Source organism: Buteo buteo, chromosome 33 (genome assembly GCF_964188355.1).
Source record: "Buteo buteo chromosome 33, bButBut1.hap1.1, whole genome shotgun sequence".
NCBI classification, from domain to species: Eukaryota; Metazoa; Chordata; class Aves; order Accipitriformes; family Accipitridae; genus Buteo; species Buteo buteo.
In genome coordinates, this window is record NC_134203.1 from 1,231,466 (window position 1) to 1,294,648 (window position 63,183).

At 48.6% G+C, this 63,183-nt stretch overlaps 3 protein-coding genes across 3 annotated transcripts; 2 read left to right on the forward strand and 1 right to left on the reverse strand.

The window, feature by feature from the left end:
- Window positions 1-14,755: 14,755 nt before the first annotated feature.
- Window positions 14,756-18,718, forward strand: LOC142026385 (ubiquitin carboxyl-terminal hydrolase 42-like). Its single transcript, XM_075019343.1, has 11 exons — window positions 14,756-14,771; window positions 15,371-15,571; window positions 16,021-16,131; window positions 16,207-16,309; window positions 16,457-16,524; window positions 16,685-16,755; window positions 17,302-17,384; window positions 17,633-17,744; window positions 18,010-18,150; window positions 18,369-18,469; window positions 18,565-18,718. The coding sequence occupies exons 1-11, from the start codon at window positions 14,756-14,758 to the stop codon at window positions 18,716-18,718; spliced, it is 1,161 nt and encodes a 386-aa protein (XP_074875444.1).
- A 3,117-nt stretch (window positions 18,719-21,835) lies between these two features.
- On the forward strand, window positions 21,836-25,038 carry LOC142026363 (ubiquitin carboxyl-terminal hydrolase 42-like). Its single transcript, XM_075019319.1, has 9 exons — window positions 21,836-22,130; window positions 22,544-22,654; window positions 22,730-22,832; window positions 22,974-23,041; window positions 23,203-23,273; window positions 23,731-23,813; window positions 24,047-24,158; window positions 24,477-24,617; window positions 24,839-25,038. Exons 1-9 carry the CDS (start codon window positions 21,944-21,946, stop codon window positions 24,941-24,943), a joined length of 981 nt encoding a protein of 326 aa, XP_074875420.1. The 5' UTR covers window positions 21,836-21,943; the 3' UTR covers window positions 24,944-25,038.
- A 4,349-nt stretch (window positions 25,039-29,387) lies between these two features.
- On the reverse strand, window positions 29,388-52,966 carry LOC142026386 (E3 ubiquitin-protein ligase RBBP6-like). Its single transcript, XM_075019344.1, has 17 exons — window positions 52,801-52,966; window positions 48,600-48,699; window positions 46,592-46,630; window positions 45,922-45,958; window positions 42,084-42,128; window positions 39,586-39,674; window positions 39,370-39,466; window positions 38,386-38,525; window positions 36,830-36,999; window positions 35,932-36,035; window positions 35,291-35,482; window positions 35,132-35,210; window positions 34,967-35,024; window positions 33,434-33,799; window positions 33,000-33,101; window positions 31,514-31,713; window positions 29,388-29,479 (listed from the first exon to the last, which is right to left on the reverse strand). Exons 1-17 carry the CDS (start codon window positions 52,964-52,966, stop codon window positions 29,388-29,390), a joined length of 2,076 nt encoding a protein of 691 aa, XP_074875445.1.
- Window positions 52,967-63,183: the final 10,217 nt, after the last annotated feature.

Below are 63,183 nucleotides of genomic sequence, written 5' to 3' on the forward strand. Positions count from 1 at the left end.
ACCCATGAGTTTGACTTTTTTTCCCCCAATTCTCTTCTAGAGATGGGTGTTCTCTATGGGGTTGGGGAGGCTGTACGGGGTTTGGAGGGGCGGTCGTGGGGGTATTATGGGGCTGGGATGATATACATAGGTGGTGGGGGGGGTGTTTTAGGGTCTATATGGTGCCGGAGGGGGTAGTATATGGTCTATATGGGGCTGGGATGATCTATATAGGTGTTTTAGGGTGTATATGGTGCCGGAGGGGGTAGTATATGGTCTATATGGGGCTGGGATGATCTATATAGGTGTTTTAGGGTCTATATGGTGCCGGAGGGGGTAGTATATGGTCTATATGGGGCTGGGATGATCTATATGGGTGTTTTAGGGTCTATATGGCGCCAGAGGGGGTAGTATATGGTCTATATGGGGCTGAGGAGTCCACAGGACTGCGGGAAGGGGCTGCCTGGGGCTGCCTGCTGCCTCTGTGCTGAGACATCTGGGGCTGCCTGCACCCCTGGACACCCTGGTCCACTACCCGGACACCTGGGGCTGCCTGCACGTCCAGATGAATGGGTCCTCCTGCTGCCTGCATCCCCGGACGCCTGGGTCCTCCCCTGGACGCCTGGGTTCATAGATGTTGACCTGGATTACGTTACTGTGGAGGAAAAAACGGTATCCATGAAACATCCATTTAAGAGAATGTTGAAAGTAGCTGCATGCTTTTGGGAATGACCGCATATAAAAACAAAACCATGAGTGGTTGATCTGAATGCTAGGTGCTTGAAGGCCCACATCCTTTACAGCCTCTCCCTTAGACCCTGCTTGGATCTGGACTCGTGTGAAATAAAAACATTGGAACAAATACTACTTTGAAAAAACAGCTGGCTTCAATAATTTGAAAGATCTAGTTCTGCATAAGGTTGATATTACAATTTGAATGTTACAAGGACACAGTCAACTGGAAAAAAAATGCAGGTCGTGCTTCCTGTAGTTAAATCACTTAATATGAAGAAGTTAGTAGAGGGGGAAACGTGCAGTGTGGACTGCCTCCAGCACATGATGGTCAAATTTGTAGTGACAAGAATCTTTTGTCTTGCTGAGGGATTATAAAAAGCTTGCTTGCTTTTAATGCTTCTGTGTGGGAAGCTGCATTTCAGCAAGCAAAAACAACTTCCCTGACTCTTAAGTTGTGTGTCCCTTTAATGCTGCAAAATGTAAATAAGGATACTTGCATGCATCTTTCTCAATTAAATGTACAGTGGATGTCTTCTTCAAATAGGCTGGAGCTTAAAAATCACCTTAAAAATACTGGATCGTGTAATGTTGTCTACATATGCCTGCGGTCCACTTGGAAGACAACTGGATTGGTTACGCCAGTCTTTCTGTAAGGTACAAACAGAGCCTAAGGTTTTGAGTGCCCAAGAACGCTCTTGTCAAGTAGGTTAACACACACACAAACACCATGTAATAGCAGTGTAAGGGCTCCCCAGAACATCTTCAGGACAATGGTATTTTCTATAAGCAGCTCTTTTCATGCAACCTCAGCTAGTGTTGTGCTGGAGGGGCACAAGGAGTTGGGAAGGGACACAGTCAGGGCAGCTGACGCAAACCGGCCAACGGGGTATTCCATACCCTATGATGTCATGCCTAGTATGTAAACTGCAGGGAGTGGTTGTGGGGGGGAATCACCGCTCGGGGACCAATTGGGCATCGGTTGGTGGGTGGTGAGCAATTGCATTGTGCATCACTTGTATATTCCAATCCTTTTATTATTACTATTTTCATTTTAGTATTGTTATTACTATCATTATTAGTTTCTTCCTTTCTGTCCTGTTAAACTGTTCTTATCTCAACCCACAAGTTTGACTTTTTTTCCCCCAATTCTTTCCCCCATCCCACTGTGTGGGGGGGAAGCGAGCAAGCGGCTGCGCGGTGCTGAGTTGCCGGCTGGGGTGAAGGAACGAAAAAGATGTGGGAGGGGCTGAGGGTAGAGGGTCTCTATGGAGATGGGTGTTCTATATGGGGTTGGGGGGGCTGTATGGGGTTGGAGGTTCAGTTGTGGGGGTTTTATGGGGCTGGGATGATCTACATGGGGGGGGGGTGTTTTAGGATCTATATGGCCGCGGGGGGTTATATGGTCCATATGGGGCTGGGGAGTCTATAGAACTGTAGGGAGGGCCTATAGGGATGGAAAGAGTGGCCTATAAGGTCTATATGACCTGGGGGGAGAGGAACTATGGGGTTTATATGGGGCTGAGGGGAGTTACAGGGCATCTGGGTCGGGGGGGCATCTACCCCTGGACACCCTGGTCCACTACCTGGACACCTGGGGCTGCCTGCATGTCCAGATGACTGGGTCCTCCTGTGACAGGGGGATCTATAGGGTCCAGAGGGATCTATATGGCCCAGGGCAGGGAATAACAGAGGGATCCAGGCAGTCCAGGGGATCTAGATGGTCCAGGCTTAGAGAGAGGCAGGGATCCATAGGGTCGTGTGTGTGTGTGTGTGTAGCTTCCAGGATGGGGGGGCAGAATCTACAGTGTTCAAGGGGGGAAAGGTAGTGATCTATAGGGTCTGGGGGGATCTGTAGAGCTGGAGGGAGGGAAGGGAGGGATCTATAGGGTCTGGGGGATCGGTACGGACAAGGGGAGGGAGAAATCTATAGGGTCGGGTTCTATTGGGTCAGGGGTCTATAGCATCCGGGGGGGCGGCAGGGATCCATAGGGCGGGGTTCTCCCCCCACTCCCTGTGGGGCCGCGGGGTCCGTCGGGGCGATGGCGGGGGGGGCTAGGGGCGGGGCATGGCGAGGCCACGCCCACTGCGGGGAGGGGGAAGGAACCCGGGTGTTCGGGGGGGTCACGGGGGGGGAAACCCAAAAGTTCGGGTCCCACCCTCCGTCACACACACCCCCCCCGGCTCCCCCTTCCTGACCTCACAGCCCCGCTAGGGCATCAGGCCCCCCAACGTGACGCCACACCCGAACCCCCCCACAAGCTGCGGCCGCCGCCGCCCGGATTCAAACCTCCCGCCGCGTCGGCCCTGTACTGACGTCATTTCTGCTCGCTCGCCCGCCCGCCCACCCACCGTCCGACCAATAGGCGCCCGCGCGGCCGCTCTGCGCCGCCGGAGGCCGCGTCTCGATGGTGCCCTGGAGGTGCAGAGCGGGGGCGGGAGGGGGGGAGAAGCCGCGGGGTGTTATTAGCATGAATTTGCATCGCTCCTCCCCCAGCCGCAGGGCACCCTGGGGGACCCAGGCGTCCGGACAAGCCGCTCCGCGTTTATTGACCGGGGATGGGGGGCGGGGGGCCAGGGCTGCTGCCATTTCCTCCCAGTATGAACCCAGTATGATCCCAGTTGCCCCCAGCATGGTACCTGTTGCCCCCAGCATGGTCTGAGTCACTCCCAGTTTGATTCCAGTGGCTCCCACTGTGATCCCCGTTTCCCCAGCATGCTCCTAGTCACTCCGAGTCAGTCCCAGTATTATTCTGGTAACTCCCCATATGATCCCAGTTGCCCCCAGAAGGCTCTGACTCACTCCCTGGCACTCCCAGTATGATTCCAGTCACTCCCAGTACGATCTTAGTTTCCCTCGTTTCCCTCAGAGTAGTCCCAGTTGCTCCCAGTATATCCCCGTTGCCCCCACTGTGCTCCTACACACTCCCAGTTGCCCCCAACATGATCCCAGCTCCTCCCGGTGTGATTCCAGTCACTCCCAATTGCTCCCAGCATGATCCCAGTTGCTCCTAGTCACTCCCAATGTCACTCCCAACGTCATTCCAGTTGCCCCCAGTTGACCCCATCATGATGCCAGTTCCTCCCAGTGTGGTTCCCGTTACTCCCAGTTGCTCCCAGCATGATCCCAGTTGCTCCCAGCATGTTCCCATTTGCTCCTAGTCACTCCCAACGTCATTCCAGTTGCCCCCAGGTGCCCCTATCATGATCCCAGTTCCTCCCAGTGTGGTTCCAGTCACTTCCAGTTGCCACCAGCATCATCCCAGTTGCTCCCAGCATGTTCCCAGTTGCTCCTAGTCACTCCCAATGTCACTCCCAACGTCATTCCAGTCGCTCCCATTTGCTCCCAGCATGATTCCAGTTCCTCCCAGTGTGGTTCCAGTTACTACCAGTTGCTTTCATCACGATTCCAGTTGCTCCCATCCTACTCCCAGTTGCTCCTAGTCAATTCGAGTCACTCCCAGCTTCATTCCAGTTGCCCCCAGTTACCCCCAACATGATCCCAGTTCCTCCCAGTGTGGTTCCAGTCCTTCCCAGCTGCTTTCAGCATGATCCCAGTTGATCCCAGCCTGCTCCCAGTTGCTCCTAGTCACTTCGAGTCACTCCCAACTTCATTCCATTTGCCCCCAGTTGCCCACAACATGATCCTAGTTCCTCCCAGTGTGGTTCCAGTTACTCCCAGTTGCTCCCAGCATGATCCCAGTTCCTCCCAGTGTGGTTTCAGTCACACACAGTTACTCCCATTATGATCCCAGTTGATCCTAGTCACTCCCAACATCATCCCACTTGATCCCAGAATGATCACAGTTCCTCCCAGCGTGTTCCGAGTTACTCCTATTCACACCCAATGTCATTCCCAACGTCATTCCAGTTGCCCACAGTTGCCCCCAACAAGATCCCAGTTGCTCCCAGTCTGGTTCCAGACACACCCTGTTGCTCCCAGCATGATCCCAGTTGCTCCCAGCATGTTGCCAGTTGCTCCTAGTCACTGCCAATGTCATTCCAGTTGCCCCCAGTTGCCCCCAACATGATCCCAGTTCCTACCTGTCTGGTTCGAGTTACTCCCAGTTGCTCCCAGCACGATCCCTGTTGATCTTAGTCACGCCTAACATTATCCCAGTTGCCCCCAACATGATCCCAGATGCTCCCAGTGTGGTTCCAGTCACTCCCACTTCCTCCCAGCATGATCCCAGTTGCTCCCAGCATGTTCCCAGTTGCTCCTAGTCACTCCCAATGTCACTCCCAACGTCATTCCAGTCACTCCCAGTTGCTCCCAGCATGATCCTAGTTCCTCCCAGCATGCTCCTGGTTTTTCCTAGTCACTACCAATGTCATTCCAGTTGCCCCCAGTTGCCTCCAGCATGATCCTTTTTCCTTCCAGTGTGGTTCCAGTCCCTCCCAGGTGCTCCCAGCACGATTCCAGTGGATCCCAGTCTGCTCCCAGTTACTCCTAGTCACTTCGAGTCACCCCCAACTTCATTACAGTTGCCTCCAGATGCCCCCAACATGATCCCAGTTCCTACCAGTGTGGTTCCAGTCACTTCCAGTTGCTCCCAGCATGATCCCAGTTAAACTTAATTACTCCCAAGATCATCCCAGTTGCTCCCAACATCTTCCTAGGTCCTCCCAGTGTGGTTGCAGTCACTCCCAGTTGCTCCCTGCATGATCCCAGTTGATCTTAGTTACTCCGAACATCATCCCAGTTGCAACCAACTTTATCCCATTTCCTGCCAGCATGCTCCTGGTTGCTCCTACTCACTCCCAACGTCATTCCAGTTACTCCCAGTTGATCCTAGCATGATCCCAGTTCCTCCCAGTGTGGTTCCAGTTACTCCCAGTTGCTCCCAGCATGATCCCTGTTGATCTTAGTCACTCCTAACACTATCCCAGTTGCCCACAACAAGCTCCCAGTTCCTCCTTGTGTGGTTCCAGTTACTCCCAGTTGCTCCCAGCAGGATCCCTGTTCCTCCCAGCATGCGCCTGTTTGCTCCTATTCACTCCCAACATCATTCCAGTTGCCCCCAGTTGCCCCCAACATGATCCCAGTTCCTCCCAGTGTGGTTCCAGTCACTCCCACTTGCTCCCAGCATGATCCCAGTTGCTCCCAGCATGTTCCCAGTTGCTCCTAGTCACTCCCAATGTCACTCCCAACGTCATTCCAGTCGCTCCCAGTTGCTCCCAGCATGATCCCAGTTCCTCCCAGCATGCTCCTGGTTCTTCCTAGTCACTACCAATGTCATTCCAGTTGCCTCCAGTTGCCCCCAGCATGATCCCAGTTCCTCCCAGTCTGCTCCCAGTTGCTCCTACTCACTTCCGTTCACTGCCAACTTCATTCCAATTGCCCAGTTGCCCCCAACATGATCCCAGTTCCTCCCATTGTGGTTCCTCTCACTCCCAGTTGCTCCCAGCATGATCCCAGTTCCTCCCTGTCTGCTCCCAGTTGCTCCTAGTCACTCCTAACGTCATTCCAGTTGCCCCCAGTTGCCCCCAGCATGATCCCAGTTGCTCCCATTGTGGTTCCTCTCACTCCCAGTTGCCCACAACATGATCCCAGTTCCTCCCAGTGTGGTTCCAGTCACTCCCAGTAGTTCCCAGCATGATCCCAGTTCCTCCCAGCATGTTCCCAGTTGCTCCTAGTCACTGCCAGTGTCACTCCCAACATCATTCCAGTTGCCCCCAGTTGCCCCCAACATGATCCCAGTTCCTCCCATTGTGGTTCCTCTCACTCCCAGTTGCTCCCAGCATGATCCCAGTTCCTCCCAGTCTGCTCCCAGTTGCTCCTAGTCACTCCCAGTGTCACTCCCAACGTCATTCCAGTTGCCCCCAGTTGCCCCCAACATGATCCCAGTTCCTCCCAGTGCGGTTCCATTTACTCCCAGTGTCTCCCAGCATGATCCCAGTTCCTCCCTGTCTGCTCCCAGTTGCTCCTAGTCACTCCTAACGTCATTCCAGTTGCCCCCAGTTGCCCCCAGCATGATCCCAGTTCCTCCCATTGTGGTTCCTCTCACTCCCAGTTCCTCCCAGCATGATCCCAGTTGCTCCTAGTCACTCCCAGTGTCACTCCCAACGTCATTCCAGTTGCCCCCAGGTGCCCCCAACATGATCCCAGTTCCTCCCATTGTGGTTCCAGTTACTCCCAGTTGCTCCCAGCATGATCCCTGTTGATCTTAGTCACTCCCAACAGTATCCCAGTTGCCCACAACAAGCTCCCACTTCCTCCTTGTGTGGTTCCAGTTACTCCCACTTGCTCCCAGCAGGATCCCTGTTCCTCCCAGCATGCTCCTCTTTGCTCCTATTCACTCCCAATGTCATTCCAGTTGCCCCCAGTTGCCCCCAACATGATCCCAGTTCCTCCCAGTGTGGTTCCAGTCACTCCCACTTGCTCCCAGCATGATCCCAGTTGCTCCCAGCATGTTCCCAGTTGCTTCTTGTCACTCCCAATGTCACTCCAAACATCATTCCAGTTGCCTCCAGTTGCTACCAGCATGATCCCAGTTCCTCCCAGCATGCTCCTAGTCACTTCGAGTCACTCCCAACACCATTCCTGTTGCCTCCTGTTGCTCCCAACATGATCCCAGTTCCTCCCAGTGTGGTTCCAGTCCCTCCCAGTTGCTCCCAGCACGATTCCAGTTGATCCCAGCCTGTTCCCAGTTGCTCCTAGTCGCTTCGAGTCACTCCCAACTTCATTCCAGTTGCCCCCAGTTGCCCCCAACATGACCCCAGTTCCTCCCAGTGTCATTCCAGTCACTCCGAGTTGCTCCCAGCATGATCTCAGTTGATCCTAGTCACTCCCAATATCATCTGAGGCGCCCATACAAGCAGCTCAGCGTTTATTGACCCAGGGTGGGGGGGGCCAGGGCTGCAGCCATTTCCTCCCAGTATGAACCCAGTATGATCCCAGTTGCTCCCAGTATGATCCCAGTTGCCCCCAGCATGGTACCTGTTGCCCCAGCATGGTCTGAGCCACTCCCAGTTTGATTCCAGTGGCTCCCACTATGATCCCAGTTTCCCCAGCATGCTCAAAGTCACTCCCAATCACCCCCAGTATGATTCCAGTCACTCCCATTATGATCCCAGTTTCCCCAGCATGCTTCTAGTCACTCCGAGTCACTCCCAGTATGATTCTGGTCACTCCCATATGATCCCAGTTACCTCCAGAATGCTCTGACTCACTCCTTGTCACACCCAGTATGATTCCAGTCACTCCCAGTATGACCCTAGTTTCCCTCAGCGTAGTCCCACTTGCTCCCAGTATATCCCCGATGCCTCCAGTGTGCTCCTAGACATTCCCAGTTGCCCCCAACATGATCCCAGCTCCTCCCAGTGTGGTTCCAGTCCCTCCCAGTTGCTCCCAGCATGATCCCAGTTGTTCCTCCCAGCATGTTCCCAGTTGCTCCTAGTCACTTCGAGTCACTCTCAACTTCATTCCAATTGCCCCCAGTTGCCCCCAACATGATCCCAGCTCCTCCCAGTGTGGTTTCAGTCACACACAGTTACTCCCAGCATGATCCCAGTTGATCCTAGTCACTCCCAACATCATCCCACTTGATCCCAGAATGATCCCAGTTCCTCCCAGCGTGTTCCCAGTTACTCCTATTCACACCCAATGTCATTCCCAACGACATTCCAGTTGCCCCCAGTTGCCCCCAACATGATCCCAGTTCCTCCCAGTGTGGTTCCAGTCACTCCCACTTGCTCCCAGCATGATCCCAGTTAATCTTAATTACTCCCAACATCATCCCAGTTGCCCCCAAAATGATCCCAGTTCCTACCACTGTGGTTTCAGTCACTCCCAGTAGCTCCCAGCAGCTCCCAGCATGATCCCAGTTAATCTTAATTACTTCCAAGATCATCCCAGTTGCTCCCAACATCTTCCTAGGTCATCCCAGTGTGGTTCCAGTCACTCCCACTTGCTCCCAGCATGATCCCAGTTAATCTTAATTACTCCCAAGATCATCCCAGTTGCTCCCAACATCTTCCTAGGTCATCCCAGTGTGGTTCCAGTCACTCCCAGTTGCTCCCTGCATGATCCCAGTTAATTTTAGTTACTCCGAACATCATCCCAGTTGCAACCAACTTTATCCCAGTTCCTCCCAGCATGCTCCTATTTGCTCCTAGTCACTGCCAACGTCATTCCAGTTGCCCCGAGTTGCCCCCAACATGATCCCAGTTCCTCCCAGTGTGGTTCCAGTCCCTCCCAGTTGCTCCCAGCATGATTCCAGTCGATCCCAGCCTGCTCCCAGTTGTTCCTAGTCGCTTCGAGTCACACCCAACTTCATTCCAGTTGCCCCCAGTTGCCCCCAACATGACCCCAGTTCCTCCCAGTGTCATTCCAGTCACTCCAAGTTGCTCCCAGCATGATCCCAGTTGCTCCTAGTCACTCCCAACATCATTTCAGTTGCTCCCAGTCACCCCCAACATGATCCCAGTTTCTTCCCAGTGTGGTTCCAGTCACTCCCAGTTCCTCCCAGCATGATCCCAGTTGCTCCCAGCATCTTCCCATTTGCTCTTAGTCACTCCCAATGTCACTCCTAAAGTCATTCCAGCTGACCCCAATTGCCCCCAACATGATCCCAGTTCCTCCCAGTGTGATTCCAGTCACTCCCAGTTGCTCCCAGCATGAACCCAGTTGATCCTAGTTAATCCCAACATCATTCCAGTTCCCCCCAGTTGCTCCCAGCATGATCCCAGTTCCTCCCAGTCTGGTCCCAATTGCTCCTACTCACTTCCGTTCACTGCCAACTTCATTCCAATTGCCCAGTTGCCCCCAACATGATCCCAGTTCCTCCCAGTGTGGTTCCAGTCACTCCCAGTTGCTCCCAGCATGAACCCAGTTGCTCCCAGCCTGCTCCCAGTTGTTCCTAGTCACTCCCAATGTCACTCCCAACTTCATTCCAGTTGCCCCCAGTTGCCCCTATCATGATCCCAGTTCCTCCCAGTGTGGTTCCAGTCACTCCCAGTTTCTCCCAGTACGATCCCAGTTCCTCCCAGCCTGCTCCCAGTTGTTCCTAGTCACTCCTAGTCACTCCCAAGGTCATCCCAGCTGTTCCCAGCTTGGGCCCAATTGCTCCCAGTGTGGCCGGAGATCCGAGAAAGCTGGCGCCCGCAGGGAGGGAGAAGCGGCTCCCCAGAGGGACCCCCCCGCGCCCAGCCACCCGCTTCCCGAAGGCTCCGGAAGCACCAACCGGCCGCGCGGCACACGGAACCCGGTGACCCTCGCCTTCTTTCCTCCCCGGAATCGGGGGACACGGTGACCTCGAGTGACGCGGGTCCTGCCGACTCCTTTCGGGAGAAACCCCGCCGCCGACGGTTCCGCCTCCCGAGCTCGGGCTGCTGCTGCCGGGAAGAAAGTGTTTCGCCGACCCTCGGCCGTCGGCTTCACCCGGATCCAGCCCGCGGGAATTCCGAACTCGGCGCGACTCCCTGGTCTCTGCAGCCCGGGTCGTGACACCCCCCGACCCCTGGGACCCGTGACCCCCAACCCCTGCCACCCCCTGACCCCTCCACCCCTTTGGCACCCCTAGTCCGCCGTGACCCCCCCTCAGCCCCCCACTCCATCACCCTCTGACCCCCATCACTCCCATGACCCCCGTGACCCCTGGCAGTTGAGGGGCTGGGGGGGGCAATTTGAAGGGGGATGCTTCGGGGGGTGGGGGGGGTGCAGGGGGCAGCCGCCCAGTGCCTCCTACCCCCCCAGGCTGGCCTGGGGGGCGGCTGCTGGAGCAGGTGGGGCAGCGCATCCACCACCAGCCGCGGTGAGTGCAGGGACTGGGGGGCACTGGGAGGGACTGGGAGGGTGATTGGGAGGACTGGGAGGGCACTTGGAGGGCACTGGAAGGGGCTTGGAGAATGATTGGGAGGGCACTGGGGTGGGACTGGGAGGGAACAGGGGTCACTGGGGAGCACTAGGACGGACTGGGAGGCACTGGGATGGGACTGGGGGCACTGGGATGGAGTGGAGGGGAGGCTGGGAGAAGACTGGTCCATACTGGTCCATACTGGGCGCACTGGTGCCGCTGGGCAGGAAGGGAGGTGATGCTGGCGGTGGTGACCTTCCTGACCAACACAGTGGTGAAGGAGCTGCTGCAGGAGCTGCGCCGCGTCCACCGCACCCTGGTCAGCACCCCAAAACCGGGGGGGACCCCAAAACCCACCCAGGACTGCCAAAACACTATGGTGAGACCCCAAGAGCTCTCCAGGACCCCAAAAGCCCCCGGCAGAACCCCAAAATTCCCCGCAGGCCCCCAAAGCCCCTGTGGGGACCCCAAACTCCCCCAGTGGGACCCCCAAGCCCTTCCAGGACCCCAAAAACTTCTTGGTGGGACCCAAAATCCCCCCAGACCCCCAAAAGCTCTTGATGGGATCCTCAAAGCCCCCAAGAACCACCCCAAAACTCTTTGGTGGGACCCCCAAAAGCCGCAGGGCCCCCCAAATCCCCTGATGGGACACCCAAGCTCCCCCAAGGGCCCCCCGACCCCTCAAGACCCCCCCAAACCTCCCAGGCCCAGCACATGGATGGGACCCCAGAGGAATCGGGGGTTGTCCCCCCCCACCACAGGGAGACCCCCTCAACAGCACTAGCGAGGAGCTGGGTACTGCCATCAAGGGGGGGCACCCCAAAACGGGGGGGACCACAAAATAGGGGGTGACCCCCCCAAAAGGGGTTTGGGGGGGCTATTGATGGGCTGGGGGGGCAAGGTTTGGGGGGGCATAGGGAACTTGGGGGGTCTCCTATTTCAGGGGGGTGGTTTTGGGGAGGTCTCCTGGGGGTTGGGGGGGGCATGAGGGTTTGGGGTGAAACCAGGAGGTTTTGGGGTCCTCTAGAGATTTCGGGGGGTCCTGAGGAGTTGAAGGGAGGGATTTGGGGGGGTTCCTATGGGGTTTGGGGCGTCCCTGGGTATTTTGGGGTGCCTGGGGCTTTGGGGTCAGACACTGGCGGGTGTTTTGGGGCGCATCACCCCCCCAGCACACGCTGGCCCTGCAGCCCCCCCCGGGACTCGCCGTTCCCCCCCAGCAGCCCCGAGGGGGCCCCGCCCCACCGCCCGGCCACGCCCCCCGCCCCTTTCTGCTCTGGATCCGCCCACCTCCTGCCCCCTTCTGCGGTTGCCACGCCCCCTCAGCCTCCCACCCATTCACACCATGGCTCCGCCCCTGTCGACCGTGGCCCTGCCCCCTTCCGCGGTCACCCCGCCCCCTCAATCTTCCCGCCCTTTGTAACGGTCCTTTCCTTTCCTCAGGCTTCCCGCCCTTTTTAACGGCCGTTGCCCTTCCGTTTCCTCACAGACTGAGGGGTGAAGGGGTCCTGGCGCTGCCACAGCCGGCAGGTCGTGGTACGGAAGGGGGGGACGGGGACACGGACACCCTAGCAGGCGGCTGACCCCCCCAGCATGGACTGGTTCCAGTACAAGCGCTGCTTATGCCAAGAGGGAGCCCGCTTTGCCGTCGCCAGGTGCGGCCACGTCCTCCGTGCGGTGTGCAGGGGCGCAGGTAGGAGCCCCTTCACCCCTACAAAATGGAGGGGCACCCCCCTCATCTTGAACCCCTAAAATGGCAGAAGGGAAGGAGCCCCCTGACCTTAACCTCCTAAAATGGCGGAAGGGAGGGATGCCCCCTCACCTTATATCCATAACATGGCGGAAGGGAGGGATTCCCGCCCCCCGTCCACCTCACCAAAGGGTTCCCCCTCCCATCTTGCCAAACTTTTTCCCTCATAACCGCCATTTTGGAGGGGTGCTCGAGTCTGGTTTCTCACGCAGGTCCGTGCCCTGTCTGCGCCGCCAGCTGCTGCTACCTCCCCATCACCGACAAGGTGAGTTGCTGCCCCGTCCTGGCTGCCATTTTGACCCCTTCTCCTCCTTCATCCCTGGCCACCATTGTGAACCTTCCTCCTCCTCCATCACTGGTGGCCATCTCCTCCCCTCCCCACAGGTGTGTCTGTGGGAGAAGCTCTTCTTCAAGAGCCTGGCCGACATCGCCCTCAAGCACTTGACCCACAAGTCCCAGGCGAGGAGGAGGAGGAGGAGGATGGAGGGCAGCCCACCCCACACCAGCCATGGGGCCAGCCCCACAGCCTCTGCCCCACAGGTCTGGCGTTTCCAGCGGGCGCAGTCCAACCTGCTGCTGGCCTCTCACAAGGAAGCTGGCCGCCATGTCCTGGACCCCGGCAATAGGTGACGCTGTCCTCCCTCAGGGCCGCCATCTTGAGAGGAGTCCACCTTCCTGGACGCCACCTTGGAAGGGTCTGCCCCCCCACACCCTCTCCCTGCCACCATCTTGGGAAGGTCTGCTCCACATCACAGACCTGCTGGAGTGCAGGGTGCTGGAGGTGCTGCGGCCGGAGTACGGGGAGCTGCGGCGCACTCAGGTGACCCCCCCTATTCCCCCCACCCTTCTCGTTCAGTCCCCCCATCTCTTCCCCACCCCCACTCACCCCCCATTTTCTCTCCCCACAGCTCTCCCCTGGCTGGTGAGGGGGCAGGAGGTGAGACCCCCGCTGTGGGGTTTCAAAGGGGGGGGCTGTGACAGCATTGGCGGTGGCACCCCCATATATCTCCACGCACGAGCAGCATGCCCCGGCCGGTCAGCATCACCTCCCTGGCGCAGACAGGTAGGTGCCCCCCTGCCCTCAAATTTTTGGGGTCCCCCCTATCCCCTATTCCCCCCCTCTTTACTTATGAGGACCACTGGGACCACCCTAGGGGCATCTGGGATCATACTGGGAGCAAGTGGGACCACACTGGGGGCAACTGGCATCATACTGGGAGCATCTAGGACCATGCTGTGGGACTCTGGGGCCATGCTGGGGGCAACTGGAATCATAGTGGCAGTGACTCTCAGGGTGAACTCAGTTATGCATGTAAACCAAAAACTTGGCATACATACTAGGCCGAAACGTATTCTCTAGCTTTGCTCTGAAAACCACAGGGGGATTTTTGCATTTTCACATGGAAAACACCCTTATGGAAGGTTCAAGAAGCATCTGTATCACTGATATACCAATGCAGTGGCATAAAACGAGTTGAAGACAAAACTAAGTCACCAAAACCTCTTGTTTTTGCTTCAAACTAGCCATCTGTTCTGTTTCCATCACTTTCAGCTTTGTCTGCCAGACTTCTCTGAAGATAAAAAGAAGAAAGCCTCCCCTGCTTGTGAGCACACCTGGCCAGGTCTTGGGATCCTGAAAAGCAGGCCAGCAAAAGCCAGTTGGGCTGAGCTGGCCTTCGGGATACCTCAGCTCCTTCCTTTGCTACTTGCGTGCCTACATTTTCCCAACCATTTATCATTTACTGCTCAATTCTCAACTTCCATCCTCTTTCCAAGGTAATTCTGATTTGACTTTCAGGACAGATCATAGAGTAGGTAGATACGGGATGAAAGTACAGGCTGGTCTGCGCCTTCCGAGCTGCAGGCTGAGCTATTACACCTTGATAGGCTGGCCAGAGGTGGGCTACGGGTAGAGTTCCTGTTTGCTATTTCCTTACCATATCCTAGGATAGGTAAGTAGGGGGTGGCAGTGTAGTCTGAGGCGTTGGGCTCAGCCTAGAATGACAAGAAGCCTGCCCTGACTGAGGCGGTAGGAAGGGAGACAGAGAAGGAGCACGGCAAAGGCAGCCGTTAAAATAGTGGCCGAAAGCCGGTCACTCCTGCATCCAAGGTGAGCAAGTGTGGGCTGGAGAGCCCGAGGGCTCTGCTGCTAAGGCTAGCCACAGGTAAGCAGCAGGTCCTCTTCAGAGAAGGTGACACGCAATGCAGTCTTTCAAAAGGGCCTCGGTAATTGCTGGCAACTGGAGTCCTGTGACAGGGACAGTGGGGCCATCAGCCTGCAGCTCGACCGCGGTTACAAGTGCCACTGAAACACTGTTGGTGGCGGATGCTGTTCTGTGGGTTGCGTTTGGGGTTTTTTTTCAGCATTTTGTTGAGTTACAGTTATTTCTTTGTGATCAGGAGACAGGATTGGCGCCGATCTTCTCTTTCTGGAGCACGTCCTGACCTCCTTTGTCATCCAAAGCTTTTCCCTCTGTTCCTGAGAGGAGTGATGGCCGCAATGGGGAACGACTCGTGTAAGTAACGGCTTCGCCAGCAGGCTTAGGCTTTGTGAATCCCCAAAGGCAAAGGACGTGGCTGGTGCTCCATCCCTGAATGTGCTGACAACCTAGAGTGAATTCTGGGGCATTTCCTGACAGCAGCCAGACTTAGCCAGGTGCTTCCGATTAGACGCAGGGAAACGCTCCTCTGTCACTCCTCTGCCACTAGTACAAGACTTTGAAAGATGACCTTGCTCGCAGAAAGATCTGACATCAGTCGGGTTACCTTCTGTGCTAGATACTTGCTTGTTTTCATCAATTTACAATCAGGAAGAGGGGAGACTTGACCTGAGAATCCAATTCAAGTCTCGAGAGGGAAAGGAAGGTAGCCCTGGGCACAGAAATCAGAGTGTGGGCTTGTTGCACTTCTGGCAAAATAAGCAGGGGTGCAGCCTATCTTCCAAAACTGTTTCTTGACCAGTAAATATCAATGGGAGCATTAGGCTTCCCCCAGTGTTTCTGGGTTGGAGGTTAGAGCTGGTTGTCCTGAGTGCTCCTGTACAGAACTCGACTTTTAAAAAAGCTTTTGTGCAACAAAATCGTGTCATCTCTTTTCAAATGTCATTTCCCTGCAGTCATTGCCAAGGAAATGGCTCCACAACAAAGGATCCTCTTTCCCCCGGAGAAGATTTGCATGGATTGGCAGCAAAGACAGAGAGCTGGAGCGGGACTGCACAACCTGGGCAATACGTGCTTCGTCAACTCCGTCCTGCAGTGCCTGATGTACACAGCCCCTCTGGCCAACTACCTGCTCTCTCATGAGCACAGCCAGTCGTGTGAGTACTTGGAGGAACATCTCCTTGTACATCTGTTGGGCACTTCCCCAGGATTCCCAGAATCTGGAATCTGATTTAGGAGAAAAGCAGCCCTTCTTTGTTGACCCCACGAGGAGTTGTTCTTTGAACACTCAGGCCTAGCAGCCGCTTGTCTTATCTAGGTGTGTTCATCTTCAGAGAGGCACTTCTTTCTAGCCCCGGGTCTTGGTCCCTATTCTTGCAAGTCAAACTCTCTTTGCTTATTGCACAGAAAACTTCTGTCAGTTAAGCATCCCTCTGAAGAAACTTTTCTACGCACTAAAATGTCCCGAGCTTGTTGGGACGTTGGCACCTTGGGAGGAGTGGAGACTGTTCTTAAAACTTCAGGATCTCCATGAGGTTTCCCATCGCTATGGCTATTATGCTAACCTGAAGAGCTTGCTTCCCTCCCTCCCTCTCTCCCTCTTCAGGTCGTCAGCAAGACTTCTGCATGATGTGCATAATGGAAGCGCACGTTAACGAGGTCCTGCATTCCTCGGACAGTGCCATCCAGCCTAGCGCTGTCATCAACGTCCTCACACGTAAGTCATTTCAGGTGCTTTTACAGGTTTTCTCCCCTTCTTGTAGGAGAGAATTATTAACTTCTTCTTTCTTAGGCATAGGAGAAGATTTCCAGCTTGGCAGGCAGGAAGATGCCCACGAGTTCCTACACTATACTGTCGATGCCATGCAGACAGCTTGTCTGAGTGGAAGCAGCGAGTAAGCACAAGCAAATTACCTTTTCGATGTTCCCAAGCCCTTTGGACTCCTTGATGTACTCCCACCAAGGAAAACCTATGCCCGGGGCTTTCAGACAAAGCAAGACTCTTGGAGGAGAACACTCTCTGCCTTCCCATTTATTTCCAGGTTGGACATGTCTTCTCAAGCAACTACCATCATCCATCAAATATTTGGGGGCTTTCTGAGATCCAGAGGTACTTTTCCGTAACTATTGCTCAACTTGGAATTGTCTGTGCCCTTCTGTTGGCCTGTGATAAACAGCCAATCGTGTGACCGGCGTAGTAGGTATGAAGGACGGAAACTGGCACAGCCAGTGACTTCCCCTATCGCTGAGCATTTTGATTTGCCTTCCAGTCACGTGCTTGAGCTGCAAAGCAGTTTCCGATTCCTACGAGGCTTTCCTGGATGTCCCTTTGGATATAAAAGTAAGAGGGTTTATAGCTGTGCTTCAAGACATCCCAAGGCCCCTGTAGCTTTCCGCAATCCATGCTGTTGACTTAAAAACGTATGCTGCGAACACAAGAGAGCTTGGTGGAGGGTCAGAAGTGGAATGGGCTGAGTTCTTCCGGGGAGGCCATGGCAGTGGTCTCCTTGTAGGTGCTGGCTTTAAGCTGGACAAGTACGAATTATCCTCTCTGCACCCTTGATGTTCTCTCATCCTTCTTCCTTTTGCCCTCCCTCAGCACCCCATCTGGCTCCCAGGCTGATGGGTTGTATCGTTTTCATTATTGATGACCCTGCAGTGCCACAGGGAAGTAGCTCTTGATAGCCCCGGGAATCCCTCAGGAATTCAGTTCCCTGAGGGAAATGTTCAGCATCATACCCTCTTTCTGCCTCCTTCTGGACACTGCTTGCGGGTTCACAGTGCGTCTCCTCAGCATCAGCTACCTGGGTCTTCTTGTCAACTCCTAGTAAGTGTTTGGGCAAGGGCACTGCCCGCAGCTCACTGCTCTCCTCTCTCACTCCTCCAGGCAGCCTCTTCTGTCACTGCAGCTCTGGAGGACTTTGTGAAACCGGAGCAGCCGGATGGTGAAAACTGCTTTAAGTGTAGCAAGTAAGATGATTACTAGCGACCCAGTAGTACTAGATCCTGCGGGAAGGTGCTGCATGTCATTGAGCAGAAGTCATCGTTTCACATAGGCTTAATGCACGATAACGAGACGCAGCTTTTTTTTAATATGGCCTTATGGTACTGAATAGCCTTAAAATAGTGTAAGGCTGTGTGAGACAAGAAAGCTTGTCTGGTCTTCTTGGGGGAAAATTGGGTGCATTTCAGCACTTGGCTCTGTGCTTGCTTTCAAGGTGTGACAAGATGGTTGCTGCCTCCAAGGGGTTTACAGTCCATTGCGCGCCCAAGGTTCTCACGGTGTGTCTGAAAAAGTTTGAAGATTGCACCGGCAGGAAGATCAGCAAGGTGTGTATGCCACTGGAGGGCAACTTTCTCTTCCCGGAGCAGGAGATTTCCCAAAGCAGTACGCTCTTTCACAAGCTGTTCCTGTTGGCTTTTTCGTGTTCCCTTCCGAGGAGAGGAGAGTTCCGGTGGGAAGACAAGCATGTACTCTGCTCCGACAGAGCTGCTTTGGCCGGGAGCAGTTTCCTGCCAGCCAAACCATGCCTGTTGAAGGCTATTTCATGTAGTACTTCAGGATCGTTTCTGAGCCCTCCTGGTCTCCCTGTAGGTTGTGGAGTATCCTGAGTACTTGGATCTTCGACCATACATGTCCCAGACAGCTGGAGAAGTGCTCCTCTACTCCTTATATGCTGTCCTGGTGCATCGTGGTGACAGCTGTCGTGCAGGACACTATTTGTGCTACACAAAGGTAAAGAGCAACTTCCTTCCTAGCAAGGGAAAAATGTGTGCTGGGGAAGACAAACCTTCCTGGCAGTGTAACTGGCGGCCAAGAATTGGAGGGAGAAGGTCTCCTTAGGGGCTGGATTGGATTTGTGTTGGCGTACGCTTGGTTCTGTAGTTTTCCGCCTGTGTTTTTGTGGAGAAACCATGCGGTTCATCTCCAGAGACTGATGCCTTTCTTTGCAGGCCAGCAATGGACTGTGGTACGAGATGAACGATATGGCTGTGGATGGTTGTGGCATCGAGACAGTTCTCAGGCAGCGAGCCTATTTGCTGTTTTATGTCAGGTGATGACAAGTGTTAAAATGTGTTCAGAATGCGTTTCCTTTTCCTACCTTTGCTCTTTTTCTTCTCCTCCTGCCTGTTTCTCTTTCTGTCATAGGAGACAATTACTACCTGCCTCCTTCAGTGCTGTTGAATCTGAACTACCCCCCGTCAGTCCTTATCTTCCCTTGCTGGGCTTCAGGCTGCTGCCCTGGTGTAAAGTGGAACTTGCCTGCTGTCTGAAGCTGGCTAATGTAGAGAAGAGTAGTTAAAGGGGGCCTACAGGAAAGATGGGGCAGGACTCTCTATCAGGGAGTGTAGCGATAGGACGAGGGGTAACAGTTTTAAAGTGAGAGAGGGAAGATTTAGATTAGATATTAGGAAGAAATTCTTTACGGTGAGGGTGGTGAAACACTGGGAGAGTTTTCCCAGAGGGGTTGTGGATGCCCCCTCCCTGGAGGTGTTCAAGGCCAGGTTGGATGGGGCTTTGAGCAACCTCGTCTAGTGGAAGGTGTCCCTGCCCATGGCAGGGGGCTTGGACCTAGATGATCTTTAAGGTCCCTTCCAACCCACACCATTCGATGATTCTATGATTCTATGAAATGGAGGCCGTAGGGATGATAAAGACGAGGACTTGCTCTGACAGGGGCAGACCTGGTGGGTTAGACCCCAATCAATTTTCCCATTTGTAGTCTTGGTTACGTCTTCTGTCTGTTGTAGAAACCGCTCCAAGAAAATGACTGAACCCCAGAGAAAGCTGCAAGAACAGCCCTAAATGCAGATCACTCTTTTTTTCTCCAGGGGATGGAGTGCACCCTCAGCAAGTTTGGCGACGACGCCAAGTTGGGAGGGAGGGTTGATCTGCTGGAGGGTAGGAAGGCTCTACAGGGGGATCTGGACAGGCTGGCTGGATGGGACGAGGCCAATTGTATGAGGTTCAACAAGTGCCGGGTCCTGCGCTTGGGTCACAAAGAATCCACGCAGCGCTACAGGTTTGGGGAAGAGTGGCTGGAAAGCTGCCTGGCAGAAGAAGACCTGGGGGTGTTGGTCGACAGCCGGCTGAAGATGAGCCAGCAGTGTGCCCAGGTGGCCAAGACGGCCAACGGCATCCTGGCCTGTATCAGAAATGGTGTGGCCAGCAGGAGCAGGGAGGTGGTTGTCCCCCTGTAGTGGGCACCGGTGAGGTGACACCTCGAGTCCTGGGTTCGGTTTTGGGCCCCTCGCTACGGGAAAGACGTTGAGGTGCTGGAGCGTGTCCAGAGAAGGGCAACCAAGTTGGTGAAGGGTCTGGAGGCCAAGGAGAAGGGTCTGGAGAACTTAGGAGAAGCGGCTGAGGGAACTGGGGTGGTTTAGTCTGGAGAAAAGGAGGGTGAGAGTAGACCTGATCACTCTCTACAACTACCCGAAAGGAGGGTGTAGTGAGGTGGGTGCTGGTCTCTACTATCAAGTAACTAGGGGTAGGAGGAGAGAAAACGGCCTCAAGTTGCACCAGGGGAGGTTTAGTTTGGATATTAGAAAAAAAATCCTTTACTGGAAGGGTTGTCAGGCGTTGGAACAGGCTGCCCAGGGAAGCAGTGGGGTCACCATCCCTGGAGGGGTTCAAAAAGCGCGTAGACGAGGCACTTCAAGACGTGGTTTAGTGGGCATGGTTGCTGGTTGGAGTCAATGACCTTGAAGGTCTTTTCCAACCTAAATGATTCTACGAACTGCAAAGGTGCTAAAAAGCCACGTACAAATGGTTTTTTTGGAGCTCGAGGGTGTGAGAGAGCAGCTGGGTGGGGGCCTGGCAGCCAACCAAGGTCAACCCAGCGCAGTTGCTGAAGACGTTTCTTTGGCAGCGCCGGTTCAGAGTCAGCCTGTGGCCGACTGTCCTTAGAACTTCAAAATCCCCACTAGGTTTCCCATCGCTATCTCGAGGGGCAGATTAAAAATCCATTGGAAATAAACCCGCGAGAGACCACGTGCTTCGCTACACGAACCTCTTCAGACGCAATCCTGGACCTGGGAAGAGCGGAAAAGAAATCCAAGGTCAACCCGGATGTGAAGACGCTTCATTACGGCCCTGGGCAGCTTTTTATTCATCTGGCTGGTGCGGCTCAGGGAAGACGTGGGAGCTCTGTTCAAGGGATGACCAGCCCTTTGCCAGCAGTACGTGGGGAAGCCCAGTGGCTCCCAGTTGCTGGCTACCTGAGGTGCCCGGTCCGTGGCCACAGCCCCCGTGTCACAAAGGGGCAGCGATGCGGCGCCCGCCCGGCGTTTGTGACCTCACCTGGCCGCGGCTTTGGCATCCCAAAAAGCGAGCCAGGGGCAGCCAGTTGGGCTGAGCTGGCCTTTGGGATAGCTCGGCTCCTTCCTCTGCTCCTTGAGTGCCTACTGGTTTTGGGTTTTTTCCCAACCATTTATCGTTTACTGCTCGCTTCTTCTCAACTGCCATCCTCGCACAAAGGTAATTATGGTTTGACTTTCAGGGCAGATCATAGAGTGGGTAGATAACGGGATAAAAGTATAGGCTGGTCTATACCGTCGGAGCTGTAGGCTGAGCTGTTGCACCTTGATGGGCTGGCCAGAGGTGGGCTACGGGCAGAGTTCCTGTTTGCTAATTATTATTTCTTTATTATATCCTAGGATAGGTAAGTAGAGGGGGTGGTAGCGTAGTCCGAGGCGTTGGGCTCAGCCTAGAACGGCAAGAAGCGGTAGGAAAGGAGGCAGAAAAGGAGCACGGCAAAGGCAGATGTTAAAGTAGCGGCCGGAAGTTTTTTAATCATTTTGTTGAGCTACGATTATTTCTTTGCCATCAGGTGACGGGATTTGCGCCGGTCTTGTCTTTCCGGAGCGTGTCCTGAGATCCTTTGTCATCCCGAGCTTTGCCCTCTGTTCCGGCGAGGAGCGATGGCCGTGATGGGGAACAAGTCCTGTGAGTAACACCTTCGGCAGCAGGCTTGGGTTCTGGGAATCCCCAAAGGCAATGGAGGTGGCTGGTGCTCCGTCCCTAAATGTTGAGGTCCTGACAACCGAGAGGGAATTCTGGGGCATTTCCTGATGGCACCCAGACTTACCCAGGTGTTTTCAAGCAGGGAGACGCGTTTTTTGGTCACTGCTCTGCCACTGTGTACAGTCTTCGAAAGAAGACATTGCTCGTAGAAAGATCTGACATTAGTAGGGTTACCTTCTGGGCTTGTTTTCCTGAAATTACAGTCAGGAAGAGGGAAGGCTTGATACTGAAGTTCAAGACTCTAGAGGGAAAGGAAGGTAGAAGTCCAAGTGTGGCTTTGTTGGACTTTAGGGAAAGCAAGCAGGGCAACACATTGTTTTCCAAAACTCTTTCTTGACCAGAAAACTTTCGATGGCAGCGTTAGGCTTCCCCTGATGCTTCCAGGTTGGATGTTTAAGCTGGTCGTACTCCTGTCGAGAACTCAACTTTTTTACATGTGCTTTCGTGCAACAATATTGTCTCATCTCTTTTCAAATGTCGTTTCCCTGCAGTCGTCACTGAGGGGATGGCTCCGCCGCAAAGGATCCTTTTTCCACCGGAGAGGATTTACATGGACTGGCAGCAGCAATGGAGAGCTGGAGCCGGACTCCACAACCCGGGCAATCTGTGTTTCCTCAACTCCATCCTGCAGTGCCTGACCTACACCCCACCTCTGGCCAACTACCTGCTGTCTCGTGAGCACAGCCAGTCGTGTGAGTACTTTGAGGAACGTCTCCTTGTCAACCTGTCAGGCACTTCCCCAGGATTCCAAGAATCTGGAATTGAAGAGAAAAAAAGCAGCCCTTCTTTCCCAGTTCCCCCGAGTTGGTCGTCTTTGAATGCTCAAGCCTAGAAGGCACCTGTCGTATCGAGCCGTGTTCATCTTCAGAAGGGCACCCCTTTCTAGCCCCAGGTCTTGGTCCCTATTCCTGCAGGTTAAACCCTCTTTGCTTTATTGAAATATTCTGTCAGCTTAACATCCCTCTGAAGAAAGTTTTCTCTGCACTAAAACGGCCTGGGCTTGTTGGGATGGGGAGACTTAGAACTTCAAAATCCCCACTAGGTTTCCCATCGCTGTGGATATTTTGCTCACCCAAGGCTCTTGCTTCCCTCCTTTCCTCTTCAGGTCACCAGCGAGGCTTCTGCGTGATGTGTAGAATGGAAAGCCACGTTAACAGAGTCCTGCGCTCCTCGGGCAGTGCCATCTACCCTTCGGCTGTCATCAGTGTTCTCTCACGTGAGTCATCTCAGGGGCTTGGACGAGTTTTCTTCTGTTCTTGTAGGAGAAAGCTACTAACTTCTTCTTTTTTAGTAATAGGAGAACATTTCCAGCTTGGCACGCAGGAGGATGCCCACGAGTTCTTACGTTACACTGTTGATGCCATGCAGAGAGCTTGTCTGAATGGAATCAGCAAGTAAGCACCAGCAAATTAATTTTGCAATGTTTCCAAGCCCTTCGGACTCCTTGGTGTAGTGCCATCAAGGAAGAACTATGCCCAGGGCTTTCACACCTGGAGGAGATGATAATAACTCTCTGCCTTACCATTTATTTCCAGCTTGGACATCTCTTCTGAATCGACTACCATCGTCCACCAAATATTTGGGGGCTTTCTGCGATCCAGAGGTACTTTTCCACAACCGTTGCTCTCCTTGGAATTGTCCGTGTCCTTCTGTCTGCCTGTGATGAGCAGCCGATGGTGTGACTGGCGTAGTAGGTGTGAAGGACGTAGAGCGGCACAGCTGGTCGACTTCCCCTATCCCTGAGCATTTTGAATTTCCTTCCAGTCACGTGCTCGAGCTGCAAAGCGGTTTCCGATTCCTACGAGGCCTTTCTGGACATTCCTTTGGATATCAAAGTAAGGGAGTTTGTAATCGTGCTTCGAGATGTCGCCAAGGCCCCCATAGCTTTCCAGAATCAACACAGTTGCTTTAAAAAACACGTAGTGTGAACACAAGAGAGCTTGGCGGCAGAATGGAAGGATCCCTCTGCATCCTTCTTCTTTTTGCCCTCCCTCGACACCCGTCGGACCCCTAGGCTGAGGGGTTGTATTATTTTCGTTATCGATGACCCTGCACACCATCGGTAGCTGAACCGAGCAGTGGCACAGAGACGTAACTCTGGATAGCCCCAGGAATTGAGGGAAATATTCGGCATCGTACCCTCTTTCTGCCTCCTCGCGGGTCCACAGCGTCTCTCCTCAGCGTCAGCTACCTGGGTCGTCTTGTCAACTCTTGATAAAGTGTTTGGGCGAGGACATTTCCCGGAGATCAGTATTTCCCGGAGATCAGCTCTCTCCTTTCTCACTCCTCCAGGCAGCCTCATCTGTCACCGCAGCGCTGGCGGACTTTGTGAAACCCGAGCAGCTGGATGGCGAAAACTGCTTTAAATGCAGCCAGTAAGATGATTATTAACAATATTAGATCCTGCGTGAAGGTGCTGCGCATACTCCAGCATAAGCCATCTTTTCGCGTAGGTTAGATGCGCAATGATCAGGCACAAATATTTTAATATGGCTTTATGCATCTGAGCAGCCTTAAAACAGCGTAGGGGTGGGGGAGACACGAAAGGGTGTCTGGCCTTTTTGGGGCAAGATAGGGCATATACGAAGGCTCTGTGCTCGGTTTCAAGGTGTAACAAGATGGTCGCCGCCTCCAAGAGGTTTACAATCCATGGCGCGCCCAGGGTCCTCACGGTGTGCCTGAAAAGGTTCGAAGATTTCACCGGCGGGAAGATCAACAAGGTGAGTATGCAACCAGAGGGCAACGTTTTTCTTCCCGGAGCGGGATATTTCTCATGGTGGTCCGCACTTTCACAAGCTGTTGAGTTTTATTGTGTTCCCTTCTGGAAAGAGAAGAGTTGCTGCGGGAAGACAAGGACGTACTCTTTGGCCGACAATAGTTTCCTGCCACCCAAACCATTACCTTTAGGTTGCTTTAGGGAAAAACCAAGTGTTCGTGAGCCCCAAAGATGTATTTATACACCTCTGGCCCCTGGTCTTGGAGGGATATTTCGTGTAGTATTTCAGGATCATTTCTGAGCACTCTTGGTCTCTCCGTAGGTCGTAAAGTATTCCAACTGCTTGGATCTTCGCCCGTACATGTCTCAGCCAGACGGAGAGTCGCTCTTCTACTCTTTATACGCTGTCCTGGTGCACAGCGGTAACGGGTGTCATTCGGGACACTATTTCTGCTACACAAAGGTAAAGAGAAACTTCCTTCCACGCCAAGAGAAAAAGGAAGACAAACTTTCACGGCAATGGTACCGGCAGCCAAGGATTTGGGGGAGAACGTCTCCTTAGAGGCTGGCTTGGGTTTGTTTTGGCGGTTCTGGAGTTTTTCTGCCTGCGTTTTTGTAGGGAAACCATGCAGTTCATCTCCTGATGAACAACGATTCATATCGTTGCCTTTTTTTTTTTTACAGGCCAGCAATGGACTGTGGTACGAGATGAACGATTCATCTGTGGGTCATTGTGACATCAGCACGGTCCTCCAGCAGCAAGCCTATTTGCTGTTTTACGTCAGGTAATAACAGGAGAGTAAGGGAAAGACGGGAAGGGACTTTTTACGAGGGATTGTAGTGATAGGACTAGGGGGAACGGTTTTAAACTGAAAGAGGGTAGGATTAGGTTAGCTGGTAGGAAGAAATTCTGATCGATGGTGCATCGAAACTTTTTCTCCAGGTGCTCTGATTTGAAAATGGGAGAAAGGGTGCCTTCCTCACTGGCACCAGCATATGCCTGTTCCTCCCTCAGTCAGTGTGGGGCCGAGGGCAAGCAGGAGGATGCTGTGGGACCAGAGGGTCTGCCTCCTAGGACTAAGGTAACCTGGGGAGGTGGCTCAGGGCACCAGAGGGACAGCAGATTTCTTTCTGGGATCTTGGCATTGCTCTCTTCTCCCTCCCACGCTGCCGCTTTCTTCACAGCCGCAAGGCTGCTCCCTCTCAAAGCATCCCACCTCGATCCACCCCATTTGTCCGCCTTTGGCCCTTCTGCCTTTGCAGCCCTCCAGGAGAGGCTTTGGGAGGCCCTTAGCTGTCCCCTCCCACAGCTGCTGGGGTTTCCCCACTGTTCAGGTCCTTTCAGCAGGAAAGGGCAGGACCTTTGCACAGCTCTCTTTGCAGGACATGGCGGTGGGCATGGAGGACTCTCCAGAGGACAGCAGCTCCTCTGCACCAGCCAGCACCAGACAGCTAACCCAGGCAGGTGCATGGGAGGCATCTGCAGGCTGGCCAGGCAGGCTCAGCATCGCCTCCTACGTGGGCTCCTGCTTGCATCGCTTCTTCTGCGGCTGCCTGAGGCTGGTGTCCAGAAGGAAAGCTGCGTGCCCGGTCTGCTCTCCACCACTTGCCCCTCTGCACACCGTGCAAGAAGACAGCACCAAAGAGGAGCACGGATGCAGCCCTTCTTCCCGCTGCCAGAGGAACGGTGCCAGGGAGAGGGCCCGGAGCAGATCCCCGCAGTGGGGAAGAGATGTCCGGAGCTGGTTGGTGGACACCACAGACTACGACCACTCAACAGGGACGAGGAGGAGGAAGAGGAGGAGGAGTCCTCCAAGTCGTGATCACGCTCCCAGGGATGCTGCTGCTCCAGGGCCCTCCAACGGCACCTCCCAGTCGGCTCCTGCACCCAGTGCTGCTCAGGAGCAAACCCTGCCAATGCAGAAGCAGAGCAGATCCCTGCGGCAGGGCTACGCTCTCCGCAGCCGGGTTGTGGAGACCACGGACTACCACCGCTCCGCGAGGAGGAAGAGGAGGCGGAGAGCAAGTCCTCCACGTCATGACCGAGCCCCAAGGGATGATGCGGCTGCAGGGCCCTCCAATGCCAGCTCCAAGCGGGCTCCCACACCCAGGGCCGCTCGGGAGCACGCTCAGCTGCGGCCGAGAAAGCGGAGCAGATCCCCACATCAGGGCTCTGACCTCTGCAGCCAGTTTGTGCACAGCACCGAGTGTGACCCCTCAGCACGGAGGAGGAGGGTTTCAGCACCCCGGAGACGCACATCAGGCAATCACTTGGGGCAAGAAGAACAACCCACAACGCCAAACTGTTCCTGTATGAGAGGTGTAAAATAAATGTGAAATTATGAATAGCAATACCCCAATGATTAGACACGATTTCTTACAAGACAAGAACTGGTTGAAACCTAAAGAAACAATCAAATAACAGGTTTAAAATAAAGAAAAGGGGGGGGGGGAGGAGTTCCACATCCCCGCCAAGACTCAATTACACGGTGCAAAACTCATTGCCATGGAAGACTGTGGAGGCAGGAGCTATAAACAGCCATAACAAAGGAATTTGGCAAACTTGGGGTGGGTGAGTATATAACTGGATAATGAACTTGGTGGGCTAGAGTTGCCCTGTCTCAGCCCTAATCTGCTGCCTGGTGGCAGCAAAAGGATAAAACTGGAAAAAAGCATCTCTCCCCTTCAGATGCAGTCCTTCAGTATTCACAACACAAGCAGATGAAATACTAATCCAGAGGGACTTAAGCGTGGTATTTCTAATGCTTCTTTGTACTTGTAGTCAGACTGAAGAGGATTTTGGCATGCCATATGTCCTAGTTTCAGCCAGAATAGAGTTAATTTTCTTTCTAGTAGCTGGCATAGTGCTATGTTTTGGGTTCAGTATGAGAAGAATGTTGATAACACACTGACGTTTTCAGCTGTTGCTAAGTAGTATTTATACTATGTCAAGGACTTTTCAGCTTCTCATGCCCAGCCAGCAAGAAGGCTGGAGGGGCACAAGAAGTTGGGAGCGGACACAGCCAGGACAGCTGAGCCAAACTGGCCAAAGGGGTATTCCATACTGTGTGACGTCATGTGCAGTATATAAACTGCGGGGAGTTGGGCAGGGGGGGCGAGCTGCTGCTTGGGATCTAACTGGGCATCGGTCAGCGAGTGGTGAGCAATTGCACTCTGCATCACTTGTTTTGCATATTCTCATTCTTTTATTATTCTCATCTTTATTATTATTTTCTTCTTTTTCTGTCCCATTACACTGTCTTTATCTCAACCCACAAGTTTGACTTTTCCCCCCAATCCTCTCCCCCATCCCACTGGGGGGGGGGGGGAAGTGAGCGAGCGGCTGCGCGGTGCTTAGTTGCTGGCTGGGGTTAAACCCCGACACCATACTGTATGTGCCTGTACCAAGGTACGCTGCTTGGAGGGTCAGGTACACCAAAGGAAGATCATCTACTCCAACCTCCTGCACGCAATGGCCATTTTCATCTATGTATCTCAGCGCCAAATTGAACGTCTTGGAAACATAAAGGCTCCTGCCTGAGAGCATCTAGTCATCATTTCCTTTGACAGTTCATTCCAAAATTAGTCTCTCCCACAGTTCAAAGGAAGAAAAAAACCTCCAAAAACCAATGTCTCCGACTTCAGTTTTTAATTTCTGCTATGCCTTTTACTGTGTTACATTTTCTCTTTTCCAAAGATTTCTACATGCTTTTTCCAGTCATCTTTTGATCTGCAACTCTTTCAGGCTCTCGCTAGAAGTTATTTACCTCTTCTATCTACATAACTGTCTATGTAACTGTTATACAGATAGTCTTCTATCTCTGTAACAAGTATATTCCGTCTTAATTACTAGAAGGCAAATCATGGGTTTGTTTCAAGTATCATGAGCTTAAAGTCTCATTATTTTGCTTTGCTGGACTCATGATTTTTCACATTGGAGACTGCCAGCATCTTACTACAGCAGAGTGAAAAAAGCTTTTGTGTGTGATTTTTTTGCTCCGCTGTGCCCCTATTTCTGGGCCCCAGGTCCCGGCCTTCTGGAACCTTCTCCCACCCCAGTTCCAGGAGTGTCCGAGACCCCCGTCAGTCAGGAGAAGGGACGCCGGGCCCCTCCCCGCGACGTCCATGTTGGGTCTCTCGGGGCGTTGTCCAGGCCATTGTCACCTTAGTATTGTTATTACTATCATTATTAGTTTCTTCCTTTCTGTCCTGTTAAACTGTTCTTATCTCAACCCACGAGTTTGACTTTTTTCCCCCCAATTCTCTCCCCCATCCCACTGCGTGGGGGGGAAGCGAGCGAGCGGCTGCGTGGTGCTGAGTTGCCGGCTGGGGTTAAATCCTGACAAAGGTGTGGGAGGGGCTGAGGGTAGAGGGTCTCTAAGGAGATGGGTGTTCTATATGGGGTGGGGGGGCTGTATGGGGTTTGGAGGGGCGGTTGTGGGGGTTTTATGGGGCTGGGATGATCTATATGGGGGTGTGTGGGGGGTGTTTTAGGGTCTATATGGCCGCGGGGGGGTTATATGGTCCATATGGGGCTGGGGGAGTCTATAGAACTGTGGGGAGGGCCTATAGGGATGGAAAGAGTGGCCTATAAGGTCTATATGACCCAGGGGGAGAGGAACTATGGGGTTTATATGGGGCTGAGGGGAGTTACAGGGCATCTGGGTCGGGGGGGCATCTACCCCTGGACACCCTGGTCCACTACCTGGACACCTGGGGCTGCCTGCATGTCCAGATGACTGGGTCCTCCTGTGACAGGGGGATCTATAGGGTCCAGAGGGATCTATATGGCCCAGGGCAGGGAATAACAGAGGGATCCAGGCAGTCCAGGGGATCTAGATGGTCCAGGCTTGGGAGAGGCAGGGATCCATAGGGTCCTGGGGGAGGGGGTGTGTGTGTATATAGCTTCCAGAAGAAATCTTTAGGGCTTGGAGGGGGAGTGGGTTCCATGGGGTCTGGGGGAATCTACAGGGGCTGGGTTCGGTGAAAGGAGGGAACTATAAGGTTGGGGGGGCAGAATCTACAGGGTCCAGGGGGGAAAGGGAGTGTTCTATAGGATCCAAAGAGAGTCTATAGGGTCTGGGGGTGTGTGTCAGGGAAGAGTATGGAGGGTCTGGGGGCGGTCTGTAAGGCTGGGCATCAGGGCAGGGTCTATAGGGCCAGGGGGGTTCTATAGGGCCAGGGAAGAGTCCATAGCGTCCGGGGGGGGGTGGCGGAGATCCATAGGGTGGGGTTAACCTCCACTCTCTGTGGGGCCGCGGGGTCTGTCGGGGTGATGGAGGCGGGGCGGGGGGCTTGGGGTGGGGCCTGGTGAGGCCACGCCCACTGCACGCAGGGGGCAGGGGGGAACCCGCATGTCCGGGTGGGGGGGTCACGAGGGGGAACCAAAAGTCGGGGACCCCCCTGCGTCACACACACACACCCCGGCTCCCCCCTCCTGAACCACAGCCCCGTTAGGGCATCAGACCCCCCAGCGTGACGTCACACCCGAACCATTTTCTAGATTTCCTGTCATTGTTCAAAGAAGCTTAAAGCAGAAGCCTGCCTTTCTAGTGGGCTTTCTTCTTCTGCCAAACTCATCTGCTGAACCCCACGTTTATTGGAAGGGTTAGCTCTGTATCATGGCACCACCATATGAAAATACTCCTAATAAAGCTTCTATTTAAGGAACACAAACACCTTGGTGATCAGCATTCTTATGAGAGGAAATACAGATTACAGGGCATCCTAAAGTCTATGTGTAAATGTCTGCTGGCAAATGACAACAGCTTTCCAAACAAACTGGAACAAGGTTGAAATGTGGCAGCTTCTTATTGAACGTTAGTCTAAAATTGTCAGGACCAGCTGTGAAGAGTGGCTCTATGTTTGGGGCCACATCCTACCTTTTACAATAGAAAAACAAGGCCGCTTGGCACAGGAAAAAAACATACCTCTTGGCAGCACCTCCCCACATTGCATCAGTTCAAAAGATTTAAAGTCCTACCTGTCTTTTCCAAATGAAACCCCTTGATATGGTTATTTTTCGTACATGTTAGCTACCAGCAAGCTTCTACTGGTACCTTTTTTCTGTCACTAGTCTCTTCTCTGCTCATGTTCAGCTATCACTGGAAATCTCATCGCGTTGGATAGTTTACTGAAAATGTATTATAACCAAAAAGTGACATAACAGGGCTGTAATGGATTCTGCAAAGCATTTTGCTGCTGCTATTTTATAACAGGTACCACCTTCTTCTGGCAGGCAATTAAAACAAAATTCAGCTGTGAAAATTTTTGCAGTATACCCCACCCAAACTAATCAACAATGGTTAAAAATAACATGCCCCAGCAAAACCTTTCATGATACATGGCCACAACTCACAATTCTCTACAAAATGTTCACTTTTATAAAGCTCTGATGTAAAAATCAAATAATCAAGCAGCAATATTTTAAGTGCAGCACAGGGTCTTCCATGTCACTATTTGCAACGCTTGAATTCATTTACATTTTATCAAAATCTAATACAGATGACTTAGGAATTAAGTCATTTTTTTAATATCCGTCATTCTATGTAGTGACAGATTTCATGTTTTGCTTATCTTTATCTTTGCTTTCCTTCGATTTTTCCTTCTTGTGTTTGTGCTTTTGGCTCTTCTCCAATTCCGTTTCGCTTCCAATGTGTTTCTTATGCTTCCTGTGTTTCTTATGCTTCTTGTGCTTCTTATGCTTCTTGTGCTGCTGCTTCTCCTTTTTCTTTTTCTTGCTGTCTTGACTCTCTCCCGAGCTGGCACTGCTGCTGTGGCTTCGAGGCTGACTCTCAGAAGGGCTTTGACTACAGCTAACACTGGGACGGCTTTGACTTCTGCTTGCTTCAGGCTGGTCAACTGCAGCAGGTGCTGCTGTATCCTCTTTCACCTTATCAGCAGACTTTTCTTTGGGGTCTTTTGGACTTTTTCCTGCAGCTCCCTCATCTTTTGCAGATACATTACTCTCACTGTCATTTTCATTGTGGTCTTTCTTTGCCTTTTCCTCCTTGGCTGGTCTGGTTTCTGGGTGATCTTTTGTCACTTTTGGGTGAACTTTCTGTGGGGTACCAAGAACCTTCTCACCCTTTGGAGAGGAAGATGTTTCAATGCCGCCTGTCTTGGGAAGCTCCTCCTTCACTTTTTTCGCAGGAGGTTCCATTCCAGGACATCTTTCACGAAATGAAGGAAATCCTTCGTTCTCATCTCCTTTTCTTCTCTTCTGGTGTTTTTGATGTTTATTTCCTTTGCCATCTCCCTGTGGATATTCCACTTCCTTCTCTTTTGATTTGGTAGGATCTTTGACGACATGGTGTGCTCTTCCAGAAGATTTTCCAGGGTAATTTCCAGCTCTATTACCAGCTGACCTTGACCTAGAACAATAGTTACGACTCTTCCCTTCGCCTCTTCTTGGATACAGCCGCGATCGCGAGTAGGAATGCAAATGGGAGCGACAAAATGATCGAGAGTGGGAGCGAGAGGGGGAAGAAGCTGATCTTGACTTGGAGTAGGTATAGAAACTTCTAGAGTAAGATGAAGCACTAGAAGGAGGCTTGGACCTTAAAAAAAACACAACACACACACACGAAGTTAATTCAAAACAGTCACTCTCCCCAGTTTTTTCCTTCCAGATTTGCTTTGGGGTTTTTGACTCTCCATACACTTATGTTCTTTCAGCTGCTGACATAATGCTACTGCCAACTGAAGAACTTAATAACATGTACAAGTTTCGGCTCACAAGACAGAACAGCTGTTGCTTTGTTAATGGAAAAACATACAGGAAGGCTAAGTCTGTTTCCACTCACTTCTACCACGTGAACTACCATAGCTATCGGCTGATTTAAGGTGGTGTATAGTGGCCTCTACTGCTATGTGAACGCACCCATTTTTTCACTACTCTGCAACGACATGCAGCGCAAATCATTTTTGTTGCAGTAAGATGCAAAAAGAGCAAGTCTTAATGGCTACAGTGCAGTATCAAACATCAGGAAAACACGATTTGGCCTGAAGACAGTAAAGCTCAATTTTAAAATGCCAGCTTAGTCTCTTTAACTTCACTACTTCTTTGGCAATTTGTACAGGATGCAAAATACTTGCACTGCAGTCTTACAATCAACACTTCTCGCCCAATGTCCTAGCAAAATCTTGCACATACCTCTAGCTCTAACCAAGGATAGTGACAGCGCTTCAAGAAAGAGTCGTATCTAAATGCTTCTAAACTCAGCCTCGAGTAATATGACTCAATGCCATTACTCTAGGAAGGATACTGACAGCATTACTAAGAGACAGCTATGCAGACTCCTGCCCAAGTGATTTGGGGGGATAGAAAACATCAGCTGCCCTGCGTTTTTTCTTCACAAGTTTTTCTTGTTTTTCATTTAACAATGTCAACAAAATTCTAGTGAAAGCCACCAGTCTGCAGTCCAGCTTAAAATCTCTCCGTGTACCTACAGGAGAGAGACAAAAGAGGAAGACAATTTCTCTCACATATCTCCTCCGATGTGCTTTGAGGTAATGGTTACAATCAGAACAGGGAGATGCAGAAAATCCGGCTACTACACCTATTCAGTTCCTAGCCTCCTCACGGCTCTCAGGAGGTGAAGGATGTCATTGCAGAGAAGCTTCAGGGAAAGAGACCCCTGTTCCTTAACAACTGCTGCCCCATTATCACCATCAGTCAACTGTAATCTCTGCCATATTTGAGCCAGTAACCTACCTATGAAACTCCTATCCCTGCTAATCCCTTGAATCATCCAATCCATCCAATGAGAGAGGGGTGCAGTGGAACTCCCCCTGATTCTTCCAGACAACCTGCTGCTCCATTACAGACATGTAAACCAGTTACCTGGAAAACGAATGCCTACGCTCCTCTGGAATCTTTTTACATTCCATCAATTCCTTAGCAAAATCACTGGTAAACTCATCAAGTTTGGACTTTTTCTTTTCCCTGTTAAAATAAGTTTGACCTTTATTACAAAAAGGCACCAAGAGACAAAACATGGCCAATATGAGAAAATATAGACTGCATGCAAATGCAACAGGGGAACATCCCATTTCAGCAAAAACAGTTCAGCGTTCCTACAAGTTTTAGGGAAAGTTTTAGAATTACATTTGTCTTGGTTTAGTTTTGCATGTTTACCATCTGCAACACAAAAGTATACTGGAAAAAACACTGTCATTTTTGCTTACGTCAGGTGCACTTGAGTGTAACTGCAGCTCATTATGTGATCAAAATACAAAAATGAAGAACAACGCAGCTTCACTGAGCCAAATACTTACTCCTCTTTAAGACTCCGTTGTTCTCTGTAAAACTCCTCCCCAGAGAAAGGAGATGCTTGAGTCCTTGGGATGGTAGGTGAAGGAGGCATGGGTACTGCTCTTGGAACCCAAGCTGATGACGTGTTTGCGGGAGCTGGGGGATATCCTGGAGGGGGGACAGCGCACCCAGCAGATGGAGGCTGGCCAGGTGGAAACTGAGGAGGAAACGGTGGTGGTGGTACCCCCAGTGGAAGAGGAAGTGCGTGGCGTGCTGGAGGATACAAGGGAGCTGGAGGCACAGGCACAAAGACTGGTGTTGATTCTGGTAGTGCTGGGGCCTGAGTCCTTTGGGTACACTCGCTGTGCAGGCGTCCTCGATTTGGACCTCTAAAGAAACCCAAAACCATGTGTCACTGTTTGTTACACTCTGTCGGATTTTAAAGAGGAAAGCGAAGGAAGCGGGAGCATGGTGGGGAGCACTTCTTGTTCTCAACTTAAGCATTTTTCTCCCTGCTTTCCGTTCATGTGAGATTACACTCATTTCTTGATCCTCATACTTGCCTTCCACATCCTCACCCCCAACACTCCCCTCGGTCTTCTCTCCTGACACTCAGCTTTGCAGCTGCAAGTGGAGGCTGCCCACGCTTAACAGAGACTCCCATCTCCCACGTGCCATGTGCCCACCGCTCCTCTGCTACTCCTGGAGACACTTAATATTTCGCACTTCTAACCTTCAAAGTCCTGCACAAATATTAACTCATCTTCTCTCAAACTTCTTTTAACCTCTTCCACATACGCTTCCTGTGCTGTCGCCTCATGATGATGTACTTGGCCTGTTCTTGTCCCTGCATTGTTATTTTCTTGCTTACTGAATCTGAGATTTTAAATCATCTGTGGGGTGGATCCCCATTTTTGTTTGGATTTATCTTTGAGATTTTATAAACACAGTGCACCCTTACAGTCGATCTAACATCAAGCATATAAAAAAATGAAGGACTGACTTGGCACAGCAATAAGAGATAAAACAGACTCTTCTCTTTCCAACGGAGAGAAAGCAGCTTGGCTATCTGAGACGACTAAATTGAAGAAACTCAGAATTGTCCTAAAATAACAGCCTTGACTTTTCCAATGATTTGCTCAATCAGAATCAACTAAGTTGTTCAAAAAAGAATGCTGGAGGCTGGTTTCTATTGGGAAATCAATTTCTTCAGCCTTATACAGCCAGTGAGCAAAAGGGTGGCTTTCCACCTGATCCTTTAATTAGATTTGATTTTTAGATGCACTTATGGTTTCCTCAGAAAGCGTGCATTTTTCAGAGTCCTCTTTTCAATTATGCACTGGACTTCTATTGTAAATAATCTTACTGCGAGCACATACCCCTTTGTTAAAGCCAATTCAAATTAGGCCATTTAAAAATTAATGAACACTTGTATTCTACACAACTATCTGTGCACACTTACTTCATCATAAATCAGCTGTTGTAGAATTTATGTGTTACAGCCTCATTTAACAGGTTACCAGTATGAATACATTGAATTTCTGCAGAACACTTACAGTTCCCAGCCTGGTCTGCCACCTGCTGAGCAAATTGTACTGGCTCTCGCTGGATGACCTTTTGGAGTGGAGAGAGGAAAAAGCAAAAAATCCCATTCAGTGTATCTGAAGATCATTTTTTAACAGAAATTCTTTTTAGAAAAATTAAAAGTTACAGTTCCTTACCAGTGGTGCGTGTTGATTGTCCTTGGGGGCCCAGACGACTTGGTAATGCTGGTTGTCTTAGTACAGGGGTCTGACAGCCCTTGTGAATAAATGCAGACAGTTGGAAAATAAGCTCTACTAAAATACAAGAATCACTGCAAATGTTGAAACAAAGCTTACCTTCTCTTCCAACAAACTGCTGACTGACAGAGAGGAATATGTAGAATGTTCAGCAGCAGTCACCAGAGCAGCAGGAGGTGTAAGAGTCACGAGTGGGGGTGGTGGCAGTGGCAGCTGCTGCTGCTGGTGGTGCCACATCTGCTGACGGTGCCTTCTTCTGTAACCGGCTCCACTTTTGAAGTTGCTCACAGCCTAGAGGCAGAAAAACATTTACGCAAAGGTAATATGAAACTTCAGCAGATATACGAACAAAAGCCTCCACAGAGTAAAATTACTTGTGTAATTAGCTGTAAATGCTATCAATCCCCAAAGAAATCAACATGCCGATACATGAACACATCACATTAAACACTGATACTAGTGATTGGTAACTCGGAGTGTCTGTATTCAAAGTACTGCCGTGTTAACACAGAATTTGAAAGCGAGGCAATCACCTTAAACAAAAGCATGACCTGAATTTGCCAGATTGTCTCCAAGGAGTTGTAAGCTTCTGTGATAACAGATAATGCACTTGAAAGGTAAATTTAGCCTTATTCAAGTCAACCTTGCTTAAGCAGATGTAAACTAATATTTCCTTCCCTTTCAGCTTTTTACAAAGAGCCTATTCTTACAAGCACTTTACGTAAAAGTCATCAGGTTACCCGGCGTAGGCACTTGTTGGCCACTAAAGCATCAGGCGAAACACCTGTCTGATGACACTCTGGACATCTATGCTCCTCAGATTCCAGTAAGGCTGTTCTAATACCTGTGTACAATTAGAATAATCAAAATAGCATTTAGCCAAACTAAGGAAGTTTTGGGGGTTCTAATCAACTATAAAAACATCTATATGATCCACAGGTGAATATGGTCTTGAAGTGAGAGCATGAAGCTATAAAGGTTCAATAGCGTAAAAAATTTCTAGTATGCAGCAAATAACTCTAGAGTTTTGGTATGTCACTGTTGTAACATTTGAAGATGTAGAGTAGGCTGTGTCTTGATGTTTCAGCTAGTCTTTTTCCCACTATATAGTACAGTGAGAAGTCCCCACCCTCCAGGTTAACGAATAAAACTTGTCTCAGAAAAACAAATAGTAGGTTCAAAAAACCATTACTAGGTTCGCGCTCTGAAGGTTTTAACCAACTCTCCCGTGGAGGAAAATGTGGATTAAATGCTGCTAACTATCCGTTTGTTGCAGACCACCGAAAGTCACCAGAGTTGGCTATATAGTTTTGTATGAGAGAAAGGGCTGTGGGCAAACTAAATGCACTCAATATCCAATACTGCAATCACCTGCACAATCAGCCACTCCTCTCATACTCGTCCTTCCGCATGTAAATTTAACTAAAAAGCTATGTATTTTACTATTTATTTATTTATTTAACTATTAAAGCTCTGTGGCTTTTTTCCCCCTTTATACGAGAAGAGCCCTTTCCTATTCAGGGTATACTTAAGTATAAAATAGAACTGGTAACAAAATAATTTCGCTATCTCCTCTTTCTGCTTTCAGAAGAGCAGATGTGCTGTTTTGAATTAACAAACATGGGAGTTCACACTTACATTCATCACAATAACTGTTTCCACAGCAGGGAATAATAGCCGCATCAGTCATTATCTCCTTACAAATGAGACATAAAATCTCCTCTGGAATAGGATCATCTGAGGAGGAAGAGGATGGCTCCTCCGGTAAAAAGGGAGGCTTTTCCTTCTCTCTTCTAGCATAAGCTTCCCTGGAGGAGGGGAAAGGGGAAGGAAAAAGAAACAAATTAAAGATGGGTAAAGGAGAACTTTTCCAAGCTTTGGATCTTATCAAAGGAAGACAGGAGATGGAATTCTTCTCACTCCACATTAGCCTCCTAAAACATAGGCATTTAGTTGAACCTACTTTTCTATAGCCACCACACTAGAATAGGGAGGGGGGAACAATTTTCCCACCGCAGACCTCTCCCATTCAGTGGATCAACAACGAAATTAGCTCAGATGAGCTTGTGGGTCGAGATAAGGACAGGAGAGATCACTCACCAATTACCGTCACGGGCAAAACAGACTCAGCTTGGGGAAAATTAACTCAATATATTACAAATCAACCAGAGTAGGGTAATGAGAAATAACCCCAAATCTCAGAACACCTTCCCTCCACCCCTCCCTTCTTCCCAGGCACAGCTTTACTCCCAAATGCTCTACCTACCCTCCCCCCCCAGCGGCGCAGGGGGACAGGGAATGGGGGTTACGGTCAGTTCATCACACCTTGTCTCTGCCGCTCCTTCCTCCTCAGGGGGAAGACTCCTCACTCTTCCCCTACTCCAGTGCAGGGTCCCTCCCACGGGAGACAGTTCTCCATGAACTTCTCCAGCGTGGGTCCTTCCCATGGGCTGCAGTTCTTCACAAACTGCTCCAGCATGGGTCCCTTCCATGGGCTGCAGTCCTTCAGGAGCACACTGCTCCAGCGTGGGTACCCCACGGGGTCACAAGTCCTGCCAGAAAACCTGCTCCGTGGGCTCCTCTCCACAGATCTGCATGTCCTGCCAGGAGCCTGCTCCAGAGCGGGGTTCCCACGGGGTCACAGCCTCCTTTGGGAACACACCTGCTCCGGCGTGGGGTCCTCCACGGGCTGCAGGTGGACATCTGCTTTACTGTGGACCTCCGCTCCACCGTGGACCTCCCTGGACTGCAGGGGGACAGCCTGCCTCACCATGGTCTTCCCCACAGGCTGCAGGGGAATCTCTGCTCCGGCGCCTGGAGCATCTCCTCCCCCTCCTGCTTCACTGACCTTGGTGTCTGCAGGGTTGTTTCTCTTACATGTTCTCACTCCTCTCTCCGGCTGCCGTTTTCCCTCTGTCCCAACTTTTTTTCCCTTCTTAAAAATGTTATCACAGAGGCGTCACCACTATTGCGGATTGGCTCGGCCTTGGCTGGCGGCGGGTCCGTCTTAGAGCTGGCTGGTATTGGCTCTCTTGAACACAGGGGAAGCTTCCAGCAGCTTCTTACAGCAGCCACCCCTGTAACCTTCCCCCCCACCCCCGCTACCAAAAACTTGCCACACAAAGCCAATACAGACATTTACGCACGGTTTCTCTCGTTCACTTTTTGGTCGGTCCAGTTAATTCCATACTTACACATTAACACGTGGTATTGCGTATTTTCCAGTTTTTGTCACCATGACACCCTTCCTTTTGGGATCTTTCACCTCCACCAGGAAACTCCTTGGAATTCCTGTGGTCTTTTTCATCCTGGGCACAGACCCAAAACTTTCGTCCTGTTGAGACAAGAAATGCAGACATACCGCATCTTAAGACCCACACTTAAAATGACATTTCAATGATGATTTTAAGCAGCAAGAGCCTTTAATCCTCTCCTTTTACCTAGCGTAAGGGTCGCTCGACTAAAATACTTCTTTTCTTAAATGAATACAGCCAGGATGTTCCAAAGGCTTGAGCAGTGTTTTGAATTCGGTCGACATTCTTTGGCTTACCCTCAGGTTCCTTAAGGGCGAAACAGCCCTTAGCTCACCATCCACTCAGAGAAGAGACACAAAGCCGCTCCTCCTCCTCCAAAGGGCAATGCAGAGGGAGAGCTTAATGCAGTGCTCTGAATCACTCACTGGGGAAACTTATGTTCACCATCTCTATATGAAGGCTAAATTCATACCTCATGCATGTACCTTCAGTGACTAACATTAAACGGCATGAAGACGCAACCAGAGGCTTGTCTGATTAAAACACACAAATGTTCAGTAGATGGGGTCAACAGAAACATCTTCTTTTTATACAAAATACTAAAAACTATGAACTGTCACTAAAAAGAGTTAAAACCAGAAAAATTTCCAATAACATTGAAATGTACAAAAACACGCATACAAGTTCACAGAGAAAGATCTATGGACACATTTCATGTCCATGACCTAGAAAAAAAGAAAATTTTACATTTCTAATTCCAGGTTTCCCTCAAATTCTGAAAGGCTTTGCAACATTGCCATATAAGCTCTGTATTTCACCCCAAGAGAAACAATTCTTCACGTGAGTATTCATGTACTTGTTACCTAACTGCCAGGGTAAAACAATTAAAAACTAGGTAACACCAGAAGTCCCCCACAATCTTACCCCATTTCTTGGGCAGTTCTTCATAGAGTGGCCAGGTTTTCTGCAACGATGGCAAGTATATGACGATGCAGGTGGACCCACGGGTTTCTTCATGTAACTGCAAGTTTTGGGGGAATAAAAGAACAAGGTATGCACATGTCTCGCTTGTTAAACCAAACACCTCTACAGTTTTTTCCATAATCTTCAAAGAACAGATCTGACATTATCAACACTTACTTGATTGGATCATATTCATGGCAGGACTGGATCATCATAGCTTTTATTTTATCCTCTTCGGAAGCACTGGCTTCAGCCAGATTGGCAGTCTGTTTAACAGGCAATTATTTGACACGCACATTAGAAACACGTTTAAGCCCACACAGCCAAAGACAACACCGCTCACCCAGTCCTGTAAAGAGCAGCACAACACTAGCTGAGGTTGCATGAAAAGAGCTGCTTATAGAAAATACCGTTGTCCTGAAGATGTTCTGGGGAGCCCTTACACCGTTATTACATGGTGTTTGTGTGCGTGTTAACCTACTTGACAAGAGCGTTCTTGGGCACTCAAAACCTTAGGCTCTGTTTGTACCTTACAGAAAGACTGGCGTAACCAATCCAATTGTCTTCCAAGTGGACCGAAGGCATAAGTAGACACATTACACGATCCAGTATTTTTAAGGTGATTTTTAAGCTCCAGCCTATTTGAAGAAGACATCCACTGTACATTTAATTGAGAAAGATGCATGCAAGTATCCTTATTTACATTTTGCAGCATTAAAGGGACACACAACTTAAGAGTCAGGGAAGTTGTTTTTGCTTGCTGAAATGCAGCTTCCCACACAGAAGCATTAAAAGGAAGCAAGCTTTTTATAATCCCTCAGCAAGACAAAAGATTCTTGTCACTACAAATTTGACCATCATGTGCTGGAGGCAGTCCACACTGCATGCTTCTCCCTCTACTAACTTCTTCATATTAAGTGATTTAACTACAGGAAGCACAATCTGCATTTTTTTTTCCAGTTGACTGTGTCCTTTTAACATATAAATTGTAATATCAACCTTATGCAGAACTAGATCTTTCAAATTATTGAAGCCAGCTGTTTTTTCAAAGTAGTATTTGTTCCAATGTTTTTATTTCACACGAGTCCAGATCCAAGCAGGGTCTAAGGGAGAGGCTGTAAAGGATGTGGACCTTCAAGCACCTAGCATTCAGATCAACCACTCAGATCAACCACTCATGGTTCTGTTTTTATATGCATTCATTCACAAAAGCAACCAACTAGTTTCAACATTCTATTAAATGGATGTTTCATAGACACCATTTTTTTCTCCACAGTAACATAATCCAGAGCAACACCTATGAAATCATTTCCATTAACATTTACAGAAAGCTTTACAGATACTTGACTAATTTCTTTGAACCCAACAGTTTACAAAACACATCCAAAACCCACAACACATTAGTAGGAATAGACCAAAATTCAAACATGGCATTTCATACGTAGTAATAATAAACCAGAAAACTCTTAACGCATCACCTCCATGCCAAGTCAGTCTGCACTAAAGACGTTAGAGTAAGTAACAGGTTTGAGCTGCTTTCCATTATGTTCCTGTATTTTTCTGAAATACTGAAATTTTCTCAAAAGCTTAAATGTGTACACCACAAGGACACTTCTTCATATTTTAAGAGTAAAATTTGGCATAAGTTTACAGTACCAAGGACATGTTTAGGGACAGCACTAATGGAGACCAAGTTCTTTTGGTGGCTACCTTCCAAACATTTTTTTTCCCCCCCCAGATGCACACAATTTAATTTCTTCAGTGAGAAAGGAAAGAAGTGACCAGTGTGAAGAGATTCCTCTTTCTTGGAAATGAACTCCAGCCTTCCTTTTCAGAAGAAAGAACTAGCTCCTCTGCATTAGGCCCTGCCCTCTCTAAGCTTTGTAACTTTAAAGACTAGTTCTTTCATTGGCTAGCACTACGCCTTTTCACAAAGTGCAGACAGTAGTGCTTTCCCAGAGGAAGGTACACATTGTTGAGCAAAAAATGCAAGCAGGTCCATAGCAAAACATGGCATTACAACAGTTCCAGAAGGTCACATCTGCTAATATGCCACACATACACATCGGTATATTCCTAGAAACAATCAGGTACACTTTCACACTTCACACAGTCTGCATTCCAACAAATTAGATTATGTTGTCTACTGTCTATATACTAGCATTTATGAAACTGTGCAGCATTAAAAGAATGGATCTGTAACTTTAATGGCTAGAAATTCAAAAACAGCCATGCAATTGTCCATGTTACAGAAACGATTCTCTTTTGGCTGTTGCACACTCCCCCCTCCAAATGCCCGTAACTTACAGCCCATTCAATTCTTCTGGAAAAACTGTTAGTTTCCAATGCAAAATCAATGAAACATATGAGAAATGGTAAACAGCTTCTGAAATGCTGCTTCTGTGTGTCTGGAAGATGAGTAATAGTGCAACATTACGTTGAGGCTGATAAGGTACTCCCCTTCTATCTTCCCAAAGTGGGAACTGCTCTTTACAGGCTAGTACCAAAATAGACACCCATTTTAAAGTTAAAATTAATACTTTAAATTAATAAAAATTAAATTAAATTTTGTTTCCATTACAACAGTTATCCAGCTATAGATCACAGTATAAGATTTTAAAAAACAAAGCAAACACTTCTTTTTTTTAAAGAATTTGAAAAAAATATATCTATACCTTAGCAAGGTGGGCCAGAGAAAGAGATGCAGGAGAGTCATCTGTCTGTTCACAAAAAATTAAACACATATTCAAGTTCTACAGTCAAAACATAGCAATAGTTAAGGTCTACTGTAGTCTGAAAGTCTGCACTATATCCTCTGAGTGTCGCTGACAGGGGCACTGCCAACCCCGTGCAATTTGTGTTTGCTCAAAACAAAGTCCAAACCTATGGCACCTTAAGAGTGCCTGTGTGGTTAATGAGAAGAAACGAAAATAACCAAACCCGCTCGACATCAACTTACTGCTCCACAGTATCTCAGAGAGGGACCCTTGTCAAATGCTCACATCTGTCAATTTTCAGCTAAAAAGGATTTCAGTTTATTTGAGAAGGAAGCATCACTACAGGAAACTTATTTGCAGTGTAGCTTGTCAATTAATCCGTTAACATCTCATCACTTCTAAATGCACACAGTTATGCTTTTATGAAGACAGTAGCTGCCTGGCAAAATCAAGCACAGGTGTATCAGCCCTCAACCATGAACTCTGCCCCTCCTGTCGTCACTAAGTTTAAAAATGCCAAACTCACCATACCCCACAACACCCAAATAAAAACACCAAGCCAGAACATCAGCCATGAAAGTAAACCACCACTTTGTCTAGAAAAAAACAGGCTGCTCAAATTAGTGAAATAAAGGTGTTTACCATGACAGAGCGGCCTACAAAAACAGACAATACTGATGTCTTGTATTTTATTAGACCACAGGCCATACTATCCAGATTAGTTCGGGAGGTGTGAGAATTTAATATTATGCTTCTTACTAGCAGAGCAAACCCAATTTTTAATGATGATGAAAACATGGAGTCAGAGCACAGTCCTGTAATTTTTTTCTCCACTGCAACCACACTCCTCCCTCCCACCTACCTCCTGGAACACCCTGCAGGAGTGAAGCCCTCAGGCCACTAGTTTGCAATAGGCTGCAGCGTTTATGGAGAACTAATACTGAAATGCTGGTTTTCCACAAGTAAACAGGGTAACACTTAGCTTGTTCCTTTTCCAGAATATGGAATTATATTATGCCACAAGCAGCAGTTAAGCTTACACTAGCAAAACATGATCAGAAAGACACCTGAATCTCTGCTTATTAGGACTTCGGTTGTTCAAAAATGTAGAATAAAGTGTCACAGCGTAAACTGAACAGCTGTCCTCAAGACACAGAAAATAGGAGGAAAAGGCTAATCTCACTGCTGGAGTGCTGCATTTAAATTACAGTGGTTTCCTAAAACCCAATAGCTTGGTTAAACTGAAAATTCAGCCAGGAAGGATCACAGCTGTGCTTGGCGGTGCTAAAACAATGCGCGTGACTCTCTGCATTTCTGCAGCCTCTGAGGACTAATACCAACTAGAGATCCTTGCAGTTACTGAAATAGGAATATGAAAACAAATAGGATTCACTTTCTTGATTTGGCAGTAGTAACGGTAGGACAGCAGCACAGATTTGGAAGTGTAGAATGACAGCTAACATAAGAGCAAGACAATTAAGAAATATTCAAAGTATAAGGTTTTGTGCATCCTTTAAAAAAAAAAAAATCTGAACTGATTTTAACATTGCTGCTTTACTGTTCAACAATAATTGGCAAGCCTTCCCAGTGATTTATTCAGACCACACTAAGATCCAGGTTTGGCTTTGAAATACATGCAGAAAGACGTTTATTTAAAATAACAAAACAAAACAAAACCCCACACACTTTAGACCAAGACCTGAGTTAGCTTTAAGAATAAAGCTAACTGTGCCTCCAACACTAGAAGCACCTGAGGCTGCAGTGCTTTTACTCTGTGTGTGAGACAGAGAGAGAGAGAGAGGACTTGTAAAGAGAGATGCAAGGCTTCCACCCTCCCTATGGCTACCCACAACCCACATCAGGTACAGTCAGAGCAAACAAGAAGGGAACAGTTTTGCTTTGTCTTCCTTTTAATTAGTTCTAACTAACACTAAGTCTTCCCTCCCACTCCAGGATTTTTCCTTTCTTAAAAAAAAATTTTTTTTTGAGACATCTATCTAAGCTTATGGTAAGATGCTACTTAGAAACGTAATACAAAGACACCAGGGAACACACGAGCCTGAAAGAATGGTAACCTTATTGATGAAGATGTGATTTGTGTTTATACACAAGCTAGTAAACAAAGAGAAAAAGAACTCTTTCCAAGAAATAAAACCCCATCTCAGTTAGATCAAATACTATAAAGGTGGTTTACATAAATGCCTTCCATTAACTGCTAGGGTCACTGGGCTCACAATGAGAGCCTTTCATGTCCAAAAAGGAAGTTGAACCAATCAGTGATAGAATTATGGATGTCAGGTTTAGGCTTAGTGTTTTTACACCAACATACAAGAAGTTTTCCACTTTAAGTTCATTGTATACCATTCCACGAGAATCAGAGGCTGTATTCTTCACAGAACACAACCCCAGAGCTCATCAATTTCTAGATTAAGTTACCCAAACAGCTGATCAAGGGATCAGATCCAATGATCCAGGGTTAGTGCAAAGCCTCACACCATTCTAGTGAAGAAAAAGCAGTTATACTTGAAGATGAAAAATAAAAACCAACAAATAGGAATTTTTACATTATAAGGGCTATTTTGAAAAGCACAGTTACACCTAGCCTTCGACCCAAGTCGCAAATCCAGATCTAGACCATTACCAGTCAGGTATTTCCTTGTGTGACTTCTCTCTAGTTTAGCAGCCGAATGACAGTGTTTTCTAACCCGAAGAAAAATGCTGCCCCTTTTCCAAATGGAAATTCAGAGTGGGGGTATACTAAAGAAAGGCTTAACCTTTGGGAAATCAAAGCAGCATCCAACCCCGAAGCCACCCAGGTCCAAAAAAGTACTGCAGGCAGAAGTTCAGACAAATGACAGGGATTTTACCCACAAATACACCAGGCTCTAACCTTGTGCCAAAATCTCTACACTGGGTCTTAGATATTTTCATTTGCAGACAAACTATTAAACTAAACTGCTTCATCAGATAGAGTGGAAAGATCAAATGCAGAACTTCCAAATACCACTTTGCGGAGCAACCATATTTAAATTCATGGCAATCTCTTAAAGACATACATGTACTCAGAGGGGCCCAAATAATATCACTTCAATTATACACTTTTAGGAACAAATACCCAAGCATTTAAGGACATGAAACGGAAACATTTAGCTGCACATGACTGTCCTCAAAATGTATGGGATATGTTGGTTTGGCTATTTGTTTGAACCCCCAGGTCACAACTAAGAAACAGTACCAAGTTTAACCACGGTGGTTTCTCAGTGAGTTTTGATAACATTTTCAAAATCCATTGGGCAAAAAGAGTATTTTAAAAAAAAAAGCTAAGTGATATAATGTGGAAATAGCAGAAAATTCACTCCAAACAATTTGGATTGCAAGAAACAAAAAGCACAAAACAACCTACAAACAAAACAATGTACAAACATACGCTTTACTAGCTATACACAGATGTAGAACATGGCACCATGTTCAGTTGTGCAAACCTCGCACCTACATGATCTAAAAGCGATCATACATTACCTGTACAACACAAAGTCATCCAGGAAATAGTCTAGCATATTCAATGTGAAATGCAATGCATCACTAGGCACCAAAACCAATATTTACATTAGACCTGTGCAAGTGATGGCATTACCCAGTTTTTCCTATGCTGAATCAAAGACATTGTCTTTACAACATACACCAGGTTTTACTGGAATATATAATTAGTTAATGTTTGGAAAATTAATACAAGGCTACATGGTTTAGAATTAAGAGCAGTGTGTAGAAAAAAGTGTGAGATTGTGTTTTTACATACTGCTTTTGATGTTCCACGCACTGGCTCAGTTTGACTCCTGGAAGAAGAAATAAAGGTGATTAGAATTTCAAGTAAAGCACTTGGACCCAGCATAAAGCAGTGACAACAGGTTATAAAACCTGAACATCAAAACATCATGTTCTGATAGTCTAGGGAATGGGGAAATTTATTCATATACCTAAACTGTTCTCTCTCGGCACATTCAGCGCAACTAAAAAACCCAACAAACAGACCCAGATCCCGTTTCTACTTTGTCACAAATTAAGATGTACAGTTATAGAACACAACAGTGCAAGAGGAAGCCCTCAGGTATTTTGTCTCTGCTGCGTCAGTATCAAAAAGATGAAGTCTGTATCACAGCTTGGTGTTCTTAAATAATCAACTCTCAAAATACAAAGGCAACTTTAACCAATCCGTATATATCTAGTATTACAAATGGGTACCAGATACAGTACTTTAATTTCCAAGAAAGAACACTGACGTTCTAGACACTTTGAAGTGCAAGTTTACTTCAGAGAAAACAGTCAGTCATCTGACAAAGAGATAACAAAAATGGCAGCAGCATAGGCTTTAGAACAGAGTTTCTTTGTGAAAGCCCAAGCACTGTATTCAGATAGCTCCTACATTTAGCATATGCAAGATTGACTAAAAATAGTAGTAGAAATGTCACCTGAAAGCAGTTTCTGGGGTTTGGTGTGATTTAGGAGCCCTGTGACGAAAAAGAAAAGGTCTTACTTGCCAGAATTTGCTTTAAGATAATCTTGAAAAGGCTACAATCTTTTTGGCAATAGTCATTACATTTGAAAACTTGCTGAGATTCCACACACTTATTGATCTGTATCTGCATGCCACTCATCAGGAATCAGACGTGCAGCCCTTGATCTAGTTAACAAACAATTCATACGTCATCCAAAGCGTCGCACGAGCAGAGACAATTCAACGGCTGCTGTGGAATTTACGTACAACTAGAAAGGCTCATGCTTCCTGCCACTGCTAGAATACCACCAGGCTCGCAAGTACAGCCACGTACCTCCTGAAGATGAGGAAGTACAGGGAAATACTTTAGATTACCACGCAATGCTTTCTTCATCCATTTACCCTGAAGAACATACAACAAGGTGAGTAACGCATTTTTGAAGGCCTCTCCACCGTTATAGCATACATTCCTCGTTCCCAAACATTAACCACTCTACCAGTTGTTTCTGCAATGTTTCCAGCTGAAGGAATAGAAAGCTCATCTGCCTGGTTCATTTTCAACACTACAACAGCAGCGCCATTCTTTCCTTATCCCCACATACAGGTCTTTGCTTGATCTTTGATGCTAGCAGCATCTCTCCTCTCATTTCAGGGCAGGATTATGATACCAGGAGAGAGCGCCAGCCAACCAGAAACGGAGGATGCGTTGACAAGGCGGCACTAAGCACACATATTTAAGTTAAACATGGCCAAAACAAGGCCATGGTTACAAGCACAACACTGTGCCGTCCTGAATTCCTAGGTAGTGCCTGAAAGCACTGCAGCAACTGCTGAAGTAATATGCCCAAAGTTTACAGGCAGACTCACAGCAATTCAGGGTTTTTTGCTCGCAAATGCTTCACAGGTACCAGGATGCTGCTGTGCTGTTTTTTCGAGACACACAGTAACTCACCAGTCTACTTTATTGCCTGAGAACCAACATGAGAAAGACATGGCAAAACCACAAGCTAATAATACCTACTAATTGTGGGGGAGAGGCGTCTCTTTAAGAAGGCTGGAAGACATGAATGTTCAAACAATGCTAATGTAGCTGAATACATACATGACAGCAATAATCCTGTAGTCAGCATTGCATTTGCATAGCTGTAAGTTTAACCAACACATCCGATTCTCTGTCCTCCAGAAATCTGAGGAATATAGATTGAAAACCTGGAGCACTGATAGCAACTTAGGGTAAAAACAGACTTAGAGAACTAGTAACGCCTGGTAACGTGCTGAACTGCTTACTGAGTTTCAAGTTTGGAAGGGGTTAACTATTCCTTTGTTGTACTCGCTCAAAAGGTGATACACTTTAGGAGAGTGTTCTTTTTCTCTGGCCTGAAATGGACATTGTCTTTAGGAAACTAACAGGAATCACTTATGAATGGAACTTCTGGTTTGCATGGTTTGCCAGCTGGCAACCCTTGGTCTTTCCTCTGTGTCTAGTATGCAAAACACCCAGATTTACCAGGGGGTAAGAATACCTGCCATATCCCACCCTGCACCCCCCAAATGCAAGAAATAGTCAAACACTGACAATCAGACTCTTCTGAGGTGGGAAGAAATTAGAAGTTTACACAACAATGCCTATCTGTCTTTACTATAAAAGCAATCAAATCAAACACATAAAATAAGGAATCTCTCCACGTAGAGGAAATGGGATCTACAACTTGGCTCTCAGAAGAATCAACCCCAAGAACAAACCCAATGGAATCATCTTAAAAGCTACCATTGTTGCAGTTTCAACCCCATCTCCCAGCAGGCCAAAACACGTACGTCTGCTTTGGGACAGATATATTAAAATCTAGCCCATGACAACAAAAATTAACAGCAGCTTTAACAAGAAAGATACAATCTGAATGCCTCTTGTAAACTAATATCAATTTAAAAAGTTAATGCACTGAAACCCCTAACCAAGAATACAATGCTTTACGGATACTTACGTAACACGGGGTTTGCTGGTGACTTTAACTCCTCCAGCAGGGATTCTTCTAACAATTACCGATGAGTTCCTAGGAATCAGGGCATTACCACCTGTGTATTCTGAAAACAACATCAATACAGAAAAAGAATCTGCCACTTTACGAGAACCTATATCAATACATAATTACACAACATTTCAGAGAATCCCTTTACGGATGGAAAAGCAAAGTTTGATATGGAACGTTGCACTTTTATCGTCCCAACACACTGAAAGTACATTTCAAGAAACCTTCAGGTTTGATAATCAAACACAAGCAGCACAATCTTTTTCATGGTTTTACAATGGTTGGAATGCCAACAGCAAAATGGTCTCAAAGGTCACTGAAGCGGAGTCTGCTAATGCGTGAGGTTCTTTCCTGATCTAGCTTAAGTTGCTTTTGCTTCTGTTAGGCTACAAAACCAACAGAGCTTTGGAGAAAAACCAACCACAGCAAAGTCTCACCTGCATAAACCAGATTCTGAAGTCTGACTAGCTTGCCCTGCAACAAAAGAGGCCCTCAGCTAAAGCATGACAACTCTGCGCCATTGCTTTCCTAGCTGTTAACTATATCAATTCCCCTGTGCTGCTAGTGGTCAAGACTGACAGAACACAGAAGAGCGCCTGCCATCTCTGTCTATTCCTTGGAGCTTAATCCATCAACAACACCGCTTCTCAGCTGCTCGGCGCTTTACGTGTAAATGGAAACAAAACTGGCAATGCTAGTATTTGGATCAGAGAAATCTGGGGGGGGTTTGAGCTTGCTTTCACAAGTAGGGCACAATTGGCTCCAACTAAAGTGCTATCTCCCCTCTGAAGCTTATCATCTAGTTTGAATTAACCCAAGGGATGTGAATTGGATGTCAATAGTTGTGGATGCCCTGTCCCTGGGCTTTTGAGCAACCTGGTCTAGTGGAAGGTGTCCCTGCCCATGGCAGGGGGGTTGGAACTGGATGATCTTTCAGGTCCCTTCCAACCCAAACCATTCCATGATTCCAGGATTCTATGAATTCTTGCGATTCATTTTGCAGAGCTGAGACACTCAAACAAAATTCCTTACGACGACAGCCGTGAAAAGCCTTTTGAAAAGAGAGTGGGCCTGAAGCTACCCATGCTTTGCCTGGGCTTACACCATGTTAGTCTTTGAAGAGGAGGAAAGCCTTCTGACCTTCTACATAACGCCCAAACAATCAAAAAACCAAACTACCTGAGACACTTGGACTGAGTAAGCTTAAAATGCAAAGATCTCTCCATGAGAATGGTTTTTATATTGTCCTTACACAAGCTGGATATGACTAAATATTTTAAATCACTATCAGCAGCCATTCCCTGTAATCTGCCTACAGTTTTAAATATTAAAAGCTCTTACCTTTGCAGACCGAATCAGAACAATGGTCTGAAAACCAAAGATGCTGTATATCTAGTCAAGCTCTGTCAGGGTGGTTTTGCTCAGTGATCACACACAAAACAGGAATATTTCACAATTTATGCTTCATTTTTCAGTATATTATTCCTACAGGCAGGAACCTCTCTTACCCCAAAACTCACCTACCAGAAGACATTATTTCCACAATGAAATGAACATTTTACTTCTATTTCCAAATGACAGAATGCTTCTTCAGAAAACTGAGAAATCATTTAGCTGAAACTAATTCCTGATCTTCCCCCCTAGGGAACCGAACAGCAAGCTTCCTCTGGACTTCCGAGGAGGTTCAAATTGTAGGAGAAAGGACTACTAATGACGAAAACAGAAGCTTTTACAGAAGTCATATATCCTGAAAGCAACCCCTAGAGCTCTTCTCAAAGAAGAAACTCTAACCCTTCCACAGCCACCTGTCAAGAAAGGCCTGCACTGGGACTTTTTGATGGAGAAGGAGCTGAAGCAGTACTGGGGCCCAGGCAGGCAACTGGGACATCATGGCAGCTGCAGATCTAGAAGCCCAAACCAGCTGTTTCGACCTGCTGAATGGAGTCATACAGAGCATTCTTTCTGGTCCCGATCACAAACCGCTGGACTGACATTTCAGAGCTAGAGGACAAGCAACAGCGGCTCCACAAAAAGGCAGGAGTTTGCTACGCCTGTGCTGAACTGAGGATTGTTCTAGTTCTGCAGCAGCTTTACAAGTGGCAGCACCTCGCCTAGGAAGAGACTGTATATATGAGGACAGCAACCAATGCATTTATTCACAAATGATGCAAGCCTGCAGAGGTCACTTCGAACATGCCCAACAGCTGTGTGATGCAAAAAGAGGAAGAAGTCCTCTTCTAGTACTTGGTGACAATTCACTGACCATTAGAAGAGAAGCATTGACACCTGCCTTCTGAATAGACTTATCCTTGAATGTGTGTGTGTATATATATATATCTTGTGATATATGCTTGTTTTCAATTCGCTTGTTAAGTGCACCATGAAGAGAGGTCCAGCCATCTAGTAACAGACTGATATAAAACTGAATTCACCTTAAAAGTCCATCAGCGCACATTTAAATGGATCAGCTGAAGAGTGACAATAGTGCGGTGAAGGAAAGGCTTTCTCTGTATAGGACACTTATCCCGGCACCTATTTGTATTTGGTACTGAAGTATCCCACCAGCTTGGTCACCGTCTCAGAGAATTTGTGGAAGAGTGTTTACATACAGCAGAGTCCATTGCTGAGTTAGTTCTGTGAAGGGGCCTGATACCAATTGGCTTTAAGACATTTATTTTTCCTTCGCCGCAATTAACTGAACTAATTTTGGTGATGAAATTTTATGAGAGGTGAAGCCAAACAATGTCGACTAAAAAGTCAACTTTTTTCTTTTTTTAAATAGGGAAGGACTAAATCTGGCGCGCTATTCCCGAAGTCCCTCTCAATTTGAATTTAACAGAAGCCAGCTTAGTCTAACAGCTCTCAGAATGAACTGGTGTCTCCCAGCAGGAACCTGTTCCCCATGGGCAGCAGCATCCCCTAGCAGAGACTCGGCAACTACCAGGACCTGCAAAGCAGCGTCACACTGCCTCACCTCGTGACTCCACATCTGCAAAGTGAGCAGTGACGTCATGCCCAACAAGGCTACTTTTCACACTTGTCCAAGCAGCGCTCCAACAGAAATGTTCAGCAAAGCTGGAGGTAACAACATTGTTGATTCCTATTCCCTGATAGCACAACACTTGTTTTTTGTTTTACTGGCAGGGATGGCCAGTAAGGGGCTACTGGGCTTTTGTCAATCTGACCTGTGATTAAAAATAAGGATCCCGTTAACTCAGAAAGCTTGCAAAAGCAAAGGAAGATTTGGATGTTATCTCCAAGTCAAGAGCAGAAGAGACATAACAGTCTAAAAGACAAGAAACTTGGTATGCTTGAAAGACCCAAGGCAAAGAAGTATTTCATGGAGGCAGACAAGTTAAACAAGAGCTACTTTGACTGCTGCCTCATACGGACTCGGAAATCTTAAATCAGCTATTGCATTAGTATCCACGACCTTCCTCCTGCAAAAAAGTACAAGCAGCTCAGGTTATGCTCCGCTTCGCGCTGAATGCACAATTTAAAAATCCCATTTTTAAATTCACCTATACTTCTGAAAATCTGCTAGCTTTACTAATTTCTGTCATATGTATGCTATCAACAGGTTACTGAAAAAAGCTCCTACTTTATTTTACGGCCTGCTTTAACCCACCGTTTGGAGTCTGACAGCAGTGCAAAAGCACCTCTCTGAGCACTATGCAGAGAAGTATTTTCACCCAGATAAAGTACAGAAGCTCTTCAGAACAGAAGTCATCAGAAGGCAAGCCGATATGTGAAATGACAAAGAAAAGCCTTGACTAGCCTTAGATGCCTTGCCAACCAGCTGATATGCTGCTGGGGAAAGGATTTGCAGAGTAAGAGCTGACAAGGACTACTAACATGCCAGACTCTCTCTACCACAAAAGAGGGTAACTCCCGAGAACACGTTTTCCCCCTAGCGCTTAAAAATATGCTTTCTCACGAGGTGAGTTTTTAGCTCTCTTCTCATCAACGCCCCTTGCACACTTTGCGACAAACAAATCATCTGTGTAGCTGCACTGAAAGCACTGCCTTGAAACATCCTGATGAACAGACTGGACTATTACTGGGTTTCCAGCTTCCACCCAAGCTGTCGCGGGGTCGTCTGCGACACCGCCAGCCGGGCAGTCCCCGAGGCCCCGTGCCTGTTGCCCCCACGCACCTTCGTTGGTCTGGGCGTTGGTGATCAGCAGGTCGCAGCTGGCCGCCGTCAGCTTCTCACGGGCCATGATCTGGAGCTTGAGGTCAGGCAGAGAGATGTAGAGGCCGTCGAAGGTGACCATATCATAGTTCAGCTTGGAGAAGAACTTGTAGTGGACACACGACATGGTCGGGGCCAGGCGATGCCTGCTCCACGACAGCGTCTACCGTGGCAGATGGAGGCGATGCTCGCCCGGCTCCTCCTCGCAGCCCAGGCGGGCAGGCGGACGATGGGGAGAGGCCCTGTGAGAGACCGAAAGAGTTAATGTCTCAAACATGGCGGTGGGGCAGGTTCTACGTAATGACGAACTCTGCTTAACAACGAACCCTGCACAGCAAGGAACCACAGGTGAAAAGAAGCCAATCGGCACAGATCAGCACAGACATCAGCAACAGGATGGGGAGGCCATGCCTGGGGGTGTGCAGCTCTGTGTTCTGATATGCTGATCTGATATGCTGAGCAGGGCAGCTCACCATGCATGGCCAAAGATCAAACAATGGTCAGGTCTGCAGGGAAGGAGGAGTTACTCCCCAAATGACCTCCAAGCCCAGCGATCCATTTCCCGAAGGTTCTGAAAGCACAAACCGCGCATGACACTTAACTAGCCTAATGAGTTTGAGTGCTCTCTCAGTCATCGCAGCTGCTGCTGCCACAGCCCCAGCACAGGACATCAGGCCTTGAATTACGAGGTCTAGTTCTGCTGAGTCACATTCTACAGCTTGCAGACGTTTCTGGGCCAACTGGCTATTCCTTTCTGCCCATGTACATATAATACCAAAGGCTTGTTGTAGTCTGGCAGGGCTCATGAGGGAGCTTCCATGACTGCTTGCTTTAGCTCTTTCAATGCCTTCTGGGTTTCCAGAGTCAGGAAACCCTTTTGATTTCAGTGCTGTCCTCTATATCCAAGGGATAGTTATTTTTGCTATCTCCGTCTGTTTGTTCTTCCTGTTACTAGTGATTTGGAAGCCTAGGTTTTAATAGGGTAGCCTTGCTTATAAGCCTGTGGTGGAATATGGATTATACCTATTCATTCCATAATTTGGCCATAGCCACAGCCCACAGTACGGCAGCGGAGGCAAACGAGCCCGACTGTTGGGTATGCACTAAAAGCCCATCCTCTACCAGAAATCAGCTCTCCTGGGTATCTGTCCCACTGAATTCTCAGTGGTACGAGGACAGGCATCTACGTTATGAATTTTCACCAAAGAAAGTGAGCATACGGCCCTTCCGCCAGGAAGGGTTTGTCGCTAGCCTCAAAGGAGGTCCCTGGGTATGCCTGGAGAGCAAACCTATTGACAAGCTTACTGACTCTGCAGCAGCTGGGAACTGGAAATGCCAACAGAGCCTTGAAATGGATACAATGGACGGAGATGGACAATTCACATCTTCGGACCATACAGATGAAAAGGGGAGTCTTATGCCTGCAACATTCCACAGATCAGTTTCTGGGTCTAAAGGCAATTGGTCTTCCTCCACAGATTCTTCCAAGACCTTACTATATACCACATCCACTGAACATGGAAGGGAGTTTCTCCAGAAGCCTGTACATCAAACCTATTCTAATAAGCCACCACACTGTAGAGTTTTTTCCTGGATGGAGTTTCTCAGGCCCTGCAGACTCTTGAGACAATGTGGATATTTGCAGATAGATTAACCTGGTATTCTGCAGGAAGCTGTAATCAAACCAAGGATAATGATACAATTTTGGTTGCCACCACAGGCCTGTAGGATCCTGATTGCTCTGAGTCATCTACTCTGGGTCCAAACCTTACCGGTTTACCTGAACATCCAAATCCAGCACATGCAAACCCTTCTACAGGAAATCACTTACAGGATTCAGACTTATTTGGAGATTATACTACCCATTGACACAACTACCAGGGCGATACTAGAGAGGTGGAGAAAGGGCAGTTGAGGATTGACCCTCAACCTGAGCTGAAAAGTGTATTCCAAGTGCATTAATACCATCCACACAGGTTAGAACCTGTCTCTCTTCTGCCTCTGTAGCTCCTAGCTACTGCTCTCTATGGGAAGAAGTGTTACAGCCCACTGATAGAATGTGGCACAAAGTTCCACCTGCCTGCAACAGCTTTTATCCCAGGGTTAGGCGTTGCAGAACTAGAAAGAGCTGCTGCAAATGTGTCAAGACACTTAGAAAAAGCCATTAATGAAAGCGCAGAGAGTATTACAGCCCTACAAAAAGAAATCAAATTATTATCACAAATGTAAAGGGAACTAGGCCTTAAGCCTCACTGTTTCTAAGACTATTCATATCAGACATATAACTAATGATTAGAGCTTGGTTTAGATGTGATTAATAGAATGCAGGTGCTTATAAAACAATATGCATAAGCTGCTCACTTGTCCCTCGTGTAGCCCTCACCATAGCTGGCTTAAAACCCAGTCAAGCTGAATCAACAGAAAAAGAATCATACATCTTAGATCTCAGACATAAGAATAGATAAGTGATTAACTTTAGAGTAAGACGAATTAAGAGAACAACCTGAGTGATTCTCAGAAATTCAGAGGTGATCTTTGGTGTGTAAGAAGATAAGTGACTGTGGTGACTGGAGACCTTCTGCCTATGACCACTAACTTCAGAAGAACCGAGACGGGACAATAAGAATCGGTTGAGACAGGAAAACGTATTGGACTTCTGAAACCACTGGAGAATAGAGAAGTGAGAGTTTGTGCAAGAACACCAAGAACTTCTTCTGACAAAACATCAATTGCATATTGTTTTGTAAAATCGTATATATAGAAGGCGGTTTTGAGTTATCTTTCACCATTCACTGCGGTGGTGGCCCAACTCTGAGTTGTTAATAAAGCAAACCTAGAGAAACCCACGTTTGAAAATCCTTTAGCACAAATGGTAATACAGAATCAATCACCCCTAGACCACCTTGGAGAAGTACAGGACAGACTATGTGCATTATTGTGACGGATGCACTTGAACCCTCCTTAACCAAACCAGCAGCAATTTGGTACAGGCTCCAAAGGAGGTAAAGCCTGAGCCGCAGCCGGGCCAAGAACTCCTCTAGGAAACCCACAAAGGAGCAGAGCGGCACAGCGAGAGTTGTGGGTACAAGGACTCTTATGCATACCTCTCCCATTGTATGCAATTTGACTACGAGCCAACCACTTTACCCCATAACTATGACAGCCTAAGCGAGCCTTCTCTGAGCTCTCCCTGCTAGGCAGCATGGCTGCACGGCAGTAATCTCCAGCAACGAGATCTTTTAACAGCAACAGGTCGTTGGATGAGCCCAATTTGAGTTCTCCCTGGGCGGCAACTGGCCTGCTCCACCAGGCAACTCTCCCCTTGAGCAGGGACGACTCTCAATGTTAAGAGGTATTAGTCGTTGACCTTAAATAAGTAAGTTTCAAGTAGAACAACTCACTTCTGAATTATAATGTTCTGGGATTTAGTACGCTGTTTACTTAGCATGAGTAACTGGATTTGCTGAAGCCTTAGGCCACAAGCTGTAAACTTGCACTGAGATGTACTGAACGGGTACCTACTTAGTAAAAACAGGAGCCTCCCGAGCCAGCCTAAATCAGATGATAAGGAGCCTTCAAGGCTACAACCCTCAACAGCCCCTGCAGCTCGGCAAGACAAGGGCCTGCCCGGAGAAAGTGAAGGAATCCAGTAAGGTGTCAGAAGATCTCCGACCACAACCACGACTGGACCAAAGGGTGTGTGAAAGGTGCATGAAGATCACATGAAGAGGGGGGTGAATAGTCTGTAAGGGTATAATTGCCCAGGGATTTCTTTGTCTGGATTTCTGTCTGGGGGCACCGAGCTCGAGCTGATCCTGCTGCTGTACCACTCTATTAAATTATGTACTTTTATAAGACTCCATGCCTGAGGGCCTGTTTCAGGAAACCAAGGGCTCAAACTGCAGAGCGAACTAACACCAGGTGCCCGAATGGATCGCTAAGTGATGAACAGCATGCTAAACTTGGAAATCTTAACTAAGTGATACAAGGACTGACTGTGCACACACAGTCTTTTAGCCATAAACTGATGACCAAGTCTGGGACTAAGTCTGGATCCAGCTGCGCCTCGACTCCCCACTGAGATGGAGTCTTGAAAGCAAGGGGGTCCACTCTGAACCTTGTGACTCCACAGGAGGGTCTCCCTTTGTGATACCTTTCCACACCTCCCATCTCTGTGTAAATCATTCCAAATCGATTCTAACACGATCTTCCTTTGTATGTTTCGCCCATGTAGTAAGTAACAGAGTGAACCTTGCCATCGAACTCTGTTAAGTCGCACTTTTACAAATTTTTTAAGTGATCTAAAACACTCATCTTGTGCTTTGCCTGGGAGAACCAGGGTAAAAGCAGTAGCCTCAAGCCTAACCTGGGACTTGGGCCCTGCATTGCTGCCGTCCCAGTACTTAAGAAAGGCAATTCACAATTGCACTTGTGACCGGTACCCCCATGCTCCTGACACCTGGTAGGACAGTTAGCAAAACGAATTGCATTTTATGAGGCAAACAGCCATGCTCTGTGACCAAGCTGGTCGCTTATCAGTCCCCTTTCCCCTCTGCATCAGGCCCCGGAGGTCCCGCACACCAGGCAGACTTCTTCCCCCGCTCCCTATCAGCCTCAAGGTTCCTGGGTGCCAGGCTGACTTTTTCGCTCCTTATGGGCCTCTAAGGTCCCAGGAACCTGGCCAGCCAGGTTGTGATGACCCTGGCACACAACTGGGAAGCGCAGCAGCACGCAGAGCACCTTCTGTAAAATCAGACAGAACTTTTTCCCTCTTCTCATCCGAGGGCTAATTGGTGGAGGAAATGAACATGACACCTTCCCCTCCCGTGGGGCAGAGGCTTTCTGCCTTGATACACATCAAACTGGATGGGAATGGTGGGAACCTCACGGAGCCACGTGGGTCTTCCACCTGCCCTAGATACCCCAAACTAACAGCACTTAAATAACAACACTTTCATAATGGGCAGGTACCCACTGGATGCCCAGTGGAACGAGCTAATTTTCCTGCTCTCTCTAACCCACAAACCCTTTAAAACCCCCACTGTCAGCCTGTCATTTCTGTCACGCTGGCACCAGGAAAGGGCCTATGGAAACCCATTTCTAAATGGGGAATCGAATCCCTTGATCCATCACTGAGTCCCAGACACCCAACCAACCAGGCTGTGATGACCCCATCGCAGAGAATTAACAGAAGGACAAACAGGAGGAGGAGGAGAAAAAGAAAGAAGACAAACAGGACGAACTGGTGGACGGCAGAAGGAGGAGGAGGAGGAAGGGAATGAAGAGGACGAGGAACATAGAAAGAGAATGAGAACAAGGAGGAAGAAGAGAGAGAAAAGAGGGACGAGGAAGAAGAGGAGGAGGAGCAAGAGGAGGAGAAAGAAGAGGTGGAGGTGGAACACAAGGAACAGGTGGCACAGGACTAGAAACAGGAGGAAAAACAGGGAGAGAAGAAGGATGAGCAGGAGGAGGAACAGAACACAGGAACAAGATACAGAACAGGAGGAGGAGAACAAACATGAGAAAGAAGAGAAAAGAAGAGGAGGAAGAGGAGGTAGAGGGGCAAGAAGAGGAGAAAGAGGAAGAAAATGGAGAAGGAGAATGAAGAGGAATGGGAACAGGAGGAGGAGGAAGACACAGAGAAGGAAGAGGACATGCGGGATGAAGAGGAACAGAACAAAGAGGAGGCAGTGGAGGAGGTGGGGGAGAAAGAGGAGAAGAAGGAGGATGAGAAACAAGAAGAGGATGAGCAAGAAGTTGAACAAGAGAAGGATGACTAACAGGAGAAGAGGATTAGGGTGAAGTTGTGGAGGAGGAGTGGGAGGAAGGGGGAGGAAGACGACAACTAGAGCAACATCAAACAGGAGGACAGACAGAAGGAGGAGAAGAAGGGTAAAAGAATGACAATGAAGAAGAGTAGGAACAGGCGGTGGAGGAAGACGAACAGGCGGAGTAAGACGGGGAGAAGAGGAGGAAGCAGCGCGAGCTAAATGTTCCAAGGCACACGTACAGCAATGGACAATGAGAAATTACAAATAAATATACTTGGAAACAAGTCCCCATGGTCGCCTTTTTTTCCTTTTTCCCTTCCAGGTGACACTGGTCAAGCCCCAGGCACCTGCAGCCAGTCGCTGTACACAGCTCCCCTAATGCTGGATATCTGATACACGTTTAATAAAACAACGCACCCCCAGAGATTTTGTCTGTTCACCTTGAGCTGCGGAGAAGGTGTCTATGTGGGTGAGGACAATCTGCTTTCTCCCTTTAATTTTTACGCCTCAGGAGAAACACTGCAAGATTCAGACTAGAGGACAGCAGGGAATTCAAAGGGTAAGCGACCAAGAAGGCTCCAACCACACATTTTCACCTTCATTTTGCCTTAAAAAAACTGAGTTTGGATCCTGATTGCCCACTTTAGCCTGGAATAGTCCCATTCCTCATCTGAAAGCTACTGCATGCTGGCTGAGGACAGACACAATCCACACAGAGAGCAATGAGAGCTCATCCCTGCACTTCCCTCAGTCACATTTCCTTGGAAAACTTCTTTGCCGGGTTGTTTGAAAACCTGTAACTGCAAGAACCAGGAAGAAAACTTCCCTGACGGGTTGACTGGAACTTCCCAGCTGTGGTAAAACCACCCTCCCTCCGTACTTCCATTTCACAAGAGCCAGCAGCACAGCTTGCGTGGGGGGAAGGCACCAGGAAGACCTTGGGGCCGAGAGACGAGCACAAGCATCTGCCAAGGGAGCTGCGTCCAACCAGGAGCGCTCCCCATTGCTTCTCTGACAACAAAGCCCCGGTGAGTGCTCCCACCAGGAGGCAGAAACAACTTCCACTTCTGCAAACCTCTGTTGATGAAAGACTGCCAACAGAGATGGGGCTGTCCAGGAGCACGAGAACCACATGAAGGCCAGAAGACAACAAAGGCACCTGGTCTGACCGCCCCCCTCCAAAGCGTGGCAGCCTCCTGTCAGAGAGGAGGTAACTCTACCTTCCCCTGCCCTGCTGGCACGAAACATCGGTCTCCAGATGTGAGGGCTCGGGCTGCCGACACTTGGCGTACCAGCAGGAACGCTTTGGCCTATGTGCCAAGTGTTCCCAGAGCTTTCTGCTGGCCTTTGCACAGCTCACAGCCCAGGAAAGGTGCGTCTGGGGCCACCACCTGCTTGTCAGTTTGCCATCCCGACCAAGCCAAGCTGTGATACAAGAGCTTCGGTCCTCCCTGTCTCCCAAGGAAAGCTAGAAATGGCTTGATCACCGTCGAGCTCCTGTGGGATATAAAGAAAACTTGTCAGGCAGCAGTCGCATCCTGTTGTGTAGGCTTTGAACTAGCCTGGTGAAAAAGCTGACCAGCAGATTATGCTACGTAAGAAAAAGCTCCTATGTGAAGATGGCTTTGAAGACACGTGCAAGAGAACCTGACCCACAGAGACCTTGCCTATGCAGGTGGGTCTATTGTTAGAAGAGACCAGACAGAAACGAGCTGAAAGTGGCAAAGTTGCAACAAAGTAGTGCAAACACAGCTAATAAATAGGCATTAAGCGTGCTTGCACGCGGGAGTTGTGTGGACAAACACTCAAAAGTGAATGGTAACAGGTGATCTCACGGCCAAAGCCAAGAGGTTTTTTTAGACTGTAAAAATGAATATGTGAGTAGCCTTACGATTGCATATAAAGAGTCAAGAATTCTTATGGGGGGTCCTTCTCAGGCTCCCAGCCGAGAGGCACCTTTATGGCTGACAATTAAAAGGGGGGTTATCTAGTGTGGACATCTGCTACCTGCTTTCCTGTACCCACGCGTGAACTCAAAGGGAAGAAAAGTGCAAGCAAATCCATTTTGGTAAAAGTTCAGGTCAACATTTAAACAACCAAAACTCTGAACAGTTATGCTGACCCTTCCTTACATCTTTATTGTACCTTCCTTTGACCTCTAACTAAGCACATTCCCTTCTACCCACAGTCTTTCCTCCCAGACGCACAGCTCTCCTACATAAGAAACGTAAGCTACAAAAGAAAAAAAACTGCTTTGGTGAACACCAAAACACCCATCATTTTCTCAAACTCTCCACTGCCCCATCTGACAGTCAAGGGACAGGATCTCCTAAAGGCTCTTGCATAGGCACTGCCCTGAAACCCCCCCACTGCTTCTCTACCAGTGCACAAAGAGATTAGCAGGGGTTTCATTTTTGAGTCGATGTAGACGGTCTCTGAAATTAGACAAGTAAACTTTAATGAGGATAAGCCCTTTGCCTTTGCATCTGGCAACCAACAGGGATGCAGACCCGGCAGCACAGATCAGTGCCAGGCACAAACCACCACCCTACACACAGGGAAAGCATGACAAGTCGGATGCAATATCCACTAATGCCAAAAAATGGCTCTTGACATCAGTTCGCTGTATGATCACGTTAGTTCTTTTAGTCAGACACAGAAATCAGGAGTGATTTCTTTGTCTTTTGCTGAAGTAGGCTTTCAAGTAGATATTGCCAAAGAATGCAAAACCAACCGAAAAAAAAAGGTTAAAGCAGGTACTTGCATCCTCACTAGCTGCATATCATTGAAGTGTTTCTCACATTCTCTTCTCTACTCTAAAGGGTCCCCACTTCAGATGCACTTGAGTTACATTACCGTTAAACACACACCACTAGCAGACATTTCTCTAGACTGAAGGCTGACGGCAATGTACAAGGACAGCTGTCCTGGGTTTGGCTGGGATAGAGTTCATTTTCTTTCTAGTAGCCGGTATAGGGTTATGTTTGGGTTCAGCTGGTAACACACTGATTTTTTCAGTTGTTGCTAAGTAGTATTTATACTAAGGCAAGGTTTTTTCAGCTTCTCATGCCCAGCCAGCAAGAAGGCTGGAGGGGCACAAGAAGTTGGGAGGGGACACAGCCAGGACAGCTGAGCCAAACTGGCCAAAGGGGTATTCCATACTGTGTGACGTCATGTGCAGTATATAAACTGCGGGGAGTTGGGCAGGGGGGGCGAGCTGCTGCTTGGGATCTAACTGGGCATCGGTCAGCGAGTGGTGAGCAATTGCACTCTGCATCACTTGTTTTGTAGATTCCAAGCCTTTCATTATTATTAATGTCATTTTATTATTGTTACTATTACCATCAATTAGTTTCTTCTTTTCTGTTCTATTAAACTGTTCTTAGATCTCAACTCACGAGTTTTACTTTTTTTCCCCCAATTCTCTCCCCCATCCTCCTGGGTGGGGGGGAAGTGAGCAAGCGGCTGCGTGGTGTTTAGCTGCTGCCTGGGGTTAAACAACGACAACAGTCCCTTCTGGACATCTCACTCCTGGGTAGAAATCCTAGAGACTTCCTTTAAGGAAGGAAATCCAGAGAGCTACAATAAGCTTTTTAAACCAAGCACCGCAAATCACAAGCTGTCGTGGTTTAACCCCAGCTGAGATTGACATAAGAACAGTTTAATAGAACTGAAAAGAAGAAATAATTAATGATAACAATAATAAAATTGCAATAATGATAATAATAAAGATTGGAATATACAAGTGATGCACAATGCAATTGCTCACCACACACCAGCTGACACCCAGTTAGTCCCCAAGCAGCAACTCCTCCCAGCCCCACACCCCCCAGCTTATATACTGGGCATGACATCACATGGTAGGGAATACCCTTTTGGCCACTTTGGCTCAGCTGCCCTGGCTGTGTCCTCTCCCAACTTCTTGTGCCCCTCCAGCCTTCTTGCTGGCTGGGCATGAGAAGCTGAAAAAACCTTGCCTTAGTATAAACACTACTTAGCAACAACTGAAAACATCAGTGTGTAATCAACATTCTTCTCATACTGAACCCAAAACATAGCGCTATACCAGCTACTAGGAAGACAACTCTATCCCAGCCGAAACCAGGACACAAGCAAACAAACAGACACAAAATGACAGGTAAAACTCTGAGGCACAAATGAGGAACAAAAGGTCTCCCGTTCAGTCCACTACCCTTCACAAAACAGACAAGTGGCTTAAAGAAACGCCTGCAAAGAAACTGCAGATGGAAGATAACTCTGGTAAGTCCAGTACGAGCGACCAACGTGGAAACAGCAGTGATGACCCTTCTCCTGCTCCTCCTACGAGCTCTCCACCTGCCACGTGAAGAGGCAAACCCAAGGATGATCGAATCAGAGCTGACAAGAAATTGCCCCCCCAAATCCAAAATGATCAAGAAATCTATGTGAAATGCAGATTCACGTCCACTATCATGGATGATGAACCTCACCCTAAGCACACATTGTGCCTTGAGGTAGGAGCCAAGGACTGCATGAAGTCACCACCACGAGCAGATGTTCAAACCCGAAGCATCCAGAACACACAGACAAACCT

Excerpts from the sequence above, each read along its gene's own strand:
- LOC142026385 (XM_075019343.1), top strand. Across the intron at positions 16,525-16,684 it reads GGGCTTTCTGAGATCCAGAG|TCACGTGCTTGAGCTGCAAA; the intron begins GTACTTTTCCGT and ends TTTGCCTTCCAG. Across the intron at positions 18,151-18,368 it reads ACTATTTGTGCTACACAAAG|GCCAGCAATGGACTGTGGTA; the intron begins GTAAAGAGCAAC and ends CTTTCTTTGCAG.
- LOC142026363 (XM_075019319.1), top strand. The coding sequence starts at position 21,944 with ATGGCTCCGCCGCAAAGGATCCTTTTTCCACCGGAGAGGATTTACATG. Across the intron at positions 22,131-22,543 it reads TCGTGAGCACAGCCAGTCGT|GTCACCAGCGAGGCTTCTGC; the intron begins GTGAGTACTTTG and ends TTTCCTCTTCAG. Across the intron at positions 22,655-22,729 it reads TGTCATCAGTGTTCTCTCAC|TAATAGGAGAACATTTCCAG; the intron begins GTGAGTCATCTC and ends CTTCTTTTTTAG.
- LOC142026386 (XM_075019344.1), bottom strand. The coding sequence starts at position 52,966 with ATGTCGTGTGTCCACTACAAGTTCTTCTCCAAGCTGAACTATGATATG. Across the intron at positions 45,959-46,591 it reads ACCCCAGAAACTGCTTTCAG|GAGTCAAACTGAGCCAGTGC; the intron begins GTGACATTTCTA and ends TTCTTCTTCCAG. Across the intron at positions 38,526-39,369 it reads AGAACTGCCCAAGAAATGGG|GACGAAAGTTTTGGGTCTGT; the intron begins GTAAGATTGTGG and ends TTGTCTCAACAG.